The sequence below is a fragment of the Myxine glutinosa genome, chromosome 1 (genome assembly GCF_964187855.1).
Source record: "Myxine glutinosa chromosome 1, kmMyxGlut1.1, whole genome shotgun sequence".
NCBI lineage: Eukaryota > Metazoa > Chordata > Myxini > Myxiniformes > Myxinidae > Myxine > Myxine glutinosa.
The window spans coordinates 365,546,682-365,618,076 of record NC_136261.1 but is presented as its reverse complement, the minus strand read 5'-3'; the positions used below and the strand labels follow the sequence as shown (position 1 = coordinate 365,618,076).

General features: G+C 48.1%; 2 protein-coding genes across 8 annotated transcripts; both read left to right on the top strand.

Moving 5' to 3' along the window:
• The first annotated feature begins 13,577 nt into the window (after positions 1 to 13,577).
• Positions 13,578 to 34,023, top strand: LOC137414680 (DNA transposase THAP9). 3 transcript variants are annotated; one of them, XM_078770075.1, is made up of 5 exons: positions 13,578 to 14,028; positions 19,686 to 19,926; positions 20,812 to 20,913; positions 30,656 to 30,715; positions 33,057 to 34,023. In XM_078770075.1, exons 1-4 carry the CDS (start codon positions 13,876 to 13,878, stop codon positions 30,685 to 30,687), a joined length of 528 nt encoding a protein of 175 aa, XP_078626201.1. In that variant the 5' UTR covers positions 13,578 to 13,875; the 3' UTR covers positions 30,688 to 30,715; positions 33,057 to 34,023. The 3 variants fall into 3 exon arrangements, with proteins under 3 accessions (XP_078626201.1, XP_078626202.1, XP_078626200.1); XM_078770076.1 differs by having other exon boundaries at positions 13,581 to 14,028; positions 33,102 to 34,023; XM_078770074.1 differs by lacking the exon at positions 33,057 to 34,023 and adding an exon at positions 31,570 to 32,430 and having other exon boundaries at positions 13,622 to 14,028.
• Positions 34,024 to 36,549: 2,526 nt separating this feature from the next.
• On the top strand, positions 36,550 to 61,949 carry LOC144889518 (uncharacterized). Of its 5 annotated transcripts, none has more exons than XM_078770072.1 (5): positions 36,550 to 38,047; positions 40,926 to 41,157; positions 53,622 to 53,727; positions 59,445 to 59,504; positions 61,723 to 61,949. In XM_078770072.1, exons 1-4 carry the CDS (start codon positions 37,370 to 37,372, stop codon positions 59,467 to 59,469), a joined length of 1,041 nt encoding a protein of 346 aa, XP_078626198.1. In that variant the 5' UTR covers positions 36,550 to 37,369; the 3' UTR covers positions 59,470 to 59,504; positions 61,723 to 61,949. The 5 variants fall into 5 exon arrangements, 3 of the variants coding, with proteins under 3 accessions (XP_078626198.1, XP_078626199.1, XP_078626197.1); XR_013621832.1 differs by having other exon boundaries at positions 36,551 to 38,047; positions 53,582 to 53,727; XR_013621831.1 differs by having other exon boundaries at positions 36,552 to 38,047; positions 53,582 to 53,717.
• Positions 61,950 to 71,395: the final 9,446 nt, after the last annotated feature.

Below are 71,395 nucleotides of genomic sequence, written 5' to 3'. Positions count from 1 at the left end.
GAAAGCAGAAGCAGCATGTCGAGAGTAGAGTGACCAGGTCTGAAACCAAATTGATGATCAGAGATCAAGCCATTGGAGAAGAGGAAAGATTTAATATCTGAAGCAATGATGGATTCCATGACTTTGCTGATAATTGGGAGAAGGCTGATTGGTCTGTAGTTGCTGGGATCTGTTTTTGCACCTTTTTTTGTGCAAAGCGGTGATGTTGGCTGATTTCCAAGCAGATGGCAGATGACCTCGAGCAAAAGAGAGGGTGAAGAGAACAGAAAGAGGGAGTGAAAGAGAAGAAGAACATGATTTTAGGACCCGTGGGCTGATGCCGTCAGGACCAGTTGCAGAATCAGAGTCGAGGGTTGACAGAAACTTTTCCACCTTGTCAGGAGGAAAGGACACAGAGTCCAGGAGCAGCTGGGTACGACTGGGTACGGTGGGTACAGAGAGGGATGGGTTTGGGACACAAGATTTAGAGGCAAACACAGAGTTGAGGCATTCAGCTTTTTCACGTGCGGAGTCAGCCGTTAAGCCGTTTGAGGTGAGGGAGGGGATGGAGGGGGGAACAAACACCAGAAACAGATTTGACCAGACACCACCAGGATTTGGAAGAGGGAGACAGATAAGAGAGTTCGGTCTTGAGAACGGTGAGATATTGTTTCCTGGCTCTCCTGAGAGTGGACACACACTTGTTTCGGGCTTTGTGAAAGGAAATGAGATTTCCTTCCGTTGGATTTGCTTTCCAGGAGACAAAAGCAAGTTGTTTCAGGGCAACAGCCTCACCACAATATTCCGTGTACCATGGACGGGAGGAAGGGTATGACAACTGAAGACGAGATGGGATAAATCTGTGCATGAGAGAGAGCAATTTACTTTGAAAGAATTCCCAGGATGAGTTGATGTCAGAGGCGGTAGAGATGGGAGACCAGTCCAGATGATTGATGGCTGCTTGAAGACCGTGCCAGTTGGCCTGAATGCCAGACTCGTCGACGCTGAGGAGGCTCTCTGAGAATGGTCAGAGAGATGTCCACTTTGACAAGCACATGATCAGATGAGCCGATTGGAGCAGAAGAAGAGCAGCAGACATTTTCAGGGAAGTTTGTCATAACCAAATCCAGAAGAGAAGATGCTCCGTTGACTGAGATCCGGGTCGGGAAATTGACAGATTGTGTCAGTCCTAGTGAGTCGCAGAACTCCTTTGCTGAAGAGCCATGGCTGGTGAGAGAGGTACCCACACCCAGCCAACTGGCATGGTGACAATTGAAATCACCACATATGAGGAAGAGAGAGTTGGGATGGGTAGATAGAGGTTGGTCCATATTATCAGACAGTGAGATGTAGATGGAGTCATCGCTGTTTGGTGGACGGTACAACACACATATGAACAAAAGGTGGGAGCGAAGGGGAAGCCGTAGCCAAAGGTATTCCTGGGGGTGAGGTGGAGAGAGGGCAGTGGAGGGCGAGTGAGGAAGAGAGTTTTTTATAAAGATAGCAACCCCACCTCCAGGACGAGGCTCAGGTCTATCATACCGGAGGAGGGAGTAACCTGGGAGAGATACCAAGGCATCAGAGACATCATGAAGGAGGAAAGTTTCTGTTAAGCAGATCTTATCTGGTTTGTCAGAAGCAACCTGTATGGAGAGGTCAGTCAAGTTTGAGCGAAGGCCCCGGATGTTTGAGGTCCATACCGTTAAATTCTTAATTTCTTAATCATTCTTAATCATTACTTCTTATCATTACTTATTCTTAATCATTACTGATCATTAATCATTGCTGATCATTATGTTCATTCTTATGTCTTTCAGACCGTGTTCATTGTTGAAGTTGCAATAAACCGCCAACTGGATTAACAAAGAGAACTGGTCTTATTTAATTTAGGTATAGGTCGTTAATTTTTGGGATTCTTGTTTGCCTGCACAGCGAGGATCATGGCTAGCTTTTTACGAAGAAGGGGTTTGAATTCTATACTGAGGCTGGAAGTTGAGGCTGTGCAACTGGTTGGTCTGCGCTATTGCCGACAAGATGTCTGAAATAACCACAGTGGATGATGCCGTGGAGCACAATGTGTCAGTCGTGTTCACAGAATTCGCCGGTAATCAGATGTATTTTACTGTTTATTATTGCCAAAGTTCTCAAGTATTGTTTTATCCTTTCACAACCCTCAAATATTTTTCTGAAAATGAATGAGAAAAAAAGAGGTTCGATTGATGAGGGTTATACGCCGCACATAAGTTTGTAAAAATCCACATGCATAAAATGGCTGCCAAACTAGATCGTACTTCAAGCACCTTCACCAAGTTTGTAAACTTAGCCAGGTGGAGTTGCACCTATGGTGAAAATTTCCTGTCAATTGGACCAACGGTTGCAGAGAAAATCATTTATTCTGTGCGGACAAACAAACAGACAGACAGACAAACAGACAGACAGACAAACGGACTCAGATGCAATACCCTCTCCTCTGGCGAGGGTAACAATGGAAATACCTACACTGAAGGACATGTATGTTGGTTGCAATTACCTTTGGGGCCGGTTCACAGAACCGCAACAATAGGCTAATGCCATCTGTCTGACTGTCTGTCCCACCCTGAAACATGAAAAATGCTCCTCGGAGAGAAAGAATATTCAGTCAAAGCTTCTTCAAATGAATCCAAACCCACAGCAAAATTTTATTTTTTTCAATCGGACGATAAATTGAACCTGGGCAGTGTATAAGGCCAACTGTTGCTTTGATCGCCCCCGCAGTGTTTTTATTTTTCTATTAAGAGATATGCCACGATATCTTTGCTGTGAAGGAAGTAATATGATGATTTTGGAATTTGACACGACTCTACATCTATCTGCATCGAAGTGGCGGTCCATCCAGGACATCAATATTCAAAAGCGTTATATATTTTTGTTAATTTTCATAAAAAGTACACGGAACTTGAGGTGGTAGAAATGGTTCCCATCGATGGCAGCTCGGTATGTTTTGGAAAGGAGGAGATTAACATTACGTGGTGTCATATCATGAGACTTCAAACTTGTGATTATTAAACAAACCACCAAACAAGTATAGTGTGATGGACACGGTAGCTCACTGGCGTGGTGACATCATTCCGCGCACCAAGTGGGCGGCAGCCACACCGAGGGGTAGGCGTGGCCTCAGGATATACACCGGGCGCGGAGCCCGGAGCGCGCCAGTGCGACAGTGACTTCTTGTCAAATAAAGACTCTTTTGTTTAACCGCGTTGTCCGCTTCCACCTTGGTAGCAAGTAAGCGTGTGTAGCACCGCGCTTTAATTGGTGACCTCCGACGTTCTGGTCAGCCGTCGCTGACCACCCGACATGGCAACGAACGCGGTAGCAATGAAGCTCCCCGAGTTCTGGGAAGCTCAGGCGGAGATCTGGTTCCTGCAGGCCGAAGCCCAGTTCAGGCTTCGACACATTACGGCGGACGAGACACGCTACTGCCACGTGGTCGCCTCCCTCGGGGCCGGCGCGGCCGCCCACGTCGTGTCGGTCCTGAGGAATCCACCGGCCCACGACAAGTACGAGGCGATCAAGCGCCTCCTCCTCGCCACGTTCGGCCTCACAGTGGACGCACGGGCCGATCGCCTCTTGGACCTCCCCGAGCTCGGTGACACGCGACCGTCGGTCTGAATGGACCATATGCTGTCGCTCATGGGCGACGAAACCCCGAACGCTCTATTCCGGGCGTTATTTCGACGCCAGCTGCCGGCACGAGTCCGCCTCGCGTTGGCCGGTTCCGCGACGACGGAACCCCGTGCGTTCTTGGCCGAGGCCGACAAATACTACGCGGCTTTGGACACGCAGGTGAGTCTTGGCGCGGTCGCCGCTCCCGAAGCTCCCGAGGCTCCCGAGGCTTTCCCTGATGCACCGCACCTCGTGTCCGCCGCCACGCCCCGCCCACCACCGCCGCTGCCACGAAGAAAACCGCGGCCTCCACTGCTGCAGCTGCCCACCTGGTGTTTCTTCCACGCCACGTTCAGCCACGAGGCTCGGCAGTGTCGCCCGCCGTGCTCATTCGGCAGGTCGGGAAACGGGCGAGCCGACTTTCGGTGGCGGCTTTGAGCGTCGGCAATTCAAACAGCCTCCTGTACATAACGGACACCTTGTCCGGGCGCCGTTACCTGTGCGACACGGGAGCGCAGGTGAGTGTTGTTCCTGCCAGTACGTCCGACAAGCAAACCGCGGGCCGAGGTCCCGCGCTGCTTGCGGCCAATGGTACGTCTATACGCACGTACGGAAAACGCTGTCTCTCTCTGTGGTTCGGAGGGCAGGTTTTCCGTTGGTCGTTCGTTACGGCCGACGTGCCCATGGCACTGCTCGGCGCAGACTTCTTATGTGCTAATGGATTACTGGTGGATGTAAAGCGCAGAAGGCTTGTCCAGGCTGAGACGTTCAGCTCGCTCGCGTGCGCGCTGCCCGGCTCGTTGAGCAGCTCACAGAGTGGCTCATCGAGCGGCTCGCCAAGCGACTTGCTGAGCGGTTTGGTTCCGGCCAGGTTCATCTGTACGCTTCCGGCAGTGGACGAATTCGCCCGCCTCCTCGCGGGTTTCCCGGCCCTCACACGGCCCACTTTCTCGGCGGGGGCCGTCAAATACGGGGTGGAACACCACATTCCTACTGCCGGGCCACCGGTCTACGCCCGGGCACGCCGCCTCGAGCTGACGAAGCTCGACGTAGCTAAAGTGGAATTCGCTACGCTGGAGCGGCTCGGCATCGTGCGGCGCTCCAAGAGCGCGTGGGCGTCCCCGCTCCACATCGTGCCCAAGCCCGGTGGGGGATGGCGACCGTGCGGGGACTACCGGCGCCTCAACGACGCCACCACCCCCGACCGCTACCCCGTCCCCCACATACAGGACTTCTCCGCCCGGTTGGCGGGGATGTCCTTCTTTTCAAAGGTGGACCTCGTACGCGGCTACCATCAGGTCCCTGTCAGGCCAGAGGACATCCCGAAGACGGCTGTCATCACGCCATTCGGGCTTTTCGAATTTCTTCGGATGCCCTTCGGTTTGAAAAATGCGGCTCAGGCGTTCCAGCGCCTCATGGACAGCGTCTTGCGTGGCTTGGATTTTTTGTACGTCTACCTGGACGACATCCTCCTCGCCAGCGCGTCCCGCGAAGAGCACCTTCAGCACCTCCGCACGCTCTTCGAACGCCTGGGCCAGCATGGCCTCATCGTGAACCCCGCCAAGTGCCGGTTCGGCGTCACCGGCATCGACTTTTTGGGGCACCGTGTCACCAGGCACGGGGCCGTCCCCCTACCGGCCAAGGTGGAGGCGGTGAAGGGGTTTCCGCGCCCCCGCACGATCAAGGGGCTCCAGGAGTTCCTGGGCATGGTAAACTTTTACCATCGGTTCCTGCCCCGCATCGCCCAGCTCCTGCGCCCCTTACACGAGGCCCTTCGAGGGAAGCCGGGCAAAGGTGACGTTACCTGGACCGAGCAGATGGACGCGGCGTTCGTCGGCGCGAAGCTCACCTTGGCCAACGCCACCATGCTCGCGCACCTGGCGCCCGATGCACCGATCGCCCTCACCACCGACGCCTCAGACTACACGGTGGGCGCGGTGTACGAGCAATGGGTGCGTGGTGCCTCGCAACCGCTGGCGTTCTTCAGCCGGCAGCTTCGCCCGCCCGAACGCCATTACAGTACCTTCGACCGCGAGTTGCTTGGGCTTCACCTGGCGGCCAGGCACTTCCGCCATCTGCTCGAGGGCCGTGCGTTCACGGCCTTAGTCGACCACAAGCCGCTCGTTTTCGCGATGGGCAAGGTCGCCGAGCCGTGGTCGGCCGGCAACAGCGTCACCTCCCGGCCGTGTCCGAATACACGATGGACATCCGGCACGTCGCGGGGAAGGACAACCCGGTGGCCGATTGCCTTTCCCGGGCCGTCGCCCACGCAGTCCAACTTGGCATCGACTATGCCCGGATGGCGGCGGACCAGGCCGCCGACCCCGGGGTCCAGACCCTGCGGACCGCCGTCACGGGCCTCCGCGTCACCAAGGTGCCCTTCGATGGCGCGGGCACGGCCCTCGTTTGCGACGTCTGCCTCGGGCGGCCTCGCCCCATCGTGCCCGCAGGCTGGCAGTGCCAGGTTTTTGACGCCATCCACGGCCTGTCCCACCCGGGCACGAGGGCCTCCCAGCGGTTGGTCGCCGACAAGTTTGTCTGGCATGGCCTCCGGAAGGCCGTCCGCGGCTGGACCAGGACGTGCCTCGCGTGCCAGCGCCCAAATGTGCACCGACACACCCAGGCCCCCTTGGCCCCGTTTACGGTGCCGGAACGTCAGTTCGACCACGTTCACGTGGACCTGGTGGGACCTCTGCCCCCCTCGCGGGGTTTCACCCATGTCCTCACCATGGTGGACCGCACCACCCGGTGGCCAGAGGCCGTGGCTTTGGCGGCGACGACGGCGGCGGACGTCGCACAGGCGTTCATCGCCACCTGGGTCGCCTGGTTCGGCGCCCCCTCGGACATCTCGTCCGACCGTGGCCCCCAGTTCACCTCGGAGCTCTGGGGGGCGGTCGCGCGGGGGCTCGGGGTCCAGCTGCACCGAACCACGGCCTACCACCCCCAGGCCAATGGCCTGTGCGAGCGCTTCCACCGCTCCTTGAAGGCCGCGCTCCGGGCCACCCTCCGCGACGGCGGCTGGGTCGACAGGCTCCCCTGGGTCCTGCTGGGCCTCCGGACGGCGCCCAAGGACGACCTGCGCGCCTCCGCGGCGGAGTTGGTTTTTGGACAACCGCTGTGGGTGCCGGGCGAGTTCCTCCCCGACCCCACGGCACCATGGTCCGCGGCGCAGGAGCGTTCCGCGCTGCAGGAGACCGCCCGGAGGTTCGCCCCTGTGCCGACGGCGCACCACGGGCACCCTCCTACACACGTGGTCCCGGAGCTCTGCACCGCGGAGTACGTCTTCGTCCGGCACGACGCCCACCGGACACCACTGCGGCCCCCGTACGACGGGCCTTTCCACATGCTGGAGACCGGGGTGAAACATTTCACCCTGGACATCGGCGGCACTCCTGACCGGGTCTCCATAGACCGCCTCAAGCCGGCCCACCTCGACGTGGACCACCCACCGCCGGTGGCTCGGCCCCCGCGTCGGGGCCGCCCCCCTGCGGGCGGACCCCCGGCACCGCCCAGCACCACCGGCCGCCGCCCCCCGGTCCGGCACCCATCCCGGGTACAGCCGGGGGCATCCCAGCTGGCATCCCTGCACCCCGGACACCGCCGGTCGCCAGAGGGCGCTTCGGCCGGGTCATCCGTTTGCCCCGCAAACTGGCCCTCCAGGTGCGCGGGAATTCTGGGGGGGCGCGTGTGGCGGACACGGAAGCTCACTGGCGTGGTGACATCATTCCGCGCACCAAGTGGGCGGCGGCCACGCCGAGGGGTAGGCGTGGCCTCAGGATATACACCGGGCACGCAACCCGGAGCGCGCCAGTGCTACAGTGACTTCTTGTCAAATAAAGACTCTTTTGTTAACCGCGTTGTCCGCTTCCTCCTTGGTAGCAAGTAAGCGCACGTAGCACCGCACTTTAATAGATACATTCAAAGTACACCGCCCCCATGCCAAATAATTAAATATCCCACAGTGTGGCATTGCCGGGGCGCCTCCGGCATCCGGCGCCCGGCAATACTCCGGCCTCCGGCGCCCGGCAATACTGCAGTGCAGCTCGTAGAGAGTGCATTGGGAGGGAGACACAACAACAACAACAACAACAACAACAACATGCATTTTAAGGCAATTTTCCCTGCTATAGCGGGGGTTAGCATTGCGGTCCCCATGACAATCTTCTCCATTTTGCCCTATTTTCTGCACCTCTCCTTGTAAACCCCCTTGCCTGCATTTCTTCTCCCACCATCTTTAGCCAAGTCTTTCTCGGTCTTCCCCGTCCTCTACTTCCTTCTACATTCATTTGCATCACTCTTCTCAACCAGTCACTTTCATCCTTCCTCAACACATGACCAAACCATCTCAACCTGTTCCTCTTCACAGCATCAATCACAGGCTCTATTCCCATCATCTTTCGCAATTCATAATTTGTCTTCCTCTCTCTCAACGATACTCCGCACATCCACCGAACCATTCGCATTTCCACCCTTTCCAGCCTTCGTTGCTGCTCTATGTTCATTACCCATGTCTCGCTCCCATAAATCATAACACTTCTCACACATGCAGCATACACCTTTCCCTTCAGCTTCAACGACACTCCCCTCCTCATCAGCACGCCACTCAGTTCCCGAAACGTCTTCCATGCACATCTCACTCTAGCAACCGTTGCTGAGTCTGATCCACCTTCTCCATTCAGCATGTCTCCGAGGTAGCAAAATGTTTTCACACCTTCCAGCTTCACGCCGTCTCCAAGATCCAACTCAACATTTCCTCCATGTGCAGCTCCCTCTGTGCACATCTTACATTTGAATGTAGCTGCCACACTGGTTAATGACCCTTTCAGACCATTACATTTTTGATGAACCCACTCAGCGCACATTGTACATTGAATGGAGTTCACTCCGACACCCTTCCTGCACACAGCACAGGGACACTTCCCAGTTCTTTCCACCTCACCACATGCTTTCCACTTGCCATCACCTTCGTCTTTCCGATATTCACCTTCAGACCTTTTGTCTCTATACATTCCTTCCACTTGTTCATCCTTTCCTTCAGTCCATCCATACTTTCCGCAATCAACACCAGATCATCTGCATACAACAACTCCCACGGTAAACCCTCCTTTACGTTCTGAGCCAGCACCTCCATCACAGCTACAAATAGTAGTGGACTTAGTACCGACCCCTGATGCACTCCCACCTTCACCTCAAACTCACCACTGTTCCCGTCCTTCGTCCTTACAGCTGTGTATGCTCTTTTGTACATTGCTATCACTACTCTGATCAACCATTCCTCCACTCCTAACTTCCTCAATGCCCATGTCAATACTTCGTGTGGAACCCTATCGAATGCTTTCTCCAGATCAACAAACTCAAGAAACAACTTCTTCCCTCTTCTCCATGTACTTCTCCTGCAACTGCCTCACAATAAAGAGCGTGTCTGTCGTGAGGGAGAAGTGTGCAATAATTGATTGATTAATTGCATAATTAAAATCAATAAAAGATTATCATAAAATATTTTCGTTATCAATTGGCTAATAGCATAACTTAACCACTAGTGCTTCATCAGAAGATGTATCTTTTAGAAATTTAATTAAATAAGTCATTAATAAAAAAAATAAAAAAATCGATTAATCAATAAATAATTAATAGATTAAATGATTAATCAATAAATCAAAAATATCCTTTATAGCCACATCATCTGGTCACTGTCATGTCCAAATAGTAGCTTCCTAGCTCAAAAGGTGCCTGAGATATTGCCCAGTTGAGAAAGAAAATAAATAAATGATTAATAATGAAAATAAATAAATAATGATCATAAAAAATTAAAGTTAATCAATTGGCTCATAGAATACATAAACCACCACCATTTCATCCGAATCTGTAACTTAAAAAAAATAAAATTAATTAAGCCAATCATCGAATAATTAAATAATTAATACATTAATTAATTAATCATTAAATAAAAAATACCATTTACAGCCAAATCACTTGGTCATTGTCATGTCCCAATATCAGCTTCCGAGCTCAAAAGGTGCCTGAGATATTGCCCAGAGGAGAAATAAAATAAATAAATAATTAATAATGAAAATAAATAAATCATAATCAAGGAAAATTAAATAATTAATCAATTCGCTAATAGAACACATAAGCCACCACCATTTCATCAGAATCTGTAACTAAAGAAAAAATTTTTTTTGTCATTAATCGAAAAATTAAATAATTAATGCATTCATTAATTAATTGATTAATCAATAAATCAAAAATAGCCTTTGTGGCCAAATCACCTGGTCATTGGCATGTCCAAATATCAGCTTCCTAGCTCAAAAGGTGCCAGAGATAATACCCAGAAGAGAAAGGAAATATATAAATACTTAATTAATCGCTAATAATTAAATAACTCATCCATTAATTGATTAATCAAAAAACAAAAAAGATTATTTTTGACAAAGTACTTGCTCACGATTGTGCCGAAATTTCAGCTTCCTAGCTCAAAGGATGGCTGAGATATTGCTCCGACAAACAACCAAGAAAACAAGAAAACAAGAAAGCAAGAAACCAGAGTGAAAACTGAGTACTCCCTTTCAGCGTGCGTCATTGCCGAGCCCCCTTCGGTGCCCAGCAATGACGATATGCAGCGCCTGGAGATGGCAAAGGAAAGGTGCGGTGTACAATAATTTTCTTACCTCATTCTCTGCAGTTGCGTCGTTTCTCTTCACCTGCTTCTTCAATCAGTTTTTCCAGGACATCGTTTTACTGGGAAAAGAAATGTCAACAATAAGAATATTTAAAAACCCTTGTTCATGGATCTATTGGTCTTTCACGAGTATTTATTTTATCCAAGTTTAAAATAAAGTTCAGAAAAGATTTCATTGCAAGATGATGTTGGACGTTGGATGATGTTGGATCGTCTGGTTGGACGGGGACCTGGTGGTAACCCCGGATGAGGTCCACCTTGGAGAACACGGTCGTGTTTGCCAACCGGGCGGAAAAGTCCTGGATATGTGGGACCGGGTAGCGGTCGGGGGTGGTGGCATCGTTGAGCCGGCGGTAGTCACCGCACGGCCGCCATCCGCCGCCGGCTTTGGCGCAATGTGCAGAGGAGAGGCCCATGCGCTGTTGGAGCGCCGTACGATGTCCAGCCGCTCCAGCGTGGCGAACTCCGCTTTCGCCACGGCGAGCTTCATGGGGTCGAGGCGGCGCGCCCGGGCGTAGACCGGTGGGCCGACAGTGGGGATATGGTGCTTCACCCCGTGTTTGACGGCCACCGCTGAAAAGGTGGGCCGCGTGAGTGCCGGGAAACTGGCGAGGAGGCGGGTAAACTCGTCCGCTGCCGGAAGCGTACAAACTAAGCTCGCCGGGACGGAAGCACTCAACAAGCCGTTTGGCAAGCCGCTCGGTGAGCCGCTCAGCGAGCTGCCCAATGAGCCGCTCAGCTAACAAGCGAGCGAGCTGAAGGTTTCGGCCTGGATGAGACGTCTGCGCTTAACGTCGACCAGCAGCCCATGCGCACATAGGAAGTCCGCACCGAGCAGGGCCATTGGCACGCTGGCGGTGATGAACGACCATTGGAAACGCTGCCCTCTGAACCGCAGTGAGAGGCAACGCTTCCCGAATGTGCGGATGGATGTGCCGTTGGCGGCAAGCAAAGCGGGGCCCCGGCCCGCGGCTTGCTGGTCGGACGCGGAGGCAGGGAGGATGCTTACCTGCGCTCCCGTGTCGCACAGAAAACGACGACCGGACGAGGTGACCGTGATGAACAGGAGGCTACCGGAATGGCCGACGCTCATGGCCGCAAGTGAGCGCCGGCCCGGTTGTTTCCCGACCCGTCAAAAGAACACGGCGGGCGGCACGTTCTAGCCTTGCGGCCGAACCTGGCATGGTAGTAGCACCAGGTTTGCGGCGGTGGCGGCCGTGTCGGCCGTGCCGGCGGCGGTGGCGGTGGCGGTAGTGGGCGAGGCGTAGCAGCGGCCACGAGGGAAGCAGGGGCGCTGTAGCCTCCGCACCGGGATCCACTACGGCAGCACCGTACACCGACCGCGTGTCACAGGCCGCGAAAAACTTGTCGGCCTCTCCGGCTAGGGCGCGGGGCTCTGTTATTTTGGAAACGGCCAGCGCGAGGTGCACCTGTACAGGTAGCTGGCATAGGAAAAGTGCTCGGAATAAGAAATCCGGGCGTTGGTCTCCAAGCAGGGACAGCATGAAATCCATCCGGACAGATGGTCGTGTGTCGCCGAGGGCGGGAAGGTCCAGGACGTGGTCGGCGCGTTCGACCTCCGTGAGCTCGAACGTGGCGAGGAGGAGACGTTTGAGCGCCGCGTACTTGTGGTCGCCCGGCGGGCGCCGAAGGATGGACACGACGCGGGCGGCAGTGCCGGGCCCGTGGGCGGCGACCACGTGGTAGTACCTGGTCTCGTCCGCCGTGATGCCCTGGAGTTGGAATTGAGCTTCGGCCTGCACAAACCAAACGTCGGCTTGCGCTTCCCAAAACTCCGGGAGTTTGATTGCGACGGCGTTGGTAGCCATGGCGCGTTCTGGGGTCAGCAACGGCTGAACCAAGCGGGGTCACCAGTGTGGTGCTGTGCACACACGACTAGATTGCCAGAGAGGTAGGCCACAACGCGTGGATACAAACAAGTCTTTATTCAAAGCTCACATATCAGCACTGGGCGGGCTCGAGCTAAGAGCCCGCATATATGTCCCGAAGCCACGCCTTGCCCCCGGGCGTGGCCGGTCGGCCGAAAGGCGGGGCATGTCTTCCAGCTCCCCGCCTGGACGCTCTCGCCACCCACTGGTGCGCGGAATTATTGCTCGTTGTGACCGCCACAATGTGATCTTTGAATGATGCCAAATGTAAATGAGATTTCATTTTAAATACCTCAGCTACCAAAGGTGAACAAAGGTTATATTTTAACTCCTGTTTGTCTATCTGTGAACATTATATCTCAAAAGGTTAAAGATGGATTCGGATGAAATTTGGAGGACAGGTTGGGTGTGTGACAAGCACGAATTGATTCGATTTTGGTGAAGATCTGATTATGGATTCGGATACGATAATTATTTATTTTTTAAGCGATTCTTCATCATTGAGAAAGGGGGCCAAAAACGATATATAGCCTGATATCCCAAAAAGTTGTGGACGGATTCGGACGAACCTTGGTGGATGATTTGGTAAGATGACAAGGACAAGCCGATTAGATTTTGGTTCAGGTCCGAATCCAGATCCGACCTATCAGTGGAATACAAAACGAAAATTGTTCAGCCTGGTGGAGGTATGCGCTCCACCGAGTGCCAATCTATTTTTGGATACAGCACATGGCTGCTGGTTGCATCATTTCTGGGAGCGAGGCTGTGCCTCTGATGTGGTGCCCCCTGTCGGTTATACAGGAATTTGGAATTTATTGATTATTTATTTCGCTCGCCGACTATTTCACGAATGACACCGTGGGACCTTTGACGTCGACCAACGACAGGCCATTATGCCAGCCCATCTCAATGTCCGCCTTCTTCAGCCTCAAGCTCACCTTCTGCCAGGAAGCTCTCTGCCTTCAAACAGACCAGAGAGGTCTTGCTGTCGAATTATATTGGGCGTCACAACCCTTTCGGTTGCTAGGCAACCTAGAAAACATGTTGGTGCGAGGATGGAGGCAATGGGGAAGAGGCTTCCGTATAATTGTGTTTGCAACAATCTGCCTGCCTTCATTTACCGAAGCTTAATGCTTGTAAATGAGGTGAGATTGTGAGAACGTTGTCCTTGTGGTGTATTAAAAAAACCGCACTAGTTTCCTCACATCGACACATTCACTCTGTCTCCTGAGTGATTTTACGATTAAATGCATCATTCCTCAAAGGACATATTTACGGCAACCTCACTCAGCGTTATATTTAAAATTAAGTGTTGGAGTTGCAATAATTTTGTGATAACGGTCAACGAGGTGACTATTGGATCACGTGTTCACTTCGTCATTTCCGCTGCGTGCGAGATTTCCCAATGGACAGCATCGTGAGAGTGAGACTCTGGTTGGTTAGGGCGAATCACGTGATTTTACGTTCACACGGTGCCTGCATTGGATGCTATGGCTCGAAGATAAGCGTTCAATTTGTGTTTAGGTGGACAGGGGGTAGGGTCGTTTACAGTATATAGAGAGTTGCGACTACAGTCCCGATATACTTCCAGTAGCGACTTGACGCGCCTCATAGATTTCTGGTCACGTGGGTCATGGGGCGCCATTTTGTTTCCGTCGATAGCTCATCATCATTGTTGTTAAAATGGCAGGATGCTGTGCCATTGGATGCACCAATCGATCAGAGAGGGGTTTCAAAATGTATAGATTCCCTGCGGATCCCGGAAGGAAAAAAATTTGGGAAAATAAAGTTCGTCGTCTGAGATGGAAACCGACTCGGGGGTCGTTTCTGTGCCAGGTTAGTTGCAATGGCGTTTGTGTGCATTTGTGTGTGTAGTGCTGTTATATTAATATTGATATTGTGGTTGGAAGTTTGGTATAACTCGTAAACAGACCTAAAATAGAACGGTACTCGGTAGAGCGCAAACCTCCGCCAGGCTGAACAGTTTACATTTTGTATCCACTGAGAGGCCGGATCTGGATTCGGACCTGAACCAAACAATCTGCTTGTTCTTGTCACAAAAACAACTCGTCCACCAAGTTTTGTCATAATCCGTCCACAACTTTTTGAAATATATTCTAACATTGCGAACTCTGTGCGATGGACACCGGGGGATCTTTAACGTCCACCAATGAATCCCGGCAGACGGACGCCTGGCTTAACGTCCATCCGAGGGACGTCACATACACTGATGAATCACCCTGCCTGTGAAACACCAGGACGGTAGTTTATAGCTGGGTCGGGATTCATTTTGGCTGTAAAGCATACTTGATGACATCACTATTTGATAACGATTGATGACTTTAAAGCGCGGTATTACGCGCGCTGCTTGTGAGCAAGGAGGAAGCGGACAACGCGGTAATTTGTAAGAGTCTTTATTCAAGAGCTCACTGTAATACTGAGCTGCTCAGGGCTGCGCGCCCCGTGTATATCGTGAGGCCACGCCTCTCTCCCGGGCGTGGCCCACCCCCACTTGGTGTGCGGGGTGATGTCACCACGTCAGTGCTTTCGTGTCCGCCACACGCGCCCCCCCAGAATCCCCGCGCACCTGAAGGGTCAGTTTGCGGGGCAAACGGATGACCCGGCCGAAGCGCCCCCTGGCGACTGGCGGCGTCTGGGATGCAGGGATGCCATCTGGGATGCCTCCGGCTGCCCCTGGGATGGGTGCAGGACCGGGGGGCGGCGTGGCGGCGGGGCTGGGCGGTGCCGGGGGTCCGCCCGCAGGGGGGCGGCCCCGACGCGGGGGTCGGGCCACCGGCGGTGGATGGTCCACGTCGAGGTGGGCCGGCTTGAGGCGGTCCACAGAAACGCGGTCAGGAGTACCGCCGATGTCCAGGGTGAAGTGCTTCACCCCGGTCTCCAGCACGCGGAAAGGCCCGTCGTACGGGGGCCGCAGTGGTGTCCGATGGGCATCGTGGCGGACGAAGACGTACTCCGCCGTGCGAAGCTCCGGGGCGACGTGCGTCGGTGGGTACCCGTGGCGTGCCGTAGGCACCGGGGCGAACCTCTGGGCTGTCTCCTGCAGAGCGGAGCGCTGCTGTGCCGTGGACCATGGTGCCGTGGAGTCGGGGAGGAACTCGCCCGGCACCCGCAGCGGTTGCCCGAAGACCAACTCTGCCGCGGATGCGCGCAGGTCCTCCTTGGGCGCCGTCCGGAGGCCCAGCAGGACCCAGGGGAGCCTGTCGACCCAGCCGCCGTCGCGGAGGGTGGCCCGGAGCCCGGCCTTCAATGAGCGGTGAAATCGCTCACACAGGCCGTTAGCCTGGTGGTGGTAGGCCGTGGTTCGGTGCAGCCGGACCCCGAGCCCCTGCGCGACCGCCCCCCAGAGCTCCGAGGTGAACTGGGGGCCGCGGTCGGACAAGATGTCTGAGGGGGCACCGAACCGGGCGACCCAGGTGGCCATGAAAGCCTGCGCGACGTCCGCCGCCATCGTCGACGCCAAGGGCACGGCCTCCGGCCACCGGGTGTTGCGGTTCACCATGGTGAGGACGTGGGTGAAACCCTGCGAGGGGGGCAGAGGTCCCACCAGGTCCACGTGGACGTGGTCAAACCGGCGTTCCGGCACCGTAAACGGGGCCAACGGGGCCTGGGTGTGCCGGTGCACCTTGGCACGCGAGGCACGTCCTGGCCCAGCCGCGGACGGCCTTCCGGAGGCCATGCCAGACGAATTTGTCGGCGATCAACCTTTGGGAGGCCCTCGCGCCCGGGTGGGACAGGCCGTGGATGGCGTCAAACACCTGGCGCTGCCAGCCCGTGGGCACGATGGGGCGAGGCCGCCCGAGGGAGACGTCGCACAAGAGGGCCGCGCCCGCGCCGTCGAACGGCACCTCGGTGACGCGGAGGCCCGTGACGGCGGTCCGCAAGGCCTGGACGTCGGGGTCAGCGGCCTGGTCCGCTGCCATCCGGGCATAGTCGATGCCGAGGTGGACTGCGTGGGCGACGGCCTGGGAAAGGCAATCCGCCACCGGGTTGTCCTTCCCCGCGACGTGCCGGATGTCCGTCGTGTACTCGGACACGGCCGAGAGGTGACGCTGCTGTCGGGCCGACCACGGCTCGGTGACCTTGCCCATCGCGAAGACCAGCGGCTTGTGGTCGACGAAGGCCGTGAACGCACGGCCCTCGAGCAGATGGCGGAAGTGCCTGACCGCCAAGTGAAGCCCGAGCAACTCGCGGTCGAAGGTACTGTAACGGCGTTCGGGCGGGCGAAGCTGCCGGCTAAAGAACGCCAGCGGTTGCCAAGCTCCACGCACCCATTGCTCGTGCACCGCGCCCACCGCGTACGTAGTCCGAAGCGTCGGTGGTGAGGGCGATCGGCGCATCGGGCGCCGGGTGCGCTAGCATGGTGGCGTTAGCCAAGGCGAGCTTTGCGCCCGTGAACGCCGCGTCCATCTGCTGGGTCCAGGTGACGTCGCCTTTGCCCGGCTTACCTCGGAGAGCTTCGTGCAGGGGGCGCAGGAGCTGGGCGATATGGGGCAGGAACCGATGGTAAAAGTTCACCATGCCCAGGAACTCCTGCAGCCCCCTGATCGTGCGGGGGCGTGGAAACCCCTTCACCGCCTCCACCTTGGCCGGCAGGGGGACGGCTCCGTGCCTGGTGACGCGGTGCCCCAGAAAATCGAGTTCGGCGACGCCGAACCGGCACTTTGCGGGGTTCACAATCAGGCCATGCTGGCCCAGGTGTTCGAAGAGCGTGCGGAGGTGGTGTAGGTGCTCTTCGTGGGACGCGCTGGCGACGAGGATATCGTCCAGGTAGACGTATACAAAATCCAAGTCGCGCAGGACGCTGTCCATCAGCCGCTGGAACGCCTGAGCCGCATTCTTCAGACCGAAGGCATCCGCAGGAATTCGAAGAGTCCGAACGGCGTGATGACCGCCGTCTTCGGGACGTCCTCCGGCCTGACGAGGACCTGATGGTAACCGCGTATGAGGTCCACCTTCGAGAAGAAGGACATGCCCGCCAAACGGGCGGAAAAGTCCTGAATGTGGGGGACGGGGTAGCGGTCGGGGGTGGTGGCGTCATTGAGACGGCGATAGTCCCCGCACGGTCGCCATCGCCCGCCGGGCTTCGGCACGATGTGCAGCGGCGACGCCCAAGCACTCTCCGAGCGCCGAACGATGCCGAGTCGCTCCAGGGTAGCGAACTCCGCTTTTGCTACCGCCAGCTTCGTCGGCTCGAGGCGGCGTGCCCGGGCATAGACCGGTGGCCCAACGGTGGGGATGTGATGGGCCACCCCGTGCTTGACGGCCCCCGCCGAGAAGGTGGGCCGCGTGAGGGCCGGGAAGCTGGCGAGGAGGCGGGTGAATTCGTCCGCTGCCGGAAGCGTACAGATCAACGTGGCCGGAACCGAACCGTTCAGCAAGCCGCTTGGCAAGCCGCTCGGTGAGCCGCTCAGTGGGCTGCTCAACGAGCTGGGCAGCGCACAAGCGAGCGAGCTGAACGTCTCGGCCTGGACAAGACGTCTGTGCTTTACGTCGACCAGGAGCCCATTTGCGCACAGGAAGTCCGCGCCACGCAGTGCCATGGCACGTCGGCGGTGACGAACGACCATCGGAAAACCTGCCCTCCGAACCGCAGAGAGGGGCGGCATTTTCCGTACGTATGGATGGGCGTCCCGTTTGCGGCAAGCAGCGCGGGGCCCCCGCCCGTGGCGTGCTTGTCCGACGTACCGGCAGGAACGACACTCACCTGCGCTCCTGTGTCGCACAGGTAACGGCGCCCGGATAAGGTGTCCGTGATGAACAGCAGGCTGTTCGAACGGCCGGCGCTCATTGCCACTATCGAGCGCCGGCCCGGGCGTTTCCCGACTTGTCGAAGGAGCATGGCGGATGACACTGTCGAGCCTCGTGGCCGAACCTGGCGTGGAACCGGCACCAGGTGGTGGAGCTGGAGAAGCGCGGCTGGCTCCGCCAGGCCGGTGGAGCCGGCGGTTTTCCCCGCGGTGGCGGTTTTCGCCGCGGCGGTGGGCGGGGCGTGGCGGCGGCCACGAGGTGCGTATCAGCATGCTGTGTATGCTGTGGAAGCTGATGCTGTGGATCAGCATCGGCCTCGGGATCCACGAGGTGGGCCGCACTGACTCTCGCCCGCGTGTCCGAAGCCGCGAAGTACCTGTCCGCCACGGCGGCCAATGCTCGGGGTTCCGTTAGCACGGTCCCGGCCAACGCGAGGCGTACCAGTGCTGGAAGTTGGCGACGGAAAAGCGCCCGGAATAGAGAACCAGGGGCTTCGTCGCCCAACAGTGACAGCATATGGTCCATTCGGACCGACGGGCGCGTGTCGCCGAGCTCGGGGAGATCCAGGAGGCGGTCGGCCCGTGCGTCCTCCGTGAGGCCGAACGTGGCTAGGAGCAGCCGCTTGAGTGCCTCGTACTTGTGGCCGTCCGGTGGGTGGCGAAGGACGGACACAACTCAAGCGGCCGTGCCGGGCCCGAGGGAGGCGCGGACGTGGCAGTAGCGCGTGTCGTCGCCGGTGAGGCGCCGAAGCTGAAACTGGGCTTCGGCTTGGACGAACCAAACTTCGGCCTGGGCCTCCCAAAATTCGGGAAGTTTAACCGACATCGCGTTGTTGGCCATGGCAATGGCGTCGTGTTTGGAAGGATCGCTATGGCAGATCCAACGTCGAGGTCACCAGTAAAGCGCGGTATTACGCGCGCTGCTTGTGAGCAAGGAGGAAGCGGACAACGCGGTAATTTGTAAGAGTCTTTATTCAAGAGCTCACTGTAATACTGAGCTGCTCAGGGCTGCGCGCCCCGTGTATATCGTGAGGCCACGCCTCTCTCCCGGGCGTGGCCCACCCCCACTTGGTGTGCGGGGTGATGTCACCACGTCAGTGCTTTCGTGTCCGCCACAACTTAATTAATTATTTTAAAGTTTTTAAAGTTACAGATGCAGATGAAAAGGTGGTGGTTTCGGTATTCTATTAGCCATTTGCTTAATTATTTAATTACTTTATGATTATTATTTATTTATTTTCATTATTAATTATTTATTTTCTTTCTCATCTGGGCAATATCTCGGGCACCTTTTGAGCTAGGAAGCTGATATTTGGACATGACGGTGACCAAGTGATGTGGCTCTAAAGGATATTTTTGTTTTATTGATTAATCAATTAATCGATTAATTTATTTATTGATTAATCAATAAATTATTCTTTTCGATTAATGGCTTATTAAATTAATTTTCAAAATGTTACAGCTTCGGATAAAGCACTGGTGGTTAGGTATGCTATTAGCCAATTGATTCAGAAAATATTTTACAATCATTATTGATTTTAATTATGCAATTAATCAAAATCAATTATTGTAGGCCACACCTCTCCCTCCCAAAACCGTCTCAATGAGCAGTACAATGAGCCAAAGGCGCCCCGGCAATACCACGCTGGAGGATATTTATTTCTTTGTTGTCGGGCCGGTGTACTTTGAATGTATCTGTACTTATTTTATATTTATTCTCTGCAGAAACATTTTGATGCACAGCAGTTTGAGAGTCGGCGCATCGATGGGAAATGGAGGCTGAAATGCCACGCTGTACCAACTATTTTTTTTCACCACAAAAAATGGTCTCGTCAGCCAAGAAAGTCTCATAAGAAAAGAAGTGCGAATAAGCTTACAACACAGAAAGTTTTCAAGAAGAAGGCCATCTTGCCAGACCACACTTACTGTTGTGCTTCCCTGCCAGCAGATTCCTCACCGAGAGAACGCAAGTTTTCATTGTTTAGGCTTGCTGGCTTTTCCTCTTTGATAATGTTCCTGTTCTTTTGATCAATAAATAATAGATATGCAAGAATCCTCTTCAATGGAATATTTGTCAGAAATAAGACAAAAATGCTAAATAACAAGAAGTAGGCACAACTTCCATGTATATAATCGATAATTTAACATCACGCACATGATAAAAACAAAATGGCGTAAAATGACAAGTTGTTGCCACTACCTTTATCTGCGGTTCCAGTTTCCTATATTGTAACAACAAAGGATGATTGTTAAATGAAGTTCCAAATGCTCTTTTTCATTATTCCATTTATTTTTCATTATTCCATTATTCCAGTTTCGCATCAATTGGTTAAGCTAAAGGTCGGCAACCCAAATACCAAGAAGCGGCATTTTTTGAAATATGGTCAAAAACGCATGTTACCCACCCTTATTTCACGAATCCAGTATCACTGCTCACCTCCACTTATTCGTTCCTCTTTTTCCCCACCTGTTGAATCATCTTCCACATTCTCTTCAATGTCATCCTTCCCTCAAGGTCTTTATGACAGCTGTTTACCACCATCTCAGATGATCCATGAACCATGATCTTTTCTTCCCCTCCTAACACCCATACCTTTACCCCCTCATACCTGCAAGTCCACGTGATTTTGCGTTCAGTGATCTCGCTTTTCCACAAGCCTTGACGTTGCATAAATTAAATTAAATAAAAGAGCAAATGTTTTTTTGTTCTTTGTTTTATTTATTTATTTATTTTCATTCCCTCCTCAACATCCATGTGACGAATCTTTGGGTTAGAATTTGCGGATCCCTTTTCTGTCGCGTTTCCTATAGCTGTGCAGTGTTCATGAAGGTTCTGAACTGCCTGTTGCAGCTGATCGTACAAAGATCTGTGGTGACAAGACAGAAGAATTTGAAATCCTGCAGATCAAAGTGGAGGACCTGCAGTCTGATGGTCCGATGGACCCGGAGGATGGTAAGATATGGTAATGGAATGAAATGGAAAAATGATCATTTCTCAAAATAAGCCATTTGTTTTTCAAACGGGATCATTTCTTCTGCTCAAGTTTCAGAACCAGAGCCAAGGTCTCTTTTATAGATGTACAATATCAGTGAGGTATTCTTGCAGACTGCAAGCAGATACTGGGGTGCATCCTACGTGCAGACATCATAAATATAAGCTTTCCATATTCGAGGAAGTGCATTGTGAAATAACTTTATATATTGAATGAAGTGGATTGTGCTTGCATTGACTGAAGTGAAGTAAATGAAGAATGAGTTAATGCATTAACTGAATGGTATTGGATCAATGACATGAGATTCAAGCCAGAACTCGAACGACACTCTTCGACATCACAACATCGACTGATGTGCCTCCGCCCACATTATTACATCATCATAATAGTTATACCAAATTTGATTTAAATCCATTCAGCTGTTCCTAAGTTATCACATTTTTACCTGACATGACATCTGACCTTTGACCTCTTGACCCCAAAATTTAATCAGTTAATGCTTACTTCATTATACATACCTGTACCAAGTTTTAATTTAAATCCCCTCAGCTGTTCACAGGTTATCACATTCTTAGCTGACATGACCCCTGACCTTTGACTTCGGGACCTCACAATCCAATCACTTGATCTTTACATCATTATATATACCTGTACCAAGATTGAATTCGATCACTCGAGCCTTTCTCAGGCTATAGACCTATTAGACTTTGACCTTTGACCTCTTGACTCCAAAATATAATCGGTCAATCTTTACATCATTATACATAACTGTACCAATTATAAATTGGATAACTTCAGCCGTTGTCAAGTTGTAGACCTATTGCAGACTTTGACTTTGACCTTTGACACCAAAATCTAATCAGTTAATCTTTACATCATTATACATAAGTGTACCAAATTTGGTCAGAATCCCATCATTGGTTCACAAATTATCGTGGTAACAGGATTTTTAACAAACATGACCTCTGGCCTTTGACCTTGTGACCCCAAAATCTAATCTGTTCATCTTTACCTCATATGAGTGCATACCTCCACCAAGTTTGAATAACATCCCTTTAGCCGTTCTCAAATTATCACGGCAACGAAAACCTATCACTGACGGACGGACAGACATAGACGGACGGACGGACAGCCGGACGGACAACCTGAAAACATAATGCCTCTGTCGACTTGGTCGGCAGAGGCATAAAAATGTAAAGTTATGCACATGCACCTTTTGATGAATCCCCCTCTGGACGTACAGTTGTGTGTTGATAATAGCCTTCTGGAGAGGGTTAGCTCATTGTTACTTCTTGGGATCGTCATACAAGCGGACCTAAGGTGGAATAACCAGGTTCAACTAATGATATCTCTTGCTACTTGTCGGTTGTGCATACTAAGCGTCCTTGTGAAAAGTGTCGGTTGTGCATACTAAGCGTAATTGTGAAAAGTGGAGCTGGCGTTGGCGATCGAGATACCATCTATAAAATATGTATTCGTCCATTGCTTGAGTTTGAATCACCTGTCTGGGGATGTCGTCTGACCAATGCTCAGAAAGATGAACTGGAGCGTACCCTCCATTGCATCGCACGTCCACATATCCTGCCATACAAACAGCAACTTCATTTCTATAACATCCGTTCTGTCAGTGACCGGAGAGGTGAGCTCTTGCTTCGCTTTGGAAACAGTTTGTTAACGTCCAAACGCCACCGTGACATGTTCCCCCCACCTGTCAGTCCAAATCCAGATCTCACATCCAATTCGGAAATGCTAAATCTTTGGACACACACACACACACAAATATGCTTTGGACTTTCCTTCTGGAGCACACAAATATATAAACAATTGGCGATTCCAACCATGACTGCCATGCTTAATTCCATGATTTAAATATGAATGAATGAATGAATGAATGATCGTTTTAAGGCCATTTTCCCCGCTAGAGCAGGGGTTAGCCTTGCGGGCCCCATGACAATCATGGTTCCCTGTTTGAGGCAATGTTTTTACGGCCGGATGCCCTTCCTGACGCCAACCCTTGGTCGCCTCTTACGATGTGCAGGGATACGGTGTACCTATTCTAAGCCGGGGTACACACCGGGATCATTCATCCCAGCAAGCTGGTACTCATTTTGCCGACCTTGGAAGGATGACAGGCTGAGTCAACCCCCCTGGTGTTAATTTAGCGATCGACCGGGATTCAAACCCAGGATCCTAGGATCCCAAGCCGGCACCCTAACCGCTAAGCCAACACCAGGCTTATGTTAGCCACCAGATTTAAATGTTTTATAATAATTACATGATTAGTCACAATAGTGTTTCCTTCAATGTCAATTCCTCCTTCTTTTTTGTATTTTTACGACGTAGCCCATCGGGCAGAGCCGTCTAGAACAGTGTTTGTCTGTCCGTATGTATGCATGTCCCCTCAAATGTATACCAATCAGAGCTGAGAATGTGGTCACATGACAGGGTGATGTGATTACGTCTGATGTCATTACAGTGTACAACGGCTGACTCTCCACACTCCGCCATTTTGATTTATATGCCGTTCATGCCGAACTTATGGTCGAACCTGTCATATATGACAATCGCCATGCTCTCCCTATACGCTTTTCATTCAGTGTGAAACACCAACAAACAGATTGTTAAAATGACCATCAAATATCAAAAGCATCGGCGTTACGTCTCTTCCAGCAATAGGGTACGTATAGGACTTGGGCATTATGACTCACCTTCCGCTTCGGACAAATTAAGCCCAGGTTTCTTAATACAGTGGTGTCGTTTCAGTAGAATCGTTTTCGTAATAATAATAATATTGTGGTAAATATAACCATAACACTTTAATCCCAATGTCGTGAATGGAAAGTTGTTGGATTGAAGCAGTGTAACGGTGGAAGTAAGGAATTCACCTGGTTTAAAAATATATATATAATTTTCATAATAATAACGCAACGTTATTATTATAGTAAATCTAATCGTAACACTAATTCCTTTGTAGTGACTGCAACGTTACTGGAGGTTAAATATATATCTTATATATATTAAAGTAGCGGCAGTTTTGTGTCCGGCTGTCATGCTAAGTCATTACGTATATGATGTCATTACGTGTAAGCACCCGCTCACTACGGGAGTGGCAGGAAAGGTCATTCCTCTTTGGGGTATATATTGTTGCGGTTTTAGAACCCACACTTGTATATAAACTCTTGTAAATATCTCATTATTAAAAGGTTAAAGGTTGCACCCCTAGTTAGTCCACAAGCAACGTGTAGGCCACCATAGGAATCCAGTTATTTCATTATTATGTGTTTTAGATAAGGCTGTGTTTCCAATAGTTGAATCTGCGTTGCGTCAATCAAATAAGGAGTAGGCCCTTCCGTCCATTTTGCCAACCTCCCTCTCCAAGCGACGCCATTACGCGCCCCTACAGTCGGTGCCTCAGAGCTCGCTCAAACGACGCCATAAGCCATGCGGTTAGGCCCGAGAAAAGGGGGCGGAACGCCAAGAAGAAGGTGTGGCATGTCAACCAGCCGTCAAAGGCGTGGCCGGTAAGCCCTCACCAGCCAACCAGGGCTGAGGTGAGATCGCCGATGGGCGTGGTTTTGAGGCGCGCAGAGCGATCTTTGCTCGCATTATATAAGCGTGAACACAAAGCCCTTTCACAGGACTTATTCAGCGGCGCTCATGAAAAGGACTCTCGCGAAGCACTCGAGTGGAAGTTTGGCGGTAAATAGGACTTTTGATGAGAGCGCTGGTCGTAACGGGTCTGATACGGAGCGCACCTTTGTGAGAGGACTCGGATGGGAGAGAGCGCATTTCAAAGAACTTGTACGAGACTTGTTGAAGAAGAGCGCGCTTGTATTAGAGAACATTGGAGAGGGTGCGTTTTGCACGACCGTACAAATATTACGTACGCAGGACACCAGCCCCCCCCCCCCCCCCCCGCTATATATAAGGTCCGGTCTACGGACTACGCGCGGAGCTGCCTGCCGGGTTTCGTCGCTGGACCGGAGCCTGGATTGGAGTCGACTGGAGCCTGGACCCTCTACCTGACCAGCTACAATCCCCATGTGAGTGTGTATGTTTGTCTGGGGTATTAGAATAAGACTGTTTTTAAGACTGCCCTGTGTACTGCTTCTTCCTCTTCCTTTCTTGTACATCCTTTTGTTTCCTCTTCCTTCTGTATATTTGTAATAAACCCATCTTTGTTCTTCCTACCTTCTGGTTTCCTCTCCATCCGATCGCATCTGTCCTTTCTTCCATTGGGTAAACGTGGCACGATTGGAACCGCTAGAAACGGGTTTAGTCACTTTGTTAATAGCTCGGATCGCGGATTGCTATCCGCTCGGCATTTTCCACCATATCCGTGGTTCGAGCGGGAGTTATCCCCTCGTTTCCGGCTGGCGTTAGCACTTAGGTAGCAGTGAGCCCCTAGGCCTAACAAACCCTATCTAACGCCGCGCCAGGAAGGACGTTGTAACCCCCAGGACTCGGGTCGGCCAGATAAGAAAACAAGGGGATTAACCCCCCCCCCCCTTGATAAGGGGAGCGCCGACGCCCGAGATCCGTAACAATATATTAGTCGATCTATGGTCAGGTCTCAAGAACATTGGGTGTGTTCATTTCCCAAGTTTCTTGTGGAGAGATCGCCAAGTGGTTTAAGCATTCGGGCAAAGCAAGCACTCCATTCAAAACCCTTAAGGAACGGCTGGCTTGGCAAGCGCTAGCTAGCTGCTTGGTAAATGAGCACACCTCCAACCCTTGTGGGGTACACGATTACAGTAGAGGTCTGTAAGTAAAACTTACCTCATGGATGTCAGGATTCATCAAAATTTCTTTGTTTAATGTTATAAACAGCATTAGTGACTGTTTAGAAAGCTAATCATGTGTGTTTGTGGTTTATAATATTTTACAAGCCCAGCTACACCACTGTTAGACTTTTGGTCTTGTTTAATTATTAGTTTTATTATTATCATTTTGTTTTGTTTTAATGCTACCCAAAAAGCTACCCAAGCTCCTTCATGGAATACCTTTAATTGTAATCTAAAATGTCTCCTTGTTTCCAGATAATTTGCATTTTTCATTTGTCTATTTTAAAATGTCTATTTTGATGAATAATATACACTAGCGTTACTTGGCGTGCTCCGCGTGCCTCGTCACACGTTGTTTCAGAGGGATAGGCATCGACGATTTCAGTGTCTTTTGGGTCTTCAGAGTCTGTTGGGTATTCAGGGTATTTGGGGTCTTTTGGTTCCTCTGGGTCTTTCAGGGTATTTTGGTGTTTTGGGTCTACAGGGTGTTTTGGGTATTTGGGGTGTTTTGGGACTTTGCCCCACCACATGTTGTTTCAGAGGGATAGGCATCTTTGACCATTTTGGTGTCTTTTGGGTCTTCAGGATCTTTTGGATATTCAGGGTCTTTGGTGTATTTTGGGTCTTTGGGGTATTTTGGGTCTTTTGGGTCTTTTCGTTCTTTTGGGTATTTTTGGGTCTTCTGGTTGTTTTGGGTCTTCGGGGTGTTTTGGGTCTTCGGGGTGTTTTGGGTCTTCGGGGTGTTTTGGGTCTTCGGGGTGTTTTGGGTCTTCGGGGTGTTTTGGGTCTTCGGGGTGTTTTGGGTCTTTGGGGTGTTTTGGGTCTTCGGGGTGTTTTGGGTCTTCGGGGTGTTTTGTCCCACCACAAACTTTTGGGTCTTCGGGTTTGGGTCTTCGGGGTGTCTTGGGTCACTTTTGGGGTCTTTGGTCTTCGGGCTTCAGTTTTATTTTGGGTCTTCGGGGTGTGTAAAACTATGGGAAGGGAGTGGGGGAGCTTATGGATGTAAAACAAAGGATGTGGGCGGAGCTCTGTCCTGTTCGCTTCGCGTCAGCGGCGGGCGGTGAACGCCACTTCGTGCCACCTCGTGTTTTCCCGCGCAGGGACGTGGTACTGGTGAAGGCCCGGGGCGGTCAAGCATGCTAAGCTGAGTACAAAGCAAATGCTACACACCACATTTTTACTTTCATTTATTTTTCCCTGTGTCTGTATTTGAGTCCGTGTGGAGGGTCCCTCGGTTAGGAATTTCGTGTCATTGTTTTTTGTCCCCCGTCACACCGCGGAGCGAAAGGGGGACTATGGTTTCGGATGAACACCGAAGAACGATTGGGTAAAGAACGTTGGGGTGAGCGGGTGGCACTCGTTGATTGGAGCACGTGTTGTCATCATAGAACGTTCAAGCACCAGGGACAAAAAAGACACATCCCGCGATTTTCACTCTCTTGGTTCGTGGCTTTCATCCTGTCACGGTCACAGTTTATACGCTCTCGGTTCCGACATTTATTATGGACAGTACGTTTCGCATTTGCTCTTTTGTGCTGGGTTCGTGACGGGCAGTCTCGCAGTTTATACACACTCTTTGTCCTGGCTACCATCCATTTACTCTCTTCTGTTCTGGCCTTCATTACGAGCGGACGCATCCTTCTCTTTTCTCTCCTTGGTGTTGGCTCGTGACGGCTGCGTTTCGTGCCTTGTGCACCTGGAAGGTTCGGGACGGTCGGAGCTCGGTGCAGCCGAGCAAGAAGGATGTGGGCGGAGCCCTGTCCTGTTCGCTTCGCGTCAGCGGCGGGCGGTGAACGCCACTCGTGCCACCTCGTGCCTGCCTCGTTATAAGTAAGCCTTAGCTACTAATTTTATTCCACTTGGGGGGAGGCTTGTCAAAGGTCTGAGGGGTCTCAGCAGTCTAAATTAGGGGTCAAATTAAGAGGGTGTTAATTTTGTTTGAAGAAGAAGACGTTTTGTTCGCATATAAACAAACATACATACATACATACATACAAACAAACAAACAAACAAACAAACATACATAACCATATACGTTTGCTCTATTATAATAAGATAATATGCTAATTTTATAAGAATATTTTTCTATATTTATTTGTACACTTTATGAAACACTGTTTTAATCATGGTAAACTTTACAAATACCAGTCTTCAGACAGCCTTGTCCCAGTGAGGTTCTCAATAAACCGAAATGATGATTATGATGTTTTTAGTTTTTCCGAGAAGAGTAGGCAGAAGGTTCTACTTTTTTCCTTTCAATTAGACTCTAATTTATAAATAGCAATTGATATTGAGTATTCCTGAGATGGAGCTCGATCTTTTTTTTCAACATTATTATTATTTTTTATTTTTTATTTTTTATTTTTTTTGTATACAAGATCGAGGCTCGTGAAAGAGCTAACATTAATCACACAAAAAGACAAACCGACACACAAAAAACAAGGGGAGCGGCAGACAAGATGGGGAGAGAGGGGGAAGGACACAAACACAACATTTGAGAGCAGGGACATCGGGACACAAACACAACATTTGAGAGCAGGGACATCGGGAGGACTTGGGGGGAGTTGGGAGAGGAATAAAACATATGAACACTGCAAGGACTCTGGGGTGAATTACCGGGGGTAGAAAAGATCAAGGTTTTCGATGGGGGAAGATAAGAGACGGTGGTGAACAGCTGTTTTAAAGACCTGGAGGGAGGAGTGGGATTGAAGGGAGTGGGGGAGTTTGTTCCAGAGGCGGGAGAAAAGAGGAATGAAAGAGTGAAGGTGAGCAGAAAGCCGAGATTTTGGCAGTTTAACCATCAGAGGGTTGCTGGCAGATCTTGTGCGACCTGTAGGAATATTTGGGGGACAGAGCACAGAGAGAGCTGGGGGAGCAAGGCCGGAGAGGAGTCGGTAGAAGACAGAAAGACCACCAACCTGCCTGCGGTGAGTGAGTGAAAGGCCCTCGGAGTTGACTACATCGCAGGAGATTCCAATGATTCTGAAAGCTTTGGCCTCAACAGCGTGAAGCCGAGCAAGGTGTGAGGCAGGAGCACCAGCCCAGAGGGGGGAACAGTATTCCATTGAGCTGCGGATGAAAGCCTTGTATGTGGTGAGGAGCTCAGGTGTGCCAAGGAAGGACTTCGCACGACGGAGGATGCCCAGTCGGCGACTGGCTTTGGAGGCCAGCTTGGAAATGTGGTTTTCCCAAGAAAGATCATGGCAGATAGTGAGACCCAAAAGCTTGAGCGACAGAACTTCTTGGAGAGGATTGTTGAGAAAGTAGATGGGAGGGTTGTCCAGTCGGTCCTTTCGGAGAGACATTGTAAGAGTGTGAGATTTGTCAGGATTGAAAGACATGTTCCACTTGTTTGACCAGTCTGTGATTTTGTCCAGGTCTGCAGAGAGTGAGGAGGCTGCAGACTGCCGATCTGAGGGATGAGGAATGGAGCGGCAGATAGTGGAGTCATCAGCAAAGAGATAGAGAGGATTTTCCAGAGAGTCGGAGAGGTCATTGATGAAGACCAGAAATAGCACAGGGCCCAGAACACTACCTTGGGGAACTCCAGCCAGAACAGGAAGGGAAGATGAGAGAAATCCATTCAGGGCCACACGTTGCCTACGACCAGAGAGGAAATCCGCAAGCCATGAGTGGAGATTTCCCTGAATACCATAGGAGGTGAGTTTGGTGAGCAGAGCTGGGTGCCAGACCGTATCGAAGGCACGTGATATGTCAAGTGAGACAGCTCTGATTTCCTGTTTGGCATTGAGGACCTCCATCCATTGTTGAGACAGCAGAAGCAACATGTCCAGAGTAGAATGACCTGGTCTGAATCCAAATTGATGATCAGAGATCAAGCCATTGGAGAAGAGGAAGGATTTGATATCTGAAGCAATGATGGATTCCATGACTTTGCTGATAATTGGGAGCAGGCTGATTGGTCTGTAGTTGCAAGGATCTGTTTTTGCACCTTTTTGTGTAAAGCGGTAATGTTTGCTGATTTCCAAGATGCTGGCAGATGACCTTGAGCAAAAGAGAGGGTGAAAAGAACAGAGAGAGGGTGAGATAGAGCGGCAGAGCAGGATTTTAGGACCCGAGGGCTGATGCCATCTGGTCCAGTTGCAGAATCAGAGTCGAGGTTTGATAAAAACTTCTCCACCTTGTCAGGAGAGAAGGACACAGAGTCCAGGAGCAGTTGGGTTCGACTGGGAAAGGTGGGAACAGAGAGAGATGGGTTTGGGACACAAGATTTTGAGGCAAACACAGAGTTGAGGCATTCGGCTTTGTCACGTGCGGTGTCAACTGTGTAGCCATTTGAGGTAAGGGAGGGGATGGAGGGGGAACAAACACCAGAAACGGATTTGACCAGACGCCACCAGGATTTGGAGGAAGGAGACAGGGTCTTCGGGGTGTTACTTTGTTACTTGTTATTACTTTGTTACTTGCAAAATCGAAGAATTTTCAAGTATATTGGACAGTTACGTTTGTGATTCTGTTTGTCACTCGCCCACAGGTCACAATTCTAAACCGATTGTCATGAAACTTCACCAAGTTGTGGAGGTCGTCACAATTGAGAAGCCCATAGATTATGACGTCAAAGTTCATCTGGAGGTCAAAATTCTTAAATCGGATTTTTCATCCGATTGACTAGAAATTGAACACCATTTGTATATTGAGTCACTAAATTGGGGAACCAACTATTTTTGAGGTCAAAGGTCAACTCAAGGTCAAACTTCTAAAATCATCCATTTTCATCTGAAAAATCGTCACTTTTCATCCTATTGACACGAGCTTCGATCAAGATCGTCAATTTATATCTTGATGAAATGGACAATTTGATGGATCAATGGTTCGGATTTAGGATTTTGATGGATCAAAAAAAGGATTTTGCAAGTATCGTGCTCTGCATGACGTCTTCTTGTTTCCTTATTTACAGGAATGGTAATAACTGTGAAAACTGAGCCGTGATCTTTGGAGCTTATGGATGTAAAACAAGGTAAGAGATATTTCTTGTTTGCTTTTATTAATTAATTATTTCATCACAGCATTTACGGAATGCTTCTTCGTGAAGGTGGGAATGAATACTCTTACGTTTGTGGGGGTAGCAATGGAATACCTTAGTCCAGGTAGAATGTCTTGGGTGGTGTGCTTCGAATGTTGCGAAGAAGAAGAAGAAACGTTCCTGTGTAACGAAGTCGGGCCGGATGTCACGTAAGTGTATATTTGTCTCCATGCGAGGGTTGGAGCTATGCTAATTAGTTGGGGTATAAGGGTAGATTCCCTGTGTGTAGTTGCCTCTGTGGGTGCCCCTTTGTTCCTTATGACACTTACAACACCAACCATGCGATCAGCGCCTACAATTAAATAACATAATCGCCGACCGGATCCGAACACGACCACTGACGACACCCAGCCGAGTCATCTCAAGGGGTGTCAAGAAGTGGCCGTGAGGCCACACACCAAAGAACGATTGGGTAAAGAACGTTGGGGTGAGCGGGTGGCACTCGTTGATTGGAGCGCGTGTTGTCATCATAGAACGTTCAAGCACCAGGGACAAAAATGACACGTCCCGCGATTTTCACTCTCTTGGTTCGTGGCTTTCATCCTGTCACGGTCACAGTTTATACGCTCTCGGTTCCGACATTTATTATGGACAGTACGTTTCGCATTTGCTCTTTTGTGCTGGGTTCGTGATGGGCAGTCTCGCAGTTTATACACACTCTTTGTCCTGGCTACCATCCATTTACTCTCTTCTGTTCTGGCCTTCATTACGAGCGGACGCATCCTTCTCTTTTCTCTCCTTGGTGTTGGCTCGTGACGGCTGCGTTTCGTGGCTTGTGCACCTGGAAGGTTCGGGACGGTCGGAGCTCGGTGCAGCCGAGCAAGAAGGATGTGGGCGGAGCTCTGTCCTGTTCGCTTCGCGTCAGCGGCGGGCGGTGAACGCCACTTCGTGCCACCTCGTGTTTTCCCGCGCAGGGACGTGGGACTGGTGAAGGCCCGGGACGGTCAAGCTGAGTACAAAGCAAATGCTACACACCACATTTTTACTTTCATTTATTTTTCCCTGTGTCTGTATTTGAGTCAGTGTGGAGGGTCCCTCGGTTAGGAATTTCGTGTCATTGTTTTTTGTCCCCCGTCACACCGCGGAGCGAAAGGGGGACTATGGTTTTCCCCTCCGTCTGTGTGTGTGTCCATCTGTCCGTGCGTCTGTCCGTCCGTGCGTGCGGGCGTTTGTGCGTGCGTAAGCGAAGGACCGAATTATAATTTGGTGTGTGGGTGCAACCCACGTCAAAATCCAAGATGGCCACGGCCATGTATGTCTAAACCTTGTGAGCGGAATATCTTGAAAAATACGTGAAGTACCAACTTCTAATCTGGTGTGTGGGTGTATCTAGGCATAAGGAAGAACGCTATTGAAAATTGGGTCGCTACGTCAAAATCCAAGATGGCCGCCACCATATATATGTCTGAACCTTGTGAGCGAAATATCTTGAAAAATAAACGAACTACTAACTTCTAATCTGGTGTGTGGGTGTATCTCCGCATAAGGGAGAACGCTATTGGAAATTGGCCGGTCAAAATCCAAGATGGCCGCCTTGCGTCTTCCACTTTGTCAACTCACCTCACTTCACCGACGGGGGACCTAGGCGCAACGCTTTTTTCATTGTATTGCATTGATTTTTATTAAAACCTTTAATTGTTGACTGTCAATTCCTTGTCTTGTCCATTCATTTGTTTGTGGTTCGGAAAACCAGTGACACGTCCAGCCGTACAGGTAAGCTCTCGCTGCCCTCCAATGAACCCCCCCCCCACCCCACCCACCCCCCCCCCTCCACCCCCCCCTCCAATCCCCCCTCCCACCCCCCCACCTCCACCTCCCCCCCCCACCCCCGTGCGTGTCACTACCGCCATAGTTGGGTATACGGCTCGGAGTTAAAGCTCGGTTGGCCATCCGTCACCCTGCGGTATTCACTACAGGGAAGACACACGGCAATACCTTTAAAAATGCCCATTTACTGAAGCTGGAGTGTGTGTGTGCTTTTATATCCACCATTGATCCATTTGATCAATCATAACCTATAGCATAATAAAGGATGCTTCACACTTTTTTTTGTTTTGCTGCCATATGTATCAATGGAGTTTACACAACCTGGAAAAGAGTTGACAAGAAACTTCGTAATGTTCGGATCTCAGGGATTGGAGATTATGGATATCATCAGCTTTATTTATTTTTGTACGTCGAATACAGAATTGTAGATTTTGCTTTGTTTGATGGATGAGATCATAGTGTGCTTGTTTTATCTCGCCCTTGTTGTCTTTTGGCTGGATGTTACCAGAAAGGTAGTCTGATTGAAACGCTGGAAACTCTACTCGTTGTTTAGAAGCATTCCTTGGAGGGAAGTCAATTGCAACCCATTTAGAGCTCGTGAAGAGTGGACACTCTGGATGATCTACCCTACTCTGGACATTCAATTCAAATTATGTCGGAGTTGCAAGGTAGGTTGGGGGGGGGGGGGGGCGGGGCGGAAATGGTGTCATGGTCTGGGAGGTTCTTGGATTTAGGGGCACATGAACCATTACTTTGTGGCCAGATTGAGACATTGAATTGGCTGTCCCTGAAGAGACTGACTTTGGATTGGCTGTTTTGTTACTTAAATAATAAAAATTAAAAAACACCGACGTGGAGAGTGTTGGAGTTTTCTGGACTGAGGTGGACATGGCGGATGTTTGAGCTAATGCCGGAAGTTGTAATACTACAAGCTCCATCTAAAGACCTGTGTGCGGATGTACACAGCCAGATTGCCCAATGAGTCCTGCCTGGGTGAAGCTGGTCCTTGCGACACTGCACCTCCTGTGCTTGCGGTCAGTCTTTACCAGAATCGAGTATCTTGTTACATTTTTCTGGAGGAATGATGTGTGGCATCTCCCTCTTCTCTTTGTCCTGCTAAACCTGCGGACACGGACTGAAAGCTTCACAGATCTTTAGTTCGATGGGAGATTCATAAAGGAACTCCCAATATCATTCTCTGTTGTGTATTTTTCCATCTGTATCTTTTGAGTTTTATGTCCGTATATCTTTGTACGGAGACTTGGAGTGAAGCTAATTCCTTTTTATGATTATTTATGACGTCGGATTGAAGAATTTCTTATTCGTGAATGCTTGTTATCATAGCAACCGTGCTTGTTTGTAGAAGTTTAACGATAATCTGTACTAGGTTTGGATGAACAATTTGTTGATGTTTCATATGAATTGCAATTGTAAACGTGCGCAGCAGTTAAATAAATTTATTTATTTTTGGAAAAGTTCTGGAATTGTTTTTTTTCTGCTGCTGTGCACCTCCATGGTGTGTGTTGACCCCAGGTAAAGTACGTTTATGATCACAATTGCAGGGACTATAGTCCCAATTAACCCCACCTGGTCAAGTCACACAGATAAAGTTTTTGGCCCAAATTCTTCACGAACCAGCGAGTCAGGCCTGACACCTGACTGAAGGTGGTTTTTCCGCAGGAATTTGGAATTTCCTTTCCAGAGTGACACCGATAACTCATCCACGACTGGTGATCTTTAATATCCACAAAGTTGTGCCAGCAGATGGACAGCCCAGCTTTATCGACATCCAGGGGACAGTACACTTTCTGATGCAACTTCCTTCTGAAGAATCACAAATCGAACAGGTCTATATTCAGGCCTATAATTGACCTCAGGCGAGATAAATCAAAGGCTCATGTGCCTGGGTTTGAATACCTACCCAGCTATAAACTGTCTACACACTATTTTGGTGACGGGTATACTTTATTCATAAAAAGCCACCACACCATGCTGCAATGGTTAATTGTAAAATATGTAGATTGTTGGGATACAAACTCTCCTCTCAGCTGTCGAGCCTGGGTTTGAATCTCGGCCCACCTATAAACTGTCATTCTGGTAGGTTGAATCAACAATGTGTGTGCCGTCTCTCAGTTGGACGTTAAACTGAGAGTTCCATCTGTCGGCATTAGTTGGTGGACGTTAAAGATCCCATGGTGTCCTTTGTGAAGAGTAGGTGAGCTGTCACTGGCATGGCCAAGTTCCAAATTCCTGCCCTTGCCAGAACAGGGCATTGTGACAGAGGCACAGCTGAACCTTCAGCTAACGATGCTACCCCGACCCTTATACAGGACAAGGTACAATATGTAAATATTCTGGAGAAGTTGAGGGAAGGCAAGACAAAACTGTGGCCATGGTAATGGATGGACAGACAGTAGCCAAAATATGTCCCTTGCCCATCTACCCGACACTTTATAGAAATCTTCGTTCACTTAATCTATTTAAACCTCTCGTAAACACTGAGTTGTACCGGTGCGGTTGGGAGGGAAGGAAACGTCAATACACATCATCACCCTTATGTGAACACAAGCTTTATTAAATGCAGAACACAACATGTTTGCCTGTTTTATTGTGAAGGGGATCAGGTAAGGTATTTGGAGAGGGAGCCGGCACGCACTGCCCTTCTTTTTCAAAAGGGGCCATGGATTCTTTAATGTAACATGTTATAGGTAGAGGAAGGAGTCTGAAGTTTGTTCATTGTGATGCACACTGATCTACTCAACCCAAACACCGTGATGCACAATGATCTACGAACCAAAATGTTGTTGGATCCTTAACATCTACCAACGATTGCTTGCTGAATGGACAGTCGGCTTAATGTTCTTCCCCAGCACATCTGGGCTTGGTTAAAGGTAAGCTCATGCTCAATCAGTACAGCAGGTACGTATCCTGTGAATGAAAATTTGGCTCATGGACCGATGGATCCACTACTTAAAATAAATGGACGAGGTGTGTGTTGTGTTTGTGGGGCACGTGTTTTGTGGAGTTCTACTGGAGCAAAATGATCGACATGGTCTCCTGAGTTGATTCGGCTCATTAACTCCAAATAATCCGGCAGAATTAACGTGTTTCTAAATGCTCTCCATGTTGAGGTGTATAGAGCAGCTTAATTGGTCCTTCCACAGTATGGCCTTCTCATTACAAAATAAATAACAAAAATAATGATAACATTGTAACAAAGCGTATATTAATTAATATGATAATATTAACTTCAATATTAAAATATCTACCATACAAAACACAATGTGTGTCCACCTTCGTAAGGTGGACACACAAGTCCACCTTCGTAAGGATAGGTTTTAAAGGCTTTGGGAGGGATTTGAGTGGGGTTTTAATGGGCAATCTTTGAACACCACTCTGTGTCCATCTATCTATAATTCCAGTAATCTCTGTTTGTACGTCTGTACGTTTGTACGTCTGTACGTTTGTCTGTGACCGCTGTTTCTCGACAACCACGGGTCCGATATACTTTTAACTTGCCAGGTATATTGCTGGGGACCCGAGGATGTGCCTTTTCAAGGTTTCATATTAATCGGACAATTACTTACCGAGCTATGTCCAAAAAACGATTCAACCAATCAGAGAGCAGCGAACGATCGCGTGTGCCGAACGTGGAGGACACACTCTGCCTCGGATGGCACATTTGAGAGCGTATTCATTTATTTCACGTTTGCAAACTATGTTGGCGTTAAACTATGTTTTAAAACTAATAAAACCGAATTTGCGATTCATTCGCTTTCCTGCGCGTTTGTGCACGCGATGGCGATTTCTTTACCAAACTCCGGAAGCCGTTCGCTTTGGACCAAACCATTGCATGTAAATAGAGGGGGGGGATTGTCACCGTACTCGCAAGCCGTTCGCTTTGGACCAAACCATTTCATGTAAATAGAGGGGGGGGATATAATTTTAGATATAGATATAGTACGGGCAATGCCCTAGTTGGTTAAAAGACTCCAAGGACCCAAAAGACCGAAAACACCCTGAAGACCCAATGGTCCCAACCAACCAAAAGACCTTGAAGACCCAAAATACCCCAAAACCCTTAAAGACGCAAAATTCGCCAAAGACCCATAAACACCCCGAACACCCAAAAGACCCTAAGACCCACAAGTCCCAAAATACCACAAAGACCCTGAAGATTGAAAAGGCCCTGTGTACCCAACCCAGAAAGCCTTTAAAGACGAAGACCCAAAATATCCCAAAGACCCTTAAAGCCCCCGAAGATTGAAAAGACTTGGAAGACCCCAAAGACATAAACGATCCAAAAGACCCCGAACCCCATTAAGGACCCCAATACCCACAAAGACCTCAAATATAAAGACCCCGAACACCCTTAAAGACCCCAAGACCCACAAAGACACAGAAGATCGAAAAGACTCGGAAGACCGGAAAGACCCTTAAATACCCCAAAGACACAAACAATCCAAAAGATCCTGAACACCCTTAAAGACCATGAGGAGCCAGTGGACCCAAAAGACCCAAAATACCCCAAAGACCTACAGGACTGAAAAGACCAAAGGACCCCAAAGATCCAGAGGATCTACTGTCACCATTGACTTTACAAATCAGTTTTAAAATTTCATAAACGAAACGAGGCTAACAATATAAAATCCCAAGTATTTTTTTTGCTTCAGCTGAGGTGTTTCGGTGCGTGGCGTATATAGAGCCTCCCGGCTCTGAAAACGCCATTATTAATATTAAGAAGAAGAATCTCCGCGCTGGCCCAAGCACATTGGGCTCGGTGAAAGGAATTGATGCTCAAGCGGTACAGCAGGGGCAGGTATGCTGCAAGGCCGTGAAGAACAGCTACGTCGAACATGCATGCAGCATGGTGTGGTATTCATTTGGCCTCGAACCGACGAGACGAAGCAGCAGAGGAAGACGAGGCGACACGATCTCCAAAGGAAGTGCAAGACCGCTCGGCAGAGGCAGCAACGCAGCAGTCTCAGCCAGGAGAGGCAGTTCGCTTTGCGGGCCCAGAACGCCGCGGCGATGCGACAAGCCCGCCGGAGACTAGTCGGCCCACAGCGAGCCGCGACCCGGGCCCAGAACGCCGCGGCGATGCGACAAGCCCGTCGGAGACAAAACACCCCACAGCGAGCCGCGACCCGGGCCCAGAACGCCGCGGCGATGCGACAAGCCCGTCGGAGACAAAACACCCCACAGCGAGCCGCGACCCGGGCCCAGAACGCCGTGGTGATGCAGAGGGCCTGGGCCAGGCCGAGGGTGCAGGTGCGATGTGTGATGCAGCCATTCCCGGCTCCACGATCTGCCGAAAGGGAATTGCGGGAAGCGGCCGATTCCAGGGGACGTCTGTTTCTCAAAAATGCAAAGACTCTCAAGAATTCACTGATTTGGGCAAATGAAGATGACTACGCGTTGGCATGGCAACGCCGGCAGTGCCCTGTTCGGGCTTTTGCAATGACGATCAACAAAGCCCAGGGACAGACGCTCAATGAGGTTTGTGTGTGGCTGGAGGATTCATTTATCGATACGTGGCTGATTCCATGTGGCAGCATCAACAAACTCAAGAGTTGTCCACCCAGACAATCTGTGCTTTGCTGTAAAGCAGGCACAGCATGGTGTGTGTACCACAAGGAGTATGGTATACACGGATGACAGAACTGCTGTGATATAGTAAAACTGTGACGTGTGATTATTTGTGATTAAATAAAAACACAAGTGGAGCTACATTCAAAGTACACAGCCCCCATGCAAAATACGCAAATGAACAACGTGTCGCCTTTGGTGCTCAGCGATGCCACCGTGCAGCAAGTGCGTGGGGACGGAATTGGGAGGGAGCAGTGTATACTAATTGATTAATTGTGTAATTAAAATAAATAATAATCGTAAAATAATTCATTTCTTAATAGATTGGCCAATACCATACCTGAACCATTATTACTTCGTCTGAATATGTAACTTTTTGAAAATGAATTAATTAAATAATTGAAAAATTGAATAATTAATCTATTCATTGATTAATCAATAAATCCAAAATATCCTTTATAGCCACATCACGTGATCACTGTCATGTCCAAATATCAGCTTTCTAGCTCAAAAGGTGCCCGAGATATTGGCCAGATTAGAAAGAAAATAAATAAGTACTTAATTCATCGATAATAATTAAATAACTCCTCAATTAAATGATTAAACAAAAAATACGGTTTTTTCCGAAGCACTTGCTCACTATTGTGCCGAAATTTCAGCTTCCGAGCTCAAAGGGTGGCTGAGATATCGCCCGGACAAACAAACGAACAAGAAACCGGAGTGAAAACTGACTTCACCCTTTCAGCGCGTGTCATCACCTGGCCCCCTTTGGTGCCCGGCGATGACGTCATGCAGCGCCTGGAGATGGAATCGGAAGTGAGGGGTGTACAACAATCAAAATTTAATGTATAAAAAAGCCTTTATGGTTTTCCGAGGATCTTGAGAAGCTTTCAGTGGTTTGTAGTTAATTTATACACCTTTCATTTATAGATCATCCATTATATACAGCAGATCATCTACTGCAACACGTGTGTTGGTGTGTGTGTGTGTGTGTGTGTGTGTGTGTGTGTGTGTGTGTGTGTGTGTGTGTGTGTGTGTGTGTGTGTGTGTGTGTGTGTGTGTGTGTGTGTGTGTGTGTGTGTGTGTGTGTGTGTGTGTGTGTGTGTGTGTGTGCGCGATGTTTTCTTATGTTCTTTTATGTTCTTGTGGGGTTTTACTGGAGCTTTCTGATGTAGAGCGTGATACACCAAAATGATCGTCATGACCTCCCGAGTTGATGAGGTCAATTACAATTCAGCTACCATAGGCCTCCAAATATAATCCGGATCCGGCTGCTATAATTTTTTTCCGTGATTCTTCACCATTGAGAGAGAAGACCAAAAGCAATACATAGCAGCATATCTCAAAAAGCTATAGACAGATTCGGCCAAAACTTGGTGGAGATGTTGGGTGTGTGACGAGGATAAATCGATTCGATTTGAGTGAAGCAAATACCTTTTTGGCGGGCTCAAAACTGGTCTCGCCTTGACCTCCGGTAGACCCCATTAGATCCCAATTTTTTTTAATGCCGTGAACAAATTTGAGTTGCAGCATACCAAATAAACGATAATTTTAGCCAAGTTTGGTCACAATCCCATCAGCAGTTTCGGAGAAAAAGTTGCAAGTGTTTACTGACGGACAGATGATGCGCCATCGCATAAGCTCCCCGGAACTACGTTTCAGGTGAGCAAAAAACTGTGGACGGATTATAACAAAACTATATGGATGAGTTGGTTAGGTGACAGTAAAAAGTTGTTGAAAAAAAGAAAAACTTGTGTGTTTCTGATTAAAGTTGAATAACCTGTTTGTTTCATCATCAATGTTGTTTTATTTTGTGGATTTTGATTTTGTGGATTTTGATTAGGTCAGCTAATCCATCTCTTAAACTATAGTCCGATGATGTAATTCCCATATGCTTCACAGTTAAGGTGGCTGGCTTAAGATCTTAGGGTCTTGAGTTTGAGCGCCAGTCTTGATGAGTCTTTGCAATTTATTGTCCCCCGTCGCACCGCGGAGCGAAAGGGGGACTATGGTTTTCCCCTCCGTCCGTGTGTCCATCCGTCCGTCCGTCCGTGCGTGCGTTCGTGCGTAAGCGAAGGACCGAATTCTAATTTGGTGTGTGGGTGCAACCCACGTCAAAATCCAACATGGCCGCCGCCATGTATGGCCGCCGCCATGTATGTCTGAACCTTGTGAGAGGAATATCTTGAAAAATAAGCGAAGTACCAACTTCTAATTTGGTGTGTGGGTGTATCTCGGCATAAGGAAGAACGCTATTGAAAATTGGGTCGCCACGTCAAAATCCAAGATGGCCGCCGCCATGTATGTCTGAACCTTGTGAGCTGAATATCTTGAAAAATAAGCGAAGTACCAACTTCTAATCTGGTGTGTGGGTGTATCTAGGCATAAGGAAGAACGCTATTGAAAATTGGGTCGCCACGTCAAAATTCAAGATGGCCGCCTTGCGTCTTCCACTTTGTCAACTCGCATCACTTCACCGACGGGGGACCAAGGCGTAACGCTTGTTTAATTGCAATTTAACGAGTGGTCTTGATGAGTCGTGTTAATGTTGGTGATAACAGCAAGTTTTATGAATCCTTGTAAACTGAACTGTTTGAGCTTATCATTTGATTTTTGGGTCTTTAGACTGTAGTATACGTCTGGCCTATAAAAGGCTCCATTTTCTGCACCTCCGAGACAGACTACATGTGGCTGATGCCCTCATGCGGAAGGAAAATCTAGATATAAGGAATACTGTTCATCTGCTCTGATATGTGACAATGATCTGTTTTATATTTATTGTCTGCAGAAACATTTTGATGCACAGCAGTTTGAGAGTCGGCGCATCGATGAGAAATGGAGGCTGAAATGCCACGCTGTACCAACGATTTCTTTTCACAATAAATATCTCAAGCCAAGAAAGTCTCATAAGAAAAGAAGCGCGAATAAGCTTACGACACAGAGAGTTTTCAAGAAGAAGGCCATCTTGCCAGACCACTCTTACTGTGCTTCCCCGCCAGCAGATTCCTCACCGATGGAATGTAAGTTTTCATTATTTAGGCCTGCTGGCTTTTCCTCTTTGATAATGTTCCTGTTCTTTAGAACAAAAAATAATAGATATGCAAGAATCCTCGTCAATGGAAAACTTTTCAGAAATAAGACAAAAATGTTAAATAACAAGATGTAGGCACAAACAAGTGGGCTTCTGAGACCCTATAATTTGACATCACGCGCATGATAAAAGCAAAATGGCGTAAAATGACAAAGTCTTGCTGCTCCCTTTATCTGTGGTTCCGGTTTCCTATATTGTACCCGCAAAGGATGATGGTTTAATGAAACCCCAAACACTTGTTTTCATTGATCCATTGCTTGGCAAAACTGAGCTTGAGCCCCATGTTGTAGTTTAAGCAATACCGCGCTGTCGTCACACTATGCGAAAAAAAATCCGGTAACGGGCCGATTGGGGAACGTGTATTTAAAGCGATCTTGAACAGCGCACTGGGGAAACATACATTTAATGCGCTATAAAAAATTAACTCAACACCTCTCATCCATGACAGCTTCCACTTCCGTTCTATCAGAACGAGCTGATTAATCACACGGCCATGGATTGTTTAACCACAATATGGGGCCGTTCAAAAATTATGTAACTTTTTTAGGGAGGCACATACTTTACTAATAATTTATATTCGACATTGGTTTGATTTTATGGGGTCCGCCATGGTGAGTAACACTCGGCCCAAACAAAGACAATGGAAATCTGATGCAACAAACCCGGGCAGTGTATAACCAGCAGAGGCCTACAGGCCTGATGTCTTCAGCCCACCAGAAAACCAAGATGGTGGCGATATTATTTTGTGTGGGTGCCATGGTGGGTGGAGTCGAGGGACAAATGTGGGTGGGGTCTGGCTGCTGTCTGACCAATGGGTGCACATTTCAAGAATCGACCCCCAATAAGAACCACAACAACAGCAACAACAACCATGCAGAGCTCTTGTAGACCTGCTTTGTTGCAGGTAAAAATAATAAAAATAACATTAGGCACACTAAGTGCTATCCTCTCATTAATTTAAAATCCTCATTATTTTGTTATGAGTAGTTTGTTTATTTTCCTATAAACAGACAGAATGAAGACAAACAACTCTCGGTTTGGAATGTCCACCACAAAGAACATCATTTCCATCTGCATGACTGGCTCATTGATGAACATTTTGATCTCTTGATTTTATTTTTCTGGCTGATTGATGTGCATTTTGATTTACTAGGACGTGCCCGTACGTACGTGCTTGCCCGTACGTGCTTGCCCGTACGTGCGTGCAAAAAAACAACTTTGAAACCACGTGGCAGTAACGACCACAGAACCCCCCCCCTCTATTTACATGAAATGGTTTGGTCCATTCGCAAAGCCAGTAACGACCACAGAACCCCCCCCTCTATTTACATGAAATGGTTTGGTCCATTCGTAAAGCCAAAGCGAACGGCTTGCGAGTACGGTGACCATACCTTGGGAACCACTTGTCCGATTAATTTCAAACCTTGAAAAGGCACATCCTCGGGTCCCCAGCAATATACCTGGCAAGTTTCAAGTATATCGGACCGGTAGTTGTCGAGAAACAGCGGTCACAGACAAACACACACACACACACACACACACACACACACACAGACACACATACACACAGAGATTACTGGAATTATAGATAGATATACACAATGCAATTGTTATCAAATTGTATTTCTTCCGTGTAGTCAATCACATATGTAAAGTTTCATATCAATCAGTTAAGCAATTTCAGAGAGGAAGGTTTTGATAGGTTTTCTTATGAGCCAATCTGGCTGCCATACCACGTGACTGATGACATCATTGTTAACAAATGATATTTCCAATGCAAAAATTTATCACAAATGTAAAGTTTCGCATCGATCTATTAAGCCAGCAAGACGCACACAAGGTCGGTCAGCTACCCTATTCTGGTGAAACTGCCAAAATCAAGACTCACCTTCACTCTTTCATTCCTGCTCACCTTCACTCTTTCATTCCTCTTTTTCCCCACCACTCCCACACTCTTCTTCAATCCCACTCCTCCCTCCAGATCTTCGAAACAGCTGTTCACCACCATCTCATATCTTCCCCCATCCAAAACCTTAATCTCTTCTATCCCTGTTAATCCACCCCAAACCCACCTCCTTCAAATTCCCTGTTTTCTTTCCTGAAAGCCCCTGTAGAGTCCATCATGTTTATCCCATGTACCCTGCCCCAACCCTCTCTCTTCCACAGATTTCCTGATGTTCCTGTTTCACACTGTTGTTTTGCTTCCCTCTCTCCCCTTCTTGTCTTCCGCTCCCTTTATTATATGTTCTATGTGTTGGCTCTGATACGAGCCTTGAATAAGTATACAAAAAACAATCAAACAAATAAGCCAGTGGTCTTCATCCCAAATAACAACTACAAAGGCACTCGGAAGAGAGCATACCTCCACCTGGTTGGCCATATCACTCAATGGGGAAGAATCACTTTAAAAATTCTACTAGCTGGATCCGGATCCGGATCTTCATCCGGATCCGGATCTTCATCAAAATTGAATCGATTCTTCCTTGTCACACACACAACCTGTCCAACAAGTTTCGTCCAAATCCATCCATAACTTTTTGAGATATCCCGCTATGTATCGTTTTTGGCCATATCTCCCAATGGTGCCATTTCAAATTTCATTTCAAATGGAGCCATTTTTTCAAATTCGGTCAAAAATGCAATATCTTAAGAGCGGCAATGCATGTAACCCCTATTTCAAAAATTCAGGATCACTGCTCACGTCCACCCATTAATTTCTCTTTTTTCATGCCTGTTGAATGAACCCCCATTCTCTTCAATCTCATCCTTCCCTTCAAGTCTTTAAAATAGCTGTTCACTACCATCTCAGATCTACCTTCCAAAAAACCTAAACACACACACACACACACACACACACACACACACACACACACACACACACACACACACACACACACATACACACACACACACACACACACACACACACACACCTTACCTCTTGTACATAATCAGTTATTGAGAAGTGAAAAAAACAAATTTGCTGTTTCATTGGACTACTGAGGGAGTATCATTCCAAATATCTCTTGATCGCCCCTCATCACTCAAAGCCAAGCCTCTGTATCAAATTATTAGGTTTACTCTCCATTGCTGATTTGCTGAATTAACGCCATGAATATGCATGCATGAAATAACGCCATGCATGAAGAAGCATGAATGAACATGAATATGAATGAATGAACAAAGATCAGAGGTCATGTTAAGTTACAATTATTTTGTTACCGTGATAACTTAAGAACGACTGAAGGGATCTCAGTCAAACTTGGTGCAGGGATGTATTATGAGATAAGGATTAAATGATTAGATTTTTGGGGCACAATGTCAAAGGTCAGAGGTCATGTTAAGTAAAATTTATGTTGCCACGCTGTTACGGATTTGTCACTTCCGTGGTTGTGGTTTTCATCCACTTGACATCTTTCTGATATTATGTACTATTATTGTCTTCAAAAGGTTTATTGTTCATGAATCGTTTGCAAAGGTTAAAAGCGTTAATGTTTAAAAGAGACAGGAAGCCAGATCGGGAACCGGAAGACGAAAAAGGAGAAGAAGAGGAAGGCGTGGCGAAAAAAGTCGGACAAGACGCGTGTCTTGAAGCTTCGTAGCGAGTGTGATCGAACGAAAGTCGCGAGTGAACTTTGAGTCTCCTTGAAAGTAATTTCCTGTGATAGGTGTTATCGCTGGAGGATTGAGAAACCTGCGTAGTCAGGTATAGGTGTTGAGGTTCCGGAGAATCATCGCCAGGTCGCTTCGACTCAAGTAAGAGCCGTCGGCCATTTTGAACCTCGCGCTTCGTTCACCGAAAAAGGTTTTGCTACACGTCAGCTTTTCTCACCATCCTGTCGTCTGCCGGGGATGTGTGTGCGCAAAAGCGGCATTTGAAGATTACGTGGCGGTTCGCTGATTGAACGGTGAACGTGCACGTCTGGATCGCGCCTTTGGGATTTCCTTTTCCGATGCCAGTTTGCTTCTTGTTGGACCACGTGACGGTCCACGCTTTACCTCATTGCCTCATCGCCTCTTCGCCTCATCACTACTCGCAGGAGGGGATCACCTTTGAGTTATAGAGACATTGAGGAGTGTTCTTTTTCATTCACTGGGAGCGCAGTGAGTTATCTTACTTTAGCTGATGGTACCATCTTATTTAAGATGTATTGAGTGCACTTTTGATTGCTATTGGTTGTACCGTTATTCTTGTGTGTGATTTTTCATACAACATTTGTTCGTTTATAAATCATTGGTGTGGTTTTGCTATTGATTACTGACACAGAATAACATATTTTTCTGCCGTGGCTCCTCTCGGGGTTCGGAGGTTTACCGAGACCAGGAGGTCGGGGAGGAACACGTAACAGAAATTGGGGGCTCGTCCAATTGACTCGTGGGCTCGAAATTGTGTCTTCGTCCGGGATAAAATTCCCTGATAACATCCGTTCGGGATTGACCCAGATTGAAATTGGGGGCTCGTACTGTGGAGAAATTGGGGGCTCGTACTGTGGAGAAATTGGGGGTTCGGCGTTGCTGATTAAATTCCCTAAATCTCGTACTGTGGATTAAATTCCATAAATTTCGTCCGGGAAAGAATTCCCTAACATTCCCAGAATTCCCAAATTTTGAATTTTTCCAACATTCCCAAATTTTTCAGAAAATTGGAAAATTTTTGTGTGAAGGTTAACAGGTGTTAACGGATAGTCACCATGGTGTTTGACGCAGGAGAGTTTGCGGCGTCCCCTAGTGAGGCACCGTTCCAAGCATTAAAAAAATCGGAACTCTTGATATTGGCCAGACATTTTAGCTTGGAGGTCTGAGCTAATATGAAGAAAGCAGAGATGCAGAGATTGGTGATAGAATCTCTGGTGGGACAAGGAACATGGAAAGAGGTAGCCTTGGATTGGCTACCTGAGGAACAAGAAAATGTGGAGCTCCGGAAACTGGAGATGCAATTGCAGAGCCAGGAAAGGTTAGAAGAGAAAAAAGCAGAGGAAAGGAGAGTTGAAAGAGAACTCGAGGAGAGAAGAGCAGCACAGGAAAGAGAATTCGAAGAAAGACGAGAAAAGGAAAGAGCAGAACAGGAAAGAGAACTCGAAGAGAGAAGAGAAAAGGGAAAAGCAGAGGAGAGAAAAGCCGAAAGGGAGTTAAGGGAACGTGACATTGAGCTTCAGCAGGAAATTAAATGCAAAGAGCTGGAGTTAATGAGAGAACGGGGAGAGGTACCATCCATGCCGGCTAGTTCGACAACTAGTCAGAACACCTGGGATGTTGGCAGACATGTGAGGCTGGTTCCACTCTTCAATGAAAAGGAGGTAGCCAAGTTTTTTTTACACTTTGAGAAAGTGGCTCGAATGCTAAAATGGCCTGAGGAATCCTGGACCATGTTAGTGCAAAGTGTTCTGGTGGGTAAAGCTCAAGATATTTATTCGGCTTTACCGATTGACCAATGTGCAGAATATGAGATGGTGAAGAAAACCATTCTCAAAGCCTATGAATTGGTCCTTGAAGGTTACCGGCAAAAATTCCGGAATGCCAGGAAGAGGGAGAGTGAGACACATGTGGAGTTTGCCAGAATGAAAGAAACCATGTTTGATCGGTGGTGTGATGCAAAAGGGGTTGGGAAAGACTTCGAACTATTGCGACAATTGATCCTGGTGGAGGAATTCCAACAGTGTGTCCACGAGGACATTAAAGTACATCTGGAGGAAAGGAAAGTACCAAAGTTGTATGAGGCAGCAACCATGGCAGATGACTATGCCTTAACACACAGGATGAGGTTCCATAAACCTAACTTCCCGCCTAGAGTTCGCACGGAGAGTTATGATACATCCGGTGCGGAGAACGAAGATTCATGGGGGTGGCCTAGAGATGACTATGAGGACAGATCTGATACCGCGACTCTTAGGGATCAGAGGTCTACAGTTCCAAGATGGACTTATCCTCCGGGGGGCTTGAGACAAACCACGAGTTTCTCCTCCGGGCCTACTTGCGCGTTTTGCAAGAAACCTGGACACTTGATGTCCCGATGTTATGCTATGGAAAGGCAAAATCAGGAGCGGAGTCAGACTAGTGCAACTCTGAATGCAATGGCAAATGTGAGAAATCGCCCTCAAAAGGGTTACCAACCATTTATTTCAGAGGTGTTTGTGTCACTGGATGGAGACTCGACTAACCAGAAACCGGTTAGCGTATTGAGGGACACAGGAGCACATCAATCTTTGATGCTTGAAGGCATTTTGCCATTGTCAGAGAAGATGGCAACTGGTGTTAGTGTTCGTTTACAGGGGGTTGGTGGCTGTGTTAAAGCTCCACTTCATGTCATCCATTTAGAGTCTGATTTGGTGTCAGGACCGGTCACCGCAGGTCTACAAGCCACTCTTCCTGTAGAGGGAGTATCTTTTGTTATCGGGAATGATTTGGCCGGTGGTCAAGTTTCTGGTAACCCGATGTTTGTTAAAAAGCCTAGTATGGAAAGTAACACTACCCAAGTCAGGGATGGAGGCAATGTTGGCGAGCTCTTTGTAGGTGGACTAAACTTCAAAACAAGGAAAGATGTTCTGGCCTCTGTCTTCGGCAAATATGGCCCGCTTTTGGAAGTGCTGCTGATAAAAGACAGGGAGACACAAAAGCCAAGAGGGTTTGCCTTTGTCACGTTTGAAAACACAAAGGACGCCAGAGATGCAGAAAAGGATCTGAATAACAAGGAGTTGGAGGGTCGGACCATAAAAGTAGAGAAGGCATTTCATAGGTGTTGAGGGGGCTACAGAGGAGGACAACGTGGAAGTAGTGGTTTTGTTGGTGGCCGCAGTCGATATTACTATGGAGGGTCCCAGAGTTACGGCAGCTCCCGAAGGAATGATTATCAGAGTAGTGGCCGAGAAGGAGACCGCTATTCATGTGACTACAAGCAGTCCAACCGTGATTATTATGGAAGTTCGGAAGAGTTGAAGCACTGAATGCTGCGGAGCATCCGAGCCAAGATTCCTACACGGATTAACCGTGACTCCACGTTCCTAAAGGCGTCCATGAAGTGAACTTTCCTACACGGATTAACTGTGAACTCCACGTTCCTAAAGGCGTCCATGTAGTGAATACTTCCAGGCCTCACCACCCAACCACCATGGAACCTGGCTCTCAGCTCGGCCTCCCGGAAAAAGTGCTGTAGATTTGCTTGACTTTGGATTTTTGATCACTACCCCTTAACCTTCATTCAAAAGAAACTAAAAGTAAAAAAATCAGAGGGTGATGAGATGGAGTTTGTCTTTGCTGGAGTCCAACTGGGAAATTGAACATGTAAAGGGCAGGGACAATGTCGTTGCTGACGCTTGGTCCAGAGTGAATTAACTTTGGAAATCTCTGTGGGTTGTTCGAAGCTTTGTTGCTTTATTTTTGGGGAATATTGAGTATTGTTGCCCACGGGAATTGATGATTTGGGTTGTGAGTTTACTTTTGTTTGTTTAAAGAGTTTGCCTGCAAAGAAAGTTCTCGCTGTGTTCAAACTTTATTTCTTGAGGGGGGGGAAGTGTTACGGATTCGTCACTTCCGTGGTTGTGGTTTTCATCCACTTGACATCTTTGTGATATTATGTACTATTATTGTCTTCAAAAGGTTTATTGTTCATGAATCGTTTGCAAAGGTTAAAAGCGTTAATGTTTAAAAGAGACAGGAAGCCGGATCGGGAACCGGAAGACGAAAAAGGAGAAGAAGAGGAAGGTGTGGCGAGAAAAGTCGGACAAGAGGCGTGTCTTGAAGCTCCGTAGCGAGCGTGATCGAACGAAAGTCGCGAGTGTACTTTGAGTCTCCTTGAAAGGAATTTCCTGCAATAGGTGTTATCGCTGGAGGATTGAGAAACCTGCGTAGTCAGGTATAGGCGTTGAGGTTCCGGAGAATCCTCGCCAGGTCGCTTCGACTCAAGTAAGAGCCGTCGGTCATTTTGAACCTCGCGCTTTGTTCACCGAAAAAGGTTTTGCTACGCGTCAGCTTTTCTCACCATCCTGTCGTCTGCCGGGGATGTGTGTGCACAAAAGCGGCATTTGAAGATTACGTGGCGGTTCGCTGATTGAACGGTGAACGTGCACGTCTGGATCGCGCCTTTGGGATTTCCCTTTCCGACGCCAGTTTGCTTCTTGTTGGACCACGTGACGGTCCACGCTTTACCTCATCACCTCATCGCCTCTTCGCCTCATCACTACTCACAGGAGGGGATCACCTTTGAGTTATAGAGACATTGAGGAGTGTTCTTTTTCATTCACTGGGAGTGCAGTTAGTTATCTTACTTCAGCTGATGGTACCATCTTAAGATGTATTGAGTGCACTTTTGATTGCTATTGGTTGTACCGTTATTCTTGTGTGTGATTTTTAATACAACATTTGTTCGTTTATAATCATTGGTGTGGTTTCACTATTGATTACTGACACAGAATAACATATTTTACTGCCGTGGCTCCTCTCAGGGTTCGGAGGTTTACCGAGACCAGGAAGTCGGGGAGGAACACGTAACAACGCCAACTTGTGAACAAATGATGGGATTTTGACCATATTTGGTATAAGTATATGTGTCAGAATTTTGAACGAGGTACAAATCCCAAAAAACACACATTGATTGCTTTAAACCTATATAACTTTGTCCCAAATGTTCTGAATTAGTACATTTAGGTGTCATCTTGTAGAACACAATCACGGCTTTCAGAAAATGTATAGTTTTATATACTTTTTATCAATCATCTACATGTTATAAGCCTCTGAACCTCAAAACATGGTGAAAAAGGGCATTTTTAAAAGTATTTCGTTATCCTTCAAAGCCATGCATTCATTATAAAAGCCTTTTTCAGATACTTTTCACAGCTGGAATAAAAGTAGATCTATATAACTACTCTACTGAATGTGTTTTTGTGTTACTCATGTCAGTTCCTGAGTCACAGCTCCTCCTCATATAGGATGAAGCAGATGAACCGTAACGTAAGAGATATTTATATAAGCCCTGTTTTACACATATCAGGGTGTTCCATAGTTCTTCTTTAGGGCGCAACAAACAGCACTTATACGTATGTATTAACTCTGTAAAAATCATTGACCTCCTTTGTTTCTCTGAGACATAACAAGCTTGAGTGTGAATTTAGAAACCATAACGGTCTCTTACGTTACGCACGTCATGCTCCCTGTAAGCCAGGTAAGTGCATATCGAAGTGAAATATACCATCAGACCATCACATTAGCTTGAATTCTATGCCATTTCAAAAGATCGGGACGCTCCTGGTGCGTTAAGTATGCAAAACTAACCGAAACAGCATCTTCGGGAAGAAGAGGAAGGAATTCATATATCTTATTTTGGTCTCTTACATTATGCTAACAAGGAAGGGAAACTTTGACCATGAATAAAAACGGAACCTCTGGGCCGATCGGTGTCAGTTTGGCTGCGTTTGATAGCCCAGGCTTAGGGCTTTAAGGATATCAAGGTGATTTTTAGCTATTCCCAAAAAATTTTTTTGACCCCTGGGAGGCCCAAATGTACCTCGTTAAAAATTCTGACCCATATATGAGGCACAAATGAACTGATTGGATTATGGCATCAAGAGCTCAAAGATCAGAGGTCATGTCAGATAAAAATGTGATAACTTGAGAACGGCTGACCGGATTTTAATCCATCTTGTTATGAGTATGTATAATGATGTAACAATGTGGGCGGAGGCGTATCGGTTGACATCTTGACGTCGAAGAATGTCATTCTAGTTTTTATATGACATTCAGATGTACATGCATCTGAATAAAAAACCACCTCTAAAAGGTGGTTTTTATTCAGATGTACATGCATGCATACAGATAATTGCCTTATTTAATATGGTAGGATGTAAACACTATGATGCAGTCCATATGTAGTTTAGATTTTTTTCCCTTATAATGCAAGATAGCGGATCGCAAATATGATGACATCATGCGCACACCCTCTATTTAACTTGGAGTTATCAAATGTTATCAAACCGACATCTGGTTTGTTATTTAGGTAGAGGTCGTTCATTTTTGGGATTCTTGCTTGCCTGCACAGCGAGGATCATGGCTAGCTTTTTATGAAGAAGGGGTTTTAATTCTACACTGAGGCTGGAAGTTGAGGCTGTGCAACTGGTTGAGTCTGCGCTATTGCCGACAAGATGTCAGAAATAACCACAGTGGAAGATGTGTGGAGCACAATGTGTAAGTCGTGTTCACATAATTCGCCGGTAATCAGATGTATTTTACTGTTTGCCAAAGTAAAAGTAATTGCCAAAGTTCTCAAGTATTGTTTTATCCTTTCACAACCCTCAAATATTTTTTCTGAAAATGAATGAGAAAAAAGGAGGTTCGATTGATGAGGGTTATACGCCGCACATAAGTTTGTAAAAATCCACATGCATCTCCAGAGCTGTAGGCTGCCGACCCCCGGGTTAAGAAGTTTGTGAGAAGAGGATTGTTAAAGGCTTTCCTGCATTAAAAAATGGCGGCCAAACTAGATCGAATTTCAAGTACCTTCGCCAAGTTTGTAAACTTAGCCAGGTTTGTTTACAATCCCATCATCGGTTTCAGTTAAGAAGTTGCAAGTGTTTACAGACCGACGGACGGACAATGCGCATTCCCCTAAGCTCACCTAAACTATGTTTTCTGGGTCAGCTAAAAACAAGATGAGTACTCATTTTTCCTTTGCAACCTTCTATACTTGAGGTTATGAGAACTGGTTCCAAAAAGTATTTCTAACAAGCAAAATGGTTGATATATATATATATATATATATATATATATATATATATATATTCCAGTTTTTATTGAAATTTACACAGTTTAATGTCCAGTGAATAACCTGAAATGGTACAAAGCTGAGCAGTAAACTGCTCGAGGTTAAAGAAAAGTTTAGGTTAGCAAAAACAGGAAAATAATGTAAATTGCTCAGTCATATTGTAAAAAAAGGCCTTCTTCAGGGAACAAGTAATGGGTTAACAACTCAGCTGTTCTGCAGCAATGTAAGTAAATTAAGCCTTGAAAGTTGATGCAAACAATTCCTACAGGTGTCCCGACCTCTGCTGATTACTTGATTACAAATCCCCTGTCTGTATAAAAGCAGTGTTGGAACTGGGTTGTCATTGTCATTACATTAAGTGTTGTCATTACATCCTCTGAAACATTATTTGGACAATATTGCACTGCAGGAAGTAGTATATTGGAAACTGGAGGAAACTCTGACAGGAAGAGGTCTGGCAGACCCAAAGCCACAACAGAATCGGAAGACAAATTTCTGAGAGTCAACAGCTTGCGTGATAGGCGGCTCACAGGACAACAGCTTCAAGAACAGCTTAACACTGTTCGAAGTAAGCAAGTGTCAGTTTAAACTGTGAAGAGAAGACTTCGAGCTGCAGGTTTGACAGGTCGAGTGGCAGTAGGAAAGCCATTGCTGAGATGGCAAAATAAGAAAAAGAGGCTTGCCTGGGCCATGAAGTGGAGACTACCACCGCCAGTGGACTACTGAAGACTGGAAGAAGGTCTTATTGGCCGATAAATCAAAATTTGAAATCTTTGGTTCATCACGCAGGGTTTTTGTACGCCATCGAGTAGGCGAAAGGATGGTTCCTCAGTTTGTGACACCAACTGTCAAACATGGAGGAGGAAGCGTGATGGTCTGGGGCTCTTTTGCTGGATCCAGAGTCGGCGACTTGCACAGAGTGACCGGCACCCTGAACCAAAAGGGCTACCACAGCATTTTGCAGCGCCATGCAATACCCTCTGGTATATGCCTAGTTGGTTCGGGGTTCGTCCGACGGCAAGATAATGACCCTAAGCACACCTCCAGGCGATGTCAAAACTACCTTCGAGGAAAATAACAAGACGGTAGGCTTCAAATCATGGAATGGCTAGCACAGTCTCCAGACTTAAACCCCATCGAGCTGGTTTGGGATGAACTGGAGAGAAGGGTGAAAGCAAAGCAACCTTCAAGTGCAACACATTTGTGGAAACTTCTGCAACAGTGTTGGGAAGAACTTCCCGAACAATATTTGATTTCCATTGTAGAAAGAATGCCACGAGTGTGTTCGGCGGTTATATCTGCAAAAGTTGGCTACTTTGCTGAGTCAAAAATTTAAATGATATTTCGTTAAACAAAGTGATTCTATGATTTCTTTTTTTATCTCCAATTGTTTATTTGTTCTATGCTTAATTTCAGAGTACATTGAGACATTAAACTGCGTAAATTTCAATAAAAACTGGAAAAATTGAGGCGTTCTGAAACTTTTGACCGGTAGTGTATATATGTGTGTAATATTTTTTTTTTTTGGTTCCCTCCCCAACGTCCATGTGACGAAGCTTTGGGTTGGAATTTGTGGATCCCTTTTCTGTCGTGTTTCCTTCAGCTGTGCAGTGTACATGAAGGTTCTGAACTGCCTGTTGCAGCTGATCGTATAAAGAACTGTGGTGACAAGACAGAAGAATTTGAAATCCTGCAGATCAAAGTGGAGGACCTGCATGGTCTGATGGACCCAGAGGATGGTAAGATATGGTAAGGAATGAAATGGGAAAATGATCATTTCTCAAAATAAGCCATTTGTTTTTCAAACGGGATCATTTCTTCTGCTCAAGTTTCTCACCCAGAAACAAGGTCGCTTTTATAGATGTACAATATTCGTGAGGTATTCTTGCAGACTACAAGCAGATACTGGGCTGCAAACTATGATGTTATGGTTCAACTTCAGTGGAAGCCAGAATGAGGAATTTAATGTTCTGTTAACTAAGTTGGTTTTGGACCGAGGGAGCTTGTATTCGGAGCTAGGGATGAAATCCTTGTATGTGGTGAGGAGCTAAGGTGTGCCAAGGAAGGACTTCGCACGCCGGAGAATGCCCAGTCGGCCACTGGCTTTGGAGGCCAGCTTGGAAATGTGGTTTTTCCAGGAAAGATCATGGCAGACAGTGAGACCCAAAAGCTTGAGTGACAGAACTTCTTGGTGAGGATTGTTGAGAAAGTAGATTGGAGGGTTGTCCAGTCGGTCTTTTCGGAGAGACATTGTAAGAGTGTGAGATTTGTCAGGATTGAAAGACATGTTCCACTTGTTTGACCAGTCTGATTTTGTCCAGGTCTGCAGAGAGTGAAGAGGCTGCAAATGCCGATCTGAGGGATGAGGAATGGAGCGGCAGAGTGTGGAGTCATCAGCAAAGAGATAGAGAGGATTTTCCAGAGAGTCGGAGAGATCATTGATGAAGATCAGAAAAAGCACAGGGCTCAGAACATTGCCTTGGGGAAATCCAGCCTGAACAGGAGGGGTAGATGAGAGAAATCCATTCAGGGCCACACGTTGACTATGACCAGAGAGGAAGTCCGCAAGCCATGCGTGGAGATTTCCATGGATACCATAGGAGGAGAGTTTGGTGAGCAGAGCGGGGTGCCAGACCGTATCGAAGGCATGTGATATGTCAAGGGAGACAGCTCTGATTTCCTGTTTGGCATTGAGTGCCTCCATCCATTGTTGAGACAGCAGAAGCAGAATGTCCAGAGTAGAATGACCTGGTCTGAATCCAAATTGATGATCGGAGATCAAGCCATTTGAGAAGTGGAAGGATTTGATGTCCGAAGCAATGATGGATTCCATGACTTTGCTGATAAATTGGGAGCAGGCTGATTGGTCTGAGGTTGCAAGGATCTGTTTTTGCACCTTTTTGTGTGAAGCAGTAATGTTTGCTGATTTCCAAGATGATGGCAGATGACCTTGAGCAAAAGAGAGGGTAAAGAGAACAGAGAGAGGGTGAGACAGAACGGCAGAGCAGGATTTTAGGACCCATAGGCTGATGCCATCTCGTCCAGTTGCAGAATCAGAGTCGAGGTTTGACAAAAACTTCTCTACCTTGTCAGGAGAGAAGGACACAGAGTCCAGGAGCAGCTGGGTTCGACTGGGTGAGATGGGTATAGAGAGAGATGGGTTTGAGACACAATATTTTGAGACAAACACAGAGTTGAGGCATTCTGCTTTGTCACATGTGGTGTCAACTGTATAGCCATTTAAGGTAAGGGAAGGGATGGAGGGAGAACAAATACCAGAAACAGGTTCGACCAGACGCCAGCAGGATTTGGAGGAAGGAGACAGGTTTGAGAGTTCATTCTTGAGTGTAGAGAGATTGTGCTTCTTGGCACTCCTGAGGGAAGACACACACTTGTTCCGAGCTTGGAAGCAACTGAGATTGCCTTCAGTTGGATTAGCCTTCCAAGAGGCAAAGGCAAGTTGTTTCAGGGCAACTGCCTCACCACAAGATTCAGTGTACCATGGACGGGAGGAAGGGTAAGACAACTGAAGACGAGATGGGATAAATCTGTGCATGAGGGAGAGCAGTTTACTTTGGAAGAATTCCCAGGAAGAATTGATGTCAGGGGCAGTGGAGATGGGGGACCAGTCCAGATGATTGATGGCTGCTTGAAGACCATGCCAGTCAGCGTGAGTGAAATGCCAGACTCATCGACACTGAGGAGGCTCTCTGAGAATGGCCAGAGAGATATCCACTTTAACAAGCATATGGTCAGATGAACTGATTGGAGCAGAAGAAGAACAGCAGACATTTGTAGGGAAGTTTGGCATCACCAAGTCTAGAAGAGAAGATACTCCATTGACTGAGATCCGGATCGGGAAATTGACATTGTGTCAGTCCCAATGAGTTGCAGAAGTCCTTTGCTGAGATGCCGTGGCTGGTGAGAGAGGAACCCACACCCAGCCAGCTGGCATGATGACAATTGAAGTCGCCACATATGAGGAAGAGAGTTGAGATGAGTGGATAGAAGTTGGTCCATGTTGTCATACAGCGAAATGTAAATGTCATCACTGTTTGGAGGACGGTACAGAACACATCTGAACAAAAGGTGGGAGCGGAGAGGAAGCCGTAGCCAGAGGTACTCCTGGGGGTGGGGTGGAGAGAGGGCAGTCCAAGGAGAGTGAGGGAGAGAGTTTTTGATAAAGATAGCAACCCCACCACCAGGACGAGGCTCAGGTATATCATACCGGAGGAGGGAGTAACCAGGAAGAGATATTAAGGAATCAGCGACATCTTGAAGGAGGAAAGTTTCTGTTCAGCAGATCAAGTCTGTATTATCAGAAGCAACTTGTGTGGAGAGATCAATCAGGTTTGAGCGAAGGCCCCAGATGTTTGAGGTCCATACCGTTAATGAAGAGGGAGGGGGAGCATCGGGTGCAGGATGGGAGGGGAGGTGTCAGGTCAGATGAAGGATGAGAGGAGGAGGTAGGGAGAACTGTTGTTAGTGTGTCAGAGATTACAGAAGAGTTGCAAGAAAGGGAAGGATGAGGACGACGAAAGGTTTGATGGTGATGGTATGAGGCACAATGAGGGGTTGTTTTAGGGTGCGGGGCAGAGGAAAGTAGAAGGTTGGAGGAGGTGGAGGTATGAGATAAAAGGGAGACGAAGTGGGGAGGAGGCAGCTTTGAGGAGGAGGGGGGGGGGGGGGGGGGGAAACACCTTTAGAGGCCATTTTTCCCCGCAAGCGGGGGTTGGCCTTTTTCGGGAACTGTGGTTGTCTTTGTGAACTGGTACTCAATTTGCCGACCTCGGAAGGATGACAGGCTGAGTCAACCCCCCTGGCGTTAATTCAGCGTGTTGTCGTGTTGTTGGGCTAGGGTTAGGAGAATTGGAGAAAAATGTTCAGGGGGGAGATTTGAAGGGGAGGGGTTGGGGGCGGAGTTTAGGAGGGGAGGGGCGATGGGTGGAGTTTAGGAGGGGAGGGGCGATGGGTGGAGTTTAGGAGGGGAGGGGCAACGGGTGGAGTTTAGGAGGGAAGGGGCGATGGGGGAGAATTGAGAGGGAGGGGGGAGGATGGAGTTTAGGAGGAGATGTGTGAGGGGGGTAGTTTAGAAAGTGGATGATTAATGAAAAACGAACATTTATAACAAATTGCGTTTATTGTGATTTTCAAATCAGGGATCCGTTTAAAAACGATAGAGGGGTGGAATGAACGTGAGTTGAGAGCATGTAGTGAGGAAGAATTGTAAGAGATTGAATATTTTTTTGAAGTGGAATGAATTGAAGAGGAAATTGAAAAAAGCCTTTTAAATTGGAAGAAAAACAGCGTGTTGTAATATACCACTGAATAAAACATTGCAGGGGAAAGTTTAAACATATTGAAATAATATTGAAACAAAACCGTGAAAAATAATCTTATATTCACAAAATACCGACAGGGAGAGGGAGCCTAGAGGGACAACCATGTGTCACATGAACAGGGCAAAAGGTGGAAGACAAGGAGATAAAGGGAGCGGGGCGAGACAGTGCACGTGGACAGAGGCACGTGGACAGAAGCACACAATGAGACAACAGCACACATGGAGAAAAGGAAATAAATGTTGTTGTTTTTTGAGTTCCCAGAGTTAGGGCTTGGAGTTAGGGTTAGGAGTTTGTGCTAGGAGTTTGGGCTCGTAGTTTTGGCTCGTAGTTTGGGCTCGTAGTTTGGGCTAGTAGTTTGGGCTCGGAGTTTGGGCTCGGAGTTTGGGCTAGGAGTTTGGGCTAGGAGTTTGGGCTAGGAGTTTGGGCTAGGGGTTTGGGCTAGGGGTTTGGGCTAGGAGTTTGGGCTAGGAGTTTGGGCTAGGAGTTTGGGCTAGGAGTTTGGGCTAGGAGTTTGGGCTAGGAGTTTGGGCTAGGAGTTTGGGCTAGGAGTTTGGGCTAGGAGTTTGGGCTAGGAGTTTGGGCTAGGAGTTTGGGCTAGGAGTTTGGGCTAGGAGTTTGGGCTAGGAGTTTGGGCTAGGAGTTTGGGCTAGGAGTTTGGGCTAGGAGTTTGGGCTTGGAGTTTGGGATCTTTGTTTCTTTCACATTTCTTTCTACTTTTTCACATTTCTCCTTATTGATTCTAATTCTTGTTTGTTCTTTCTTTTTCTCTTTCTTCATCTATCTGTCCAAGGAGAAGTGAATTCTTGCCGAGATTTTTTCTGGGAGGTTCACTTGGCTGCGCCTGGATGGGTTTGAGGGTTGTGGAGTAGCGGCTGAAACCCGAATCCTATCCAGGTTCCTCCTGATGACTCCATCTTTGCTCTTTGCTTATTCGGATTCCTTCTGATTACTCCAATGCAGTATTTGGTTTTCCCTTTCATTTTGACTAGGGCATGCCCGTACTATATCTATATCTAAAATTATATCCCCCCCCTCTATTTACATGAAATGGTTTGGTCCAAAGCGAACGGCTTGCAGTACGGTGACAATCCCCCCCCTCTATTTACATGAAATGGTTTGGTCCAAAGCGAACAGCTTGCGGAGTTTGGTAAAGAAATCGCCATAGCGTGCACAAACGCGCAGGAAAGCGAAAGAATCGCAAATTAGTTTTAATTAGTTTTAAAACATAGTTTAACGCCAACATAGTTTGCCAACGTGAAATAAATGAATACGCTCTCAAATGTGCCGTCCGAGGCAGAGTCTGTTCGCCACGTTCGGCACACGTGATAGCTCGCTGCTCTCTGATTGGTTGAATCGTTTTTTGGACATAGCTCGGTAACTACTTGTCCGATTAATTTCAAACCTTGAAAAGGCACATCCTCGGGTCCCCAGCAATATACCTGGCAAGTTTAAAGTATATCGGACCGGTAGTTGTCGAGAAACAGCGGTCACAGACAAACATACACACAGAGATTACTGGAATTATAGATAGATAAATTACATGTTGCCTCTCAGATTCGTGTTGTGTTGGGCTAGCGGCTAGGGTGCCGGCTTAGGATCCTAGGATCCTGGGTTCGAATCTCGGTTGATCGCCGAATTAATGCCAGGGGGGTTGACTCAGCCTGTCATCCTTCCGAGGTCGGCAAATTGAGTACCAGTTCACTGGTAATTCCCTGTTTGTCGTTGAAGGCGGCAAAAAGGGTTGGCGTCAGGAAGGGCATCCGGCCGTAAAACATTGCTTCAAAAAGGGGACCAAAAAAACAACAACTACCACGGTCCCCGAAAAGGCCAACCCCCGCTTTGCGGGGAAAAATGGCCTCTAAACGGTGGTTTTTTCTCAGATTCGCATTAAAAACCCAGATGGTGCATTAATTGACTTCCGGAAGAGGATAACGTAGCTGTTCCACTAGGTTTTGTGATGGCAGTCCATACTGCAGTGAACTTGATGCATTTATGGTATCTGAAATAATGTTGAAATGATGAAAGGTGAAAAATTGGAGCACCCCCCAAAATCACCCAAATTGAGTATGTTTCAGATGGAGCCCGATGTTTTCAAACATTATTACTTTATTTACTTATTTGCAGGAATGGTAATAACTGTGAAAACTGAACCATCATCTTTGGAGCTCATGGACGTAAAACAAGGTAAGAGATATTTCTTGTTTGTTTTTATCTATAATAATAAAAGGCAGTGTGTACGTGTGTGTGTCCTCAACTCCAAAACCATGGAACCTCGCGGCCCCAAACTTTGCATGCATAATTCTCGAACTTTGAGGGAGTGCATGAATGAAAACTGGGTGTTTTTGTGTGTTAAAACTCCATTTTTGAAGATAACTAATGGTCTTATTTAATAAAGGATGAAGGCTCCTTCGTTCTCTGCTGGTATGGCTGGCCGCGTGGCGTTTATAGAGCCTTGCAAAACAATGCCATAAAAGCAAGCCATTCCTTATCAACCGATGTTTGTAAGTCATGGCGATACAGTCACAAGCACTGTAATTGACTTTTTATCACAGCGGACGTCGTTTTTGAAATAAGGTGATAAAATGTTAAAACGATGTTAAGGTGATACAATTAATGAGTTATTCTCCAACTATTTCAAATTGAGTGCTTGGTTGAGTGCTTAAGGCTTAAGCCATTTCGTGAGTTCTCGTCAAGAAACTTGGTAACCGAACACACCCCAGATTCATTTTATGGTGATGAGGATAAACATCTATACCATGACTTATTTTGGCCATATTGATGAATTTGTCCATCTGGGCCATCCAATGACACTACAGTTGTCCATCCAATGACACTACAGTTGTTGTCCATCCAATGACTACAGTTGTCCATCCAATGACACTATAGTTGTCCATCCAATGACACTCCAGTTGTCCATCCAATGACACTACAGTTGGTAACGACTAAACGCGGGTTGTCAGGAATCGAAAGCAGATTTTATTTGAAGTATTTATTTTTCCCAAACGTGGTTAAAAATGCTTTATTCATCGTCAGTGACGAGGAGTAGGAGGGAGGGAGGGAGGGGAAGGGATGGGGGTGGGAGGAAGACGGGCGGGGGTCTGGAGGGATGGGATTGGGTTGGAAGAGGCAGCGAGAGGAGTGGGATGAGGGAGTGGAAGAGATGGAAGGTGGGAGGGGAATGGGTGTGGTTGGAGTATGGGGGGAAGGGGTGAGAGGAGGGAGGGGAAGTGATGGTGTGGGAGTGTGCAGGGGTTGGGGAAGGGATGGTGTGGGATTGTGCAGGCATTGGGGAAGTGATGGTGTGGGAGTGTGCAGGGGTTGGGGAAGTGATGGTGTGGGAGTGTGCAGGGGTTGGGGAAGTGATTGTGTGGGAGTGTGCAGGGGTTAGGGAAATGATGGTGTGGGAGTGTGCAGGGGTTAGGGAAATGATGGTGTGCAGGGGTTGGGGAAGTGATGGTGTGGGAATGTGCAGGGGTTGGGGAAGTGATGGTGTGGGAATGTGCAGGGGTTGGGGATGTGATGGCATGGGAGTGTGCAGGGGTTGGGGAAGTGATGGTGTGGGAGTGTGCAGGGGTTGGGGAAGTGATGGTGTGGGAGTGTACAGGGGTTAGGGAAATGATGGTGTGGGAGTGTGCAGGGGTTGGGGAAGTGATGGTGTGGGACTGTGCAGGGGTTGGGAAGTGATGGTGTGGGAGTGTGCAGGGGTTGGGGAAGTGATGGTGTGGGAGTGTGCAGGGGTTAGGGAAATGATGGTGTGGGAGTGTGCAGGGGTTGGGGAAGGGATGGTTTGGGAGTGTGCAGGGGTTGGGGAAGTGATGGTGTGGGACTGTGCAGGGGTTGGGGAAGGGATGGTGTGGGAGTCCAGAGGGGGTGGGATGGAAGGAGGCAGGGCAAGGTGTGGGAGTCTGGAAGGAGGGGGATGAGTGGGATTAGGTAGGGGTCGGGTAGGATGAGGGAGAGGAGGGGTGGTATGCAATCAGCAGCGCCGGGTACCTTTGCTAGGTCATTAATAATGAGATTTGTGGAATGCTTCTTCGTGAAGGTGGGAGTGAACACCTTTGGAAATGCCCAATCAGTGAAGCTGGAGAGTGTGTGCTTTTATATGAACCATTGATCCATTTGATCAATCATAACCTATACTAGTCGTTAATAAGAATGCTTATCCCGTCACTTTCCTTTTGCTTCCATACGCATTAATGGAGTTTACATAACAACCTGGAAAAGAGTTGATAAGAAACATCATAATGTTCGGATCTCAGGGACGAGAGATTATGAATATGATCAGATTTATTTATTTTTGAACGTATAACTTATCATTGTTGCTCTTTATTTGTTTGATGGATGAGATCATAGTGTGCTTGTTTTATCTTGTCCTTGTTATCTTTTGTCTGGATGTTACCAGAAAGGTAGTCTGATTGAAACGCTGGAAACTACTCGTTGTTTTGAACCAGCTGCGCAAGTATTCCTCGGAGAGAAGTCAATGCAGACACTGGTGGGTCTACCTGACTCTGGACGTTTGTAGAAGTTTACCGATAACCTGTGCTATGTTTGAAGGAACAATTTGATAATATTCCACATGAATTGCACTTGTGCAGTAGTTAAATAAATTTATTTACTTTTGTAAAAGTTCTACCTTTGTTTTTTTCCTGCTGTTCACCTCCATGCAGAGATTTACTTTGCCTGGTTGCCCCCCAGGTAAAATAATTTTATGATCACAATTGCCGAGACTTTAGTCCCAATTAATCCCACCTGGTGAAGTCATACGGGTAAAGTTTTTGGCCCAAATCCTTCACGAATCAGCAATTCAGGCCTGACATTCGCCCAAAGGTGTTTTGTGGGCAGGAATGTGGAATTTCTTTCCAGAGTGCCAGTGATAACTTGCCGACTAATTGTGATCTGTAATATCTATTAACTAATGCTAGCAGATGGAAATCCCAATCGCAGGTGAGAATCACCAATGTAACAAGTCTATATTCAGGACAAGAATTGACCTCGGGCAAGACAGGTCAAAGGCCCATGTGTTACAAATTGTCATGTGTGTGCTGTCCTCGAATGGACTTCAAACTGGGAGTCCCGTCTGTCAGAATTAATTGGTGGATGTTAAATATACCATGGTGTCCTTCGCAAAGAGAAGGCGAGCTATCGCTAACACCATGAACAAATTCCAAATTCCTGTTTGAACTACTGCTGGGAAGGCAATGGCAATCCCCCTGGTATCCATCTAGTGTAAAACTCTTGCAAAGAAACTACTTTGGCAGCACCGACGCTCCCTGAAGAGTATGGTACATCAAAAGCAAAAGAGATTATTATGAGCCTTAATATGTCCTTTTAGTTGTTTTTATGGGGTGACAGGTTCGCCTTGAGGTACGCACACTCACCTCGATGCTGTCTAGCCTGGGTGTGAATCCCTACCCAGCTATAAACTCATACGGGTGTTTCACAGGCAGGGTGAGTCATCAATGTGTGTGCCATCCCTCGGATGGACGTTAAACTGGGATGCCCGTCTGCTGGCATTAATTGGTGGCCGGCGCCATGGGCAAAATCCAAATTCCTGCCCGAACCAGCAGAGGGCATTGCACCAGCGGCACAGCTGCATCCTCTGCCAATGATGCTACCCAGCAGGTTTGTGCTGCATACGAACGAATAATAATAATAATAATGCATTTATTTTATATAGCGCTTTTCAGGGAGCCCAAAGACGCTTTGACAGAGTGCAAAACATAATGCATAGCAAAACATAAAAACAATTGCAAAAAACAAGAATCAATAGGGAAATATTCAAAGCAAAAAGGAGGGAGAAGGAGAAGAGATAGTCAGGGGTTAAATGCTGTGGGTTAAATGTTGAATGCAGTGTTGAACAGGTGGGTCTTGAGTGATGTTTTGAATGTGGTGAGTGAGGAGGAGTCTCTGATGGTGTGAGGTAGTGTGTTCCAGAGGGTGGGAGCAGCGATGGAGAAGGCCCTGTCCCCCCAGGATCTGAATTTGGTCCGGATGGGGGGGTGGGGGGGTCAGGAGGTTGGTACCAGCAGAGCGGAGGTTGCGGTTGGGAGTGTGTCTGGAGAGGAGGTCAGCCAGGTAGGATGGGGCCAGGTTATGGAGGGCTTTGTAGGTCAAGAAGTTGTTTTTATTACCCCGTGCTCGCGAAGCGAAATGTGGGATTAAGCAATCGGGCGCGTACATACATACGTGTCTGCATTTTGTTACGAGCGTATGCAGAAAATCGTTCGACAGAGGGAATTCAAACTTTACCACATGTTACATGACCATCATTTGATACAGCGCATATTGTGCGGACATCAAACACCGTTCAATGGAGGAAATTGAAACTTTACCACATGTAATGACCATTTGATATGGCGCATATTGTGCGGACATCAAAAACCGTTCAATGGAGAAAATTGAAACTTTACCACATGTTATGACCATTTGATATGGCGCATATTGTGCGGACATCAAAAACCGTTCAATGGAGGAAATTGAAACTTTACCACATGTTATGACCATTTGATATGGCGCATATTGTGCGGACATCAAAAACCGTTCAATGAAGGAAATTGAAACTTTACCACATGTTACATGACCATTTGACACAGCGCATATTGTGCGGACATCAAACACCGTTCAATGGAGGAAATTGAAACTTTACCACATGTTATATGACCATTTGATATGGTGCATATTGTGCGGACATCCAAAACCGTTCAATGGAGGAAATTGAAACTTTACCACATGTTATATGATCATTTGATATGGTGCATATTGTGCGGACATCAAAAACCGTTCAATGGAGGAAATTAAAACTATACCACATGTTATGACCATTTGATATGGTGCATATTGTGCGGACATCAAAAACCGTTCAATGGAGGAAATTGGAACTTTACCACATGTTATGACCATTTGATATGGCGCATATTGTGCGGACATCAAAAACCATTCAATGGAGGAAATTCAAACTTTACCACATGTTATATGACCATTTGATATGGCGCATATTGTGCGGACATCAAAAACCTTGCAGTGCATCCAACTTCATACTCGTCTTCGATCCCGCTCACGCACTCGTCCAGTAGCGAAAAGTTCGTGAAGTTGTCGTTCTCTGTTCGTCGCCTCCACAACGGTGACTTCTTTCGGAAAGCGCTCAGCTTTTCTTCAGATTCGATGACATTCACTCCACCGCCCTGCATCTGGCAATTGAGATGATTGAGTGCGTCGAAGATGTCAGCCAAGTCCGCCAAGGTGAGGATGAACTCTGACTCTGGGAAGTGCGTTGCATGGCAATGCTGGTGTTCTCGCAAAAACACGGCTCACAACCTTCCCTCGTGATAACCATCGAACGTTAGAGTGGTAGAGAATGACTTCGAATTCAGAGCCGATTTCATTGCACAGCTCTTTGAAGATGCGATGATTCAGAGCACGGCTTCGCACGTAATTCACAGTTTCAACGACGATTTTCAGAACATTGGCCAGTTTTGGAGGCAGGGTTTTTGATGCCAGCACGTGTCTGTGCAGGACGCAGTGCATGACGATGTGTGGTGCATCGGCCTTCACCAGCGCTCCAAAACCGGAGTTGCATCCCAGCCTGGCTGGAGCTCCGTCCGAGCAAACGGCAGACACCATGTTCCACGAGAGGCCGTTGCTTCTGAAGAAGTCGCCCACAAGCTTCTTCATGTCAGCTGCCTTCGTCGTTGTTGTGAGAGGCTTGCAGAACAGAAAGTCTTCCTTGATCTCGTCTCCTTTGACATAACGCACAAATAAGATGAGCTGGCTCAAATTCGAAACGTCGGTGGTCTCGTCGAGTTGAAGGCTGAATTTCGTCGGGCTCACGATTAAATCTGCAACTACCTGGGTGAGGATGTCGTCGCTCATGTCGTCAATTCTGCATCTGATGGTGTCATTTGAGAGTGGAACGAGAGACAACTTGTTTTCAGCAGCTTTTCCCAGCATGATGTTGGCCATCTTCAACGCGGCCGGTTTGATGAGTGTCTCGCCAACGTAGTGCGGTTTGCCCTGCTTTGCGATCAGGTACGCAACTTCATACGACGCGGTGAGGATCGGTTTGTCAATTCGAACGAAGCCGAGAGTGGGCAAGGTAGCACTTGCGTCGAATCGGACTCTCTTCAATTTGAATTCATCCAGCGTTGCGTCTTTGTACTGCCCCTCGCCGTGCAGTTTTTTTTGAAGTGTTCCCGTAGTTTTGCTGGTGCTAGGCTGGAGTTGCTCAACTTGACATTGCAAAGCATGCATTGAGGACGCTGACTTCCGTCCTGTTCCGTCAAACACGTGAACCCGTGCCGCACGTAATCCTCCGACCACTTCCTTTTTTTGCTCGACATACTGCAAAAATAAATAAATAAAAGTAACAAACTGATCTTAATTGAGTTCGGGCAAATTATTATATGACAAAAATAAAAAAAGGAACATGCTTAAATATAATCAGTACGCCTCTGAAAACTGAGAAATTTTAACAAAGAAAACATAACTTAAAGTTACGATGACGGGATTTATTATCTACTCAACTCTATGTCACCTCAAATCCCATTATAATATTACATAGAAAACTGCGAATTGTTAGTTTTGAATTGCGACCAAAGGAGTTATATCACCTCCACCTAATTTTCTGAGTAATTCAATCATATTTTATCATCACCATCCACTTTTGACTTTAATATAACTCTGAACCTGCCCTGCATATCCACAAACATTTCCAACTTACTTTTCAATTAAGCAGTAACTCCAAAGTAAGGCGCGACCAATGACGCACAGCACATGGCAAGCTAATCGAGGCTATTCACTGGAATTTCCGAACACCTGCAAAGTCCAAAATCCAGGAAGTAAGTAAGCAAGTAAGCACCATCAACAGAATAATTAGCAAGTTGCTCATTGATTCAACTTACTACAGTCAGTGTGAAACAACTTATCTTAAACACAGACCAGAGAAACCATGAATGGGATGGGAATACAATATTACAAATAGCATTTCCATTCGTTCGTAACATACTGTAACGGTTTTGAGAAGTGTAACAATTTTGGAGGAAGTGTAACGAATGTGAAAACGTTACAATGTGAACGTTACAAAAGTATGGTAACACCCTGGTAATGTAAATAATGGTCGCAGCCGTCCTCCTAGTTAATTCCATGAAACTTACACGCAGGTCACGATATATCTTTTTAAATAGTGTATTTCCTTATTCTATGTAGGTTAAATATGTGTTTCCCACCAGATTGACTTTGCATTGTATCAAACAAAATAAGCGTAGGCCCTTTCAATTCCCAACTCATCTCCGCTCTCAAAAGTTCCTTTCAACAGGGTGCGAGTTGTTTTCAATCCCGCAAACCGCCATTTGCCCATGTGCTAATCTCGGAGAAGAAAGGCGTCTCCACCTCGTCATAGAGGGGAGGAGTGAACCAGAGGGTCGCATGACCAATCAGCACCGCGGTGAGCGACCCGGTGGGCGTGCCCTCGCAGCCGGCGGCTTGATTCCGCCAGAGGTGATAAAAGCGACTGTAAGGGACTGCTTCACCAGATGACCTGGGAGAGGAGCGAAGAGGCAACACCAAGAGGAGCGGTGAGATACGAAACGCTCCAAGCCAAAGAGGAGAGGTACTCGGAAAGGAAACCAGCTTTGGAGGGACGCGCTGAAAGGAGTGAGACGGCTCCACCAGAAGGAGAGGAGCAGGTGTGACCGAGCCAGCGCGTGACGTCTATAGCATCGGCCGCGGATACGCGACGGAGGTTTTTCCCGCCAAAACCGCGAGGAATTGAGAGCTGCTGCCTCCGACCTTGCCTCCCTCTCCAGCAATCCACCTCAAGCCCTACCTGCCTGCAATATCCCCCGCGTGAGTGTGAACGTCGTCTGTCCTACTCGTTGTCTTGGGGTTAAGTAACATGAATAGTTTAAGTTAACAATGTACTGTGTGACTGCTTTTTCCATCCATTGCTGTAAATAATATTGGTCGCTCTTTCTTTTTGCTTGTGTGTGTATAATAAATCTGTTCTTCCTCTGTACTCTGCCTTCCTTCTCTCTTCCTTCTCTTCCGGTCGCTTTAGAGGTTTCCCGATTGAATATCTGTGGTGCGATCTGGTCAACGTCGGGTGAAATCGGGTAAACTGTACGGACGCGGTAATACCAACCGCTCGGTAAAATAACATCCAAAACCGCGTCTGTAACAATTGGTGTCAGGAAGTGAGATCGGACCCGAAGCGCGCTTAACGCGCTCAAAATTACGAGCTGCTAAAAAAAATAAAAAAAATAAATTGTGTTTTAAAAGGAAAACCTGAACTTTGAGATCGCGCCATGGACAATCAAGGCGATCGGATGTCGGTGGGGGAGATAGACGGGTTAGGGGTAACCCAGGACTTAGGGGAAGAAAGGGAGGAGGAGAGCAATGAGGAGGCGGTTGAGGGGGTGTCAGACGCGCAAAATGGTGTCCTCGCGCACGTTGGTGTAGCGGCACCAAATTTTGCCGCGCCCGCGACCGTAGCAGCGCCACCGGTGGATTTGAATCTTTTCCTGATACAAATGAAGGCCCTTATGGAAAAGAATAGTGAGCAAATGAGGGCTCAGAGTGAGCGATTGGAGGGCCAAATGGGGGTAATGGGGAACCGGATGGAGGCTCAGGGTGAGCAATTGGGGGCAATGAGGGGCGACATGGGGGGCAAAATGGGGGCAATGGGGGGCAAAATGGGGGAAATGGGGGAGCGACTAGGGAATCAAATCGGGGAGTTAGACAAGAAATTTGGGAAGTTAGACAATAATTTTGAGGAGTTAGACAAGAAATTTGGGAAGTTAGACAATAATTTTGAGGAGTTAGACAAGAAATTTGGGGGGTTAGACAACGGGATAAAAGAGGTGAAAAATGGGTTAATGGGGTTAGAAAATAGGATGGAGGACAAATTGCGGGAAGTAGGGGAACAATCAGCCAGGGAAATCAAACGAATGGGGAACCAGATAGAGGAGGTGCAAATCGGGTTAGAAAGTAAACTGGATGCTCAGAGGGATGAATTGGGACAGATGAGGGTGGCATCTACAAAAGAGATGGGGGAGATGAAGGAGGAGATACGACGAGGTGTGGGTGAGGAGGTCTCGGGGCTACGCGAGGAGGTAAAGCGAGGCGAAAAGCGTATAGAGAAAGAGGTGAGAAATAATACGGCAAAGTTACAGGGGGGAATAGAAGATCTGACGAAAGGAGTAGAACAGCTGACAGTGGGACAAAAGGAACTAGCGGACCAAGTGGAAAAGAACACTGCAATCATCGGGGGTTTAAAAGCGACGCAAAAGGACATTAAAAATGAATTAATAGCGACACAAAAGGAATGTCAAATGGTACATGAGGGATTGACGAAGAGGTTGGAAGAGGTGACAGAAGTAATGGAGACGAAGGACCGGGAGGTAAGGACGCACATAGAAACGGTTAAAGTAGCGATGGAGGAAGAAATAGAGGGGGCGCACCGGGAGCTGAAGGAGGTAAAGGAAAAATTAGAGGAGGTGGAAGAGGGGGTGAGTGAAATTAAGAAGAGACGGAGGGAAACTAAGAGGGAGATAAAGGAGGAAGTCATGGAATATGTGCAAGGTCGGTGCTCAACTCATAATGTGATGCTCACTAACCAAATAAAGAGTTTGCAGGTGGCAGAGGAGGTGCGACGACGAGGTACGGGGGTGAGTGGCAATGTACATGATGTGAGGAAAGCTTCAGTCGGCTTGGGGATTGGTTTGGATCCGGGTGTTCGTGAAAGGCCGTTGGTGAAGTGTGCGACAAGTCTGGTGTGCGAAAAAAGAGGTGTGCGAGAATGTCCGACCATGGGGTGTGTGAGGAAAAAGTGCACGCCGAGGAGTGAGTGTGCCGTCAAGAGTGAGTTGGTCGAAGCGCGTGTGCGAGGGGGTACATGGAAGCGCGGTGTGGTGAGTGTTACAGAGGAAGTAACGAGAGAGTGTACACCTGTGGTGAGTGTTACAGAGGATGTAACGGGAGAGTGTGCGCGAGAAAGGTGTGTAACGGACAGGTGCATGGGGAAAGAGTGCGCTGTCAAGAGTGAAGGAGAATGCACGCCTGTGGTGAGTGTTACAGAGGATGTAACGGGAGAGTGTGCGCAAGAGTGTGCGCGAGAAAGGTGTGTAACGGACAGGTGCATGGGGAAAGAGTGTGCTGTCGAGAGTAAGGGTGAGTGCGCTGTCAAGAATGGAGGTGAGAGTAGTGAGAGTGACACGGTGCGTGAGTTGGTTGTGACAGGTGAGCGAGGATGTACACCTGGCATGGAAGGATGCACACCTGGAATGGTAGAGCGTGTGTGGGAATGCACACTTGAGTTGGTCGTGAGGCACGTGGTTGGGTGTGCGAGTGAAAGCACACCTGTGATGGTCACAGAGGAGGTGACCGAGGAAGGGGCGCGAAGAGGTGTGTTGGTGAGGTGTGCGAACCACGAATGTGTGCCAAGGTGCTCGGTGGTCAGGTGTGCGACCAAGTCGGTGAGCGGAATGAGTGTACCGAGGTGTGTAAGGAAAGGTACGAGGAGCAGGGGAACAGCTGGAGGTGTGAGCACGAAAGGGGTAGCGTATGCGTGTAAACATCCAGGTGAGGCATCGACGGTAACCGGGTTAGCGGTTAAAGCGACTTATAGCCGAATCGGGCCCTCGGTGCGCGTCGGGCAGCTTCGCGTGCCGCGAGGACCAGCGGGGATCCGAACCACGGCGGGTTCGAAAGAACCGCCGTACGCGATCCACGCTGTGCCTCGCTTGGAACGGCCGCGTCCGGGCTCCACTAGGCGGAGCGGGCAGCCCGATAGGAAGGGTCGTCATGGCGACCACTTTCTATTGAGACGTGCCGGCAGGTCGAGATCGGGACATTGGATGGCTCCACGCCGAGGGAGGGTTACGCACGTCACCTGGAGGAAGGCATGGAGCGGGTCCATGCCTTCGCCCGCCGCCAGCTCCATCTGGCGGGGGCCAAGATGAAGCGTAGGTACGACGACCGGAGCCAGGGGAGTCAATACGCTCCGGGGATGAAGATTTGGTTCTTCAATCCCCGGAGGCGGAAGGGCAGGTGCCCAAAACTCACTTCCCCCTGGCAAGGCCCGGGAGTCGTCGTGTCGCAAATCTGTGACGTGGTCATTAAAATCAAAATGGGGCCACGGGCCCCCCCTCGGATCGTCCATGCCGACCGGATAAGACCTTATGCCGGCGAGCAGGCGCCCTCATGGATCGCCTCGGCTCTAGATGCCGAGGCAGGACCCAGTACCTCTTGCGACGGGGGCTCGTAGCGTCAGAGGACTGGGGGGGGGGGATGATAGTGGGAACGCCCCCATGTGGTGGGATGGCAACTCTGTCATCTCTCACAAAGTGGGGCAAATGCGCACTAGGTTTATGGGGTTGATGGCAGTGAAAACTAGCCAGGGAGGGTTTGGATAATGTGTAGGGCCCTAGAGATGACATTAGGTAACGTTAAGGTTAGTTAGTGACTGATACCTGTAGTGGGGACGCAGGTAGTTTAGTGTGGATGATAATGACGTGGGAGCGCATAGTTTAAAGGGACGACTGGGAAGCGCAAGTTTCAGAGGGGAGTAGTTAGCTGAGATGATGCCGTGTGTGTGAGGATTGAACAGGTGTGATTGAACAGGTGTGATTGCACAGGTGTGCAACTGGACAGGTGTGTGGAGCAGTGTATGAGGGAGTAGTGGTGATTGTGTATTGTGATGACCAAATGGTCCAGGAAGAAAGGAGGGTGCAGGTGGCACCAGGTGTGATTGCACAGGTGTGCAACAACAGGTATGGAGAATGGTTGTGTGGAATAAATGGTATGGAATAAATGGAGTATTGGAATGGATGGTCGTGGAGTGAGTATGGTGGAAATTGTGGAGTGGAGTGGATGGTGCGAAGGTGTGAATGGGGGAAGAGTGGACCCCCATCACGGATACCCGGGGCGGGTAGTGTAAGTGTTAGGTAGAGGGTATAGGTAAATTGTGGTTGGATATTGGCATCTGTGGTGCGAGGTGAAAGAATGGTATTTGGATGGGTGCATTAGTGTTATGGAAATGGCTGGGCGTGTAGCCTGTTAGTGTGTGTAGTTGGTTTGGGCAC

Bases quoted from the DNA above. Each gene is read 5' to 3' on its own strand.
- LOC137414680 (XM_078770075.1), top strand. From the start codon at position 13,876: ATGGCAGGATGCTGTGCCATTGGATGCACCAATCGATCAGAGAGGGGT. The intron at 14,029-19,685 runs GTTAGTTGCAAT...TATTCTCTGCAG, and splicing joins GGGGGTCGTTTCTGTGCCAG to AAACATTTTGATGCACAGCA. The intron at 20,914-30,655 runs GTAAGATATGGT...CCTTATTTACAG, and splicing joins TCCGATGGACCCGGAGGATG to GAATGGTAATAACTGTGAAA.
- LOC144889518 (XM_078770071.1), top strand. From the start codon at position 37,370: ATGCTGCAAGGCCGTGAAGAACAGCTACGTCGAACATGCATGCAGCAT. The intron at 38,048-40,925 runs GTTTGTGTGTGG...TATTGTCTGCAG, and splicing joins AGGGACAGACGCTCAATGAG to AAACATTTTGATGCACAGCA. The intron at 41,158-53,621 runs GTAAGTTTTCAT...TGCCTGTTGCAG, and splicing joins AGATTCCTCACCGATGGAAT to CTGATCGTATAAAGAACTGT.